The following is a 54,163-nucleotide window of genomic DNA, read 5'->3' on the forward strand; positions in this document are numbered from 1 at the left end:
GACCCTAAGACTCCCTTGTAAATATTGTTTGGTGTCACGTGGCATTTCTTTTCTCACAGGAAAACTGGCTTCAGTGAGTCATGAAAAGAAGCATTTCTGTTAAATGACAATAAAAACAATCACATACTGTGTATTCATCATGAAGCACAACTTCTACAGATTTAAATAAACTGCAGTGATTCCAGCTGCACCAGCTTCCACCATAACATATCAGTTATGCATAGTGGTGAAATAATTTCAATCCTGAATTCAAATGAATTAGTAATAATCTATTAATTATTTATTAAATCATATAAAAAAACAAAACTAGAAACTAGACTGAACGCAGAGAACAGTTTAGACCTTTAGATTCCACACTGTTCACAGAGAGCTGCTCTGTGTTTTAAGACATAAGATTTAATCATGTTCTGGTTTCACTCTTGAAAGTTTTCTCACATTCTTTGTAACCTGAGGAATGTTTTACAAACCATGAAAAATCATCACTTCAAACAACAAACACAATATTAAGATGGAATTAAATACTGTGTGTAAAATGTCTTTTTACCTGATTATTCCGCAGTACCAGGAGAGTTACTAATAAGCCTAAAACTACAATGACTGCAATGACCACTCCTACGATTGCTCCAACATTAGATGAATTCCCTGAAATGAAAAAGAGGTCAGATAACTGATTTTTTTCCTTGGAAGAATTTAAAAATGCATTTTGAGTTTATTAGCTGTGAGATGAACAACTCTGAGTCTGGCAGCAAAACATCATCAATGGAGCTTTATTAGCACAGTTCACCATGGCAACAGGTAAATAAATTGTAAATAAATGTGGACCAGGGAATATAAAAATGTCTGTGATATTAATCTTTAAAAAGGAGGGAAGAAAAGAGTCAGTTTGATCAGCTCAGTCCACTCCACCATCATCATCACACGCGGGGAAAAACTTTTTTATTAAAAAAACAAAACAAAATATTGACAGTGTTCCTGACAGATTACTCAGTTATATCAGTAACGGTATCGAGCAAAACATTTTCCCCACTGATATCTGATATTCAAAAATTGCAGTGTGTTTTTTTTGCTATGCTTACACCCATAAAAAGGAAAATAATGATGTTAATTTACCTTCATTGATCTTCACAAGGATATTAGTTATTTTAGCCTCCACAGCATCAGCGAGTTCACACGTGTATGTTCCCTCCTGATCTGAGGATAAGTCCTGCAGTGTGAGGCTGCCTGACTCTGACACGTCCTTTACATGCTGCTTCCACTCCTCTGAGACTGTGTACTGACTGTTAGTCTTTGTCAGGATGATCTGACTGTGGTCGAATCTCCAGATGAGGTTTGTTACAGGGGTGTGTGAGGGGGAACAGTGGATTATTGTTTCAGACTGGCTCTCAGTCACTAATCCTGAAAAAACAGATGCAAACACAAAAAAACCCATTTTTTATTTGATTCTGATTTAAAATGTTTGGTTTCACCTTTCTAGTGTGTATAAGCTGATGACTCATTACAACGTGACTTAATTTCTTTAATATCTGTAGAGACTTATCCTCAGACACCAAACTCTGAAGGATAGACTAATATTTCCTTTGATTACATGAAATACAAAAAAGTAAGGTCTAACGTTTAAGAAAAGAACAAAATGACTTCAACAACTTTTCAAACCTAAATGAAGATTTTAAAAGGTGGAACTCTTATTTTCCAAATGAGATGTTAAACTCACCTTGTTGCCTGAAGGTTGCGCTCTTCCTGTTTCTGCCAGTGCTGACTGCACAGATGTAATATAGATCCATGTCACTGTTTGGAAGTATCGGAGAACTGGTGATGTTGTAAAGCTGCTGCTCAGTCTGATGGACTGTTGTTTTGTTGTTGGTGATGCTGGATGAAGGGCTGGTGGACCAGGTGATCTCAGGTTTAGGGTAGATCCCCTCTGAGCTGCAGGTGATCCTTTGTCCTACTTGTTGGAGATCGACTTTACGGACTGGAGCTGAAAAAAAGAAGAAAAAAAAAAAACAAAAGAAAAATAATTACTAAAAAAGTCAGAAAGAGATTTTTTTGTCTTTTCTGTTTATTTCATGTTAACATGATTTAATTTAACAAAAATCATGTAATTCTTGAATCTCATACCACAGTAAAATATAGCATTTGTCTTAGGGTTTGACACAGCATTTCAAAATACAGATAATGATTAATGATGTAGCATGTGTCATATATTTTTTATGTATTTGAAGTGGACTGGAGCTGAAAAAGAAAAAACTTTACTAAAAAGGTCAGAAAGAGAGTTTGTTGTCTCAACTAGTCTTTTCTGTTTATTTCAAGTTAACATGATTTAATTCAACAAAAAATGTGTAATTTGTGAATCTCAGACCACAATAAAATATAGAATTTGTCATAGTTTTTTGACGCAGCATTTCAAAATATAGTTATTAATTAATGACATAGCATGTATCGTATTCTTTTCATAATTTGAAGTGTGATATTAAAATACTACGTCTCAGCCCTGGTGTTACACACAGGCTCTGGGGCTTCTAACCCCAAAATGGTCCCTTTGCCTCTCAGCTGAATTGTGCTGACACACTTTTACAACTATAAGTCAAGATGAAGTCAAATGATTTGGTGATGACAATGTAAAAAACCCACATTATTATGGTAACAACCAAGTCCATTATAATTATTTAGTTAATAGTAAATTAGAGCATGTACACCAAATGTAGCAGCATGACTGAGGAGGACACTTATTTTGGAGAACATACGAGTCGGTTTTTGAAAGCTGGCAACCCCTTGTATAAGTAAAAAATATCATCAGTTCATGAGATGGTCTTTAAGACATGAACTACTTGATATGAGTCTACTGTACGTTTATGGTTATTGTGCAAACGGGTTTGTGATGTGGTTTTAGGTTGTTTATGCTTGAATTTGTTGTGTAGGGGTGTAAATGTGGCAGCATTAGTCTTTTCCCTTAAAAAAATGAAATAACAAAGTGAGTCTAACCTAACTCCATCAGAGCTGGTCATTCTGCTCTGGTGCTGATAGAACCAGGGGTAATAACTGGATATATATTTTAAGTATTTTAAAATACAGTATTCTCAATCAACAGAGGATTTAGACCAACACATAAGGTTGGAACCCTGACCTCATCTTCCAGGCTCCACCAGTACTGTATTTATTGGAGAAGATGTGTGACCATCTTTTCACAACCATGTAGTATCCCGATTAGCTGCCATTATTGTAACCCCCCCCCCCCCTAAAACAAACAAACAAAAACAAAACAAAAACAAAAAACAAAACAAAACAGGTCCGTGCCACCTGCCCGCACACCCAAATTTGCATCCGTTAGCTTGTGAGTGTTGTGTTGTTGGTATTTACTTGTTATTTACTTCATATGTGCAAATAATCTTGACCAAGATGGCGCCGCGTATGGATGCCCTGGTGCTTCAGTGCGTTACTTTTGTCTTGTTTTTGTGCATTTCTTCTGGGCACTCCTCTGGATATTCTTACACCAGAGAAGAGCTCCTTAACTGCAGGACTACAACGCCTGTGGATTTATTTCCAATATTTGTCGCATCTGCGGCAGATTTACTGCTGACTCTGATCAGGAAAGTGAGACGTCGAAAGAGAGGTAAGCGAGCCGGCGTACTCGTGCGTTTGAGGAAACGCGGACTGAGAACGGCCCTTCCTGGGATCTTCCTTTCTAATGTACGATCACTCTGGAATAAGATAGACGAACTGGCCCTGATGAGAAGCATGAACAAAGACTTTGCCTCCTCCTGTGTCTTATGTTTTACGGAGTCGTGGCTCAGTGAGGACATCCCGGACTGCGCGCTCAAGCTGGAGGGCTTTCATCTGCTGCGCGCGGACCGGCAGGCCGCTCTCTCCGGTAAAACCAAAGGTGGAGGTGTCTGCTTCTACATCAATAGTGGCTGGTGCACAGATGTAACAGTGATTGCTCAGCACTGCTCTCCCTCTCTGGAATATCTTTTTATTGACTGCAAACCGTTCTATTCTCCGCGGGAGTTTGCTTCATTCATCCTGGCCGCTGTTTACATCCCGCCAGACGCAGATGCGCAGGCAGCTCAGTGCGCACTCGCGGAGCAGATTCTCCACACGGAGCGGACATTCCCGGACTCTCTCATCATTGCTCTTGGGGACTTTAACAAAGCCAATCTGAGCCATGAGCTTCCAAAATATAAGCAGCATATTAAATGCCCGACCAGAGAGGAGAGAACATTAGACCACTGTTACAGTACGATCAGCGGGGCCTATCGCGCGGTGCCCCGCGCTTCACTCGGACTTTCTGACCACGTCATGATCCACCTAATCCCCGCGTACAGACAGAGGCTGAAGCTCTCCAAACCTGTCGTGAGGACTAAAAAACTGTGGAGCAACGAGGCTGTGGAGGAGCTTCGCACGTGTTTGGAGTCTACAGACTGGGACACAATGAAGGCTGCTTCTAACAGCTTGGACGAGTTTACGGACACTGTCACCTCCTATATCCACTTCTGTGAGGACAGCATTGTGCCATCACGCACCAGGGTGAGTTATAACAATGACAAACCCTGGTTTACTCCTAAACTCAAAAAGCTGTGGCTGGAAAAGAGTAAGGCGTTCAGAAGCGGAGACAGGGACTGCTACAGAGAGGCCAAGTACAGGTTCACTAAAGAAGTGGACATTGCCAAACATCAGCACTCTGAGAAGATGCAGCAGCAGATCTCAGAGAATGACTCGGCCTCTGTGTGGAAAGGTTTTAGGAATATTACAAACTACAAGCCTAAAACCCCCCACTCCACTGATGACTTGCTCTTAGCCAACACCCTTAACAACTTCTACTGTCGTTTTGACGAGCCATCAGGCAGCCTTCACACCTCCAACGACCCCAACAATAGAGGCACTTTGGACACTCATTCCCCCACCTCTCCCCCCTCCATAGAGCCATCACCACCTTCAAACTGTTCACCTGCAACACCCGCCCCCTCACCCCACACAAAAGAGGATTTCACACCACCTCCTCCCACCACAACTCTTCATATTCATGAAGCAGATGTGAGGAAGCAGTTTAAGAGTCTGAATGCTCGGAAAGCTCCCGGCCCAGACGGTGTGTCTCCTGCCACCCTCAGACACTGTGCAAACGAGCTGGCCCCAGTGTTTTCTGGCATCTTCAACTCCTCACTGCAGGCATGTCATGTGCCTGCCTGCTTCAAGTCCTCTACCATAATCCCTGTCCCCAAGAAACCTAGGATCACTGGACTAAATGACTACAGACCCGTGGCTCTGACATCTGTGGTCATGAAGTCATTTGAGCGCCTAGTTCTCTCCCATCTCAAGACCCTCACGGCCCCCCTCCTGGACCCCCTGCAGTTTGCATATAGAGCCAACAGGTCTGTAGACGACGCCATCAACATGGCCCTACACTTCATCCTGCAGCATCTGGACTCCCCAGGAACCTACGCCAGGATCCTGTTTGTGGACTTCAGCTCTGCCTTCAACACCATCCTTCCAGACCATCTCCGAGGCAAGCTTTCCCAGATGAATGTGCCTGATCCCATCTGCCGGTGGATCACTGACTTCCTGACGGACAGGAAGCAGCACGTGAGGCTGGGAAAGAATGTCTCGGACTCCCGGACCATCAGCACCGGCTCCCCTCAGGGCTGTGTTCTTTCTCCTCTGCTCTTCTCCCTGTACACCAACTGCTGCACCTCCACCCACCAGTCTGTCAAGCTAATCAAGTTCGCAGATGACACCACCGTCATTGGGCTCATCTCGGACGGGGACGAGTCTGCCTACAGGAGGGAGGTTGAACGTCTGGTGTCCTGGTGCAGCCACAACAACCTGGTGCTGAATGCCCAGAAGACAGTGGAGATTATTGTGGACTTCAGGAAGCACACAGCCCCACTCCCCCCCATCATCCTGACTGACACCCCCATCACCTCTGTGGACTCATTCCGCTTCCTGGGTACCACCATCACCCAGGACCTGAAGTGGGAGCCCACCATCACCTCCGTCATCAAGAAAGCCCAGCAGAGGATGTACTTCCTGAGGCAGCTGAAGAAATTCAACCTGCCAACACGGACGATGATGCAATTCTACACTGCAATCATCGAGTCCATCCTCACCTCCTCCATCACCGTGTGGTACGCTGGAGCCACTATCAGGGACAAACAGAGACTGCAGCGTGTTGTGCGCTCTGCTGAGAAGGTGATTGGCTGCAGACTCCCATCTCTGCAGGACCTGTACACCTCCAGGACACTGCGGCGTGCAGCCCGGATCTCAGCTGACCCTTCTCACCCTGGACACAGTCTGTTTGACCTGCTCCCCTCAGGCAGGAGGCTCCGGTCCATTCGCACCAGAACCTCTCGCCACAAGAACAGTTTCTTCCCCTCTGCTGTTGGACACATGAACAATAACCACATGATTGTCCCCGCCACTAACACATGACCCTACGCTGTGTCACTGCATCATTTCATGTTTGACACTGATCACCACCTGCACTCATGTATATATCTTTCTACGTAGCACTCATAATTCTTATTCTCATGTATATATCTCATGTATATCTCATGCACATATCTTTCTTTCTTTCTACATAGCACTTTAATTCTTATTGTCTGCACTGAAGCACCGCAGCAATTTCCTAATGTTGTAAACCTCAACATCTGGCAATAAACCCATTCTGATTCTGATTCTGATTCTGATTCTGATAAGTGTTAAAACTTGTGCTGTCAGCGTTAATCTCATTAAAATGACATTTACACCATAACCGCATCAACGGGGCAAATCTCTGTTTGCGTGCAGTCCCATGCACAGGGCGATCCGCGCTTACTCACTAACGGAGATTTGCCCCGTTAATGCGGTTATGGTGTAAATGTTATTTTAACAACATTAACGCTGACAGCGCTAGTTAAAATAAATGTATATTCATGATGCTTTGACTCCATAGAAGGTGCCACTTGATTTTCATTTTATATATTTATTTCTTTACCGTCCACATTCAGGATGATGAACATTTCTGTGTTTCCACTGATGGTGCTGGTGTAGCACTGGTATCTCCCCTCATCCTGAACGTTCACCTCTGTCAGCTGGAGTGAGGCATTTCCTCTGTAGACCTGATCCTTGAAAAGTGAAGTCCTACTTCTGAAGCGCTGGTGTTGTATTACAAGCTGGTCTTGGTCACCGTAGTATGAATGGACACGAAGGTTTCCTTCTGTCTTAAACCAGTGGACAACAGGTTCAGAACTGCCATGGAAGCTGCACGGCAAGATGCATCTCTCCATAAAAATACAGGAGACCTGAGAGTCTGAGAATCAGTTAAAGACTGTGTTAGTGGGAGATGACATTTAATTTACAGCAGATATTTACTTTTAATTATTGTCCTGTTAGTGTCATTTGTGTCTCGGCAGGAGAAGCAGAGACTAACATTGGGCGACTGTTTTCAACATACAGATAACAGTGTGAATATCAAACCTCTCATACAGGCTAATGTGATCAACTAAACAACTTCAGTCTCATTATGTGTCCCTGTGGACCCGTAACTGGAAAACAGTGGCTTGTGGTTACAACTGGTCCATTAAAAATTACAAATTGTTGTTTTACAGATCTGCTTGTATAAAGTTTTATTATTTCCATTCAGCCTTTTGCTTGAGATAAGCAAAATATTTTGACATTACCTTTGCTCCATGGAAACTAAAATGTAAGAATTGTCTTATATAATCTGCTGAATTACAAGGGAATTACAGATTTATATAAATATAGTGATGTAAGAAGTAAGAAAGCTGTATATTTGTTATGATAATGCTGCTTTTATGTCATGTGCATTAATATGTGCATACGCTTGTACATACTTGGTAGTGATTTAATAAACTCAGTCAAATAGCAAAGTTTCACTTCATTAACACTTAAGAGTTGAATATATTGTGATATCAAGGGCAAGTTAAAGCAAAGTAAATATTTTGGCATCATGCTGCTCTGGTATTTGCTTCACTTACCTGCTCGGGAAACTCTCAGTATCCACAGAAACTCCACGACCACCAAAAACATAGTGCAGGAGACCCTGATCATATTTCTCTAAGATTTCATGTGACGGTGCAGCAGTGAACAGAAAAAATGACCATACGGGGTGGCAGTTACATCCAGATAGGCAGGTTTTTCATTCCTTTAAGTCAAGTTTGAACATGCCTGAAATACAAGGAAGAAAAAACAAATGCTGAAAAAAGAAATGCTGTTAACAGTCATTGCCCTTTTCAGTTCTTTTAACTGCAACAGTTCAGTTCACACACAGAACAACAGAAAAATCTGCAAAACAAATCCAACTATGCAACACAGAGGACAAATCTCTTTCTACAGTTGAAAAAAACTGAATGATTATTATAAGTTCTTCAAAAAGAAAGTCCAATACAGACTGTAGCAACGTTATGTACATTTTCCCAGTTAGTGGTATGTAAGACATCAAGCAAGCATAACCTAAATAGGAAGATTACAGATAGATATGAGTAGATGGAAGTCAGAAAAATCTCAGGAATATGTCCTGAAAATAGAAAATGCCCCAAAGCAGCTGAAGGAATGAAATGGAATTTACATCGAGAAAAGCCAAAACAGTGTTAGCAGTGTAATGCATTTGTTAATGATTCCAACGTTTTTCTACTTGGTCTGCAAAAGAAACATCCAACAAATAAGTTATTCATTTTAAATTTTATGTCTCACAAAGACAGAAATGCGAGCCATTAAACAAAAATGTTTACTACCACAGTGTGATGCTGTCATCGCCACATTACGGATGATTTTAGTTCTTAGTTAAAGGGTAAATGAGCTCTCCACTGCTCGAAGTAAAGAAAAAACAGATCCAATTTACTTTCTCAGAGAATATTGAGCGGTTCGCAGCCGAGTGTGAAGCAGCGGGAATGAGGATCAGCACCTCCAAATCTGAGGCCATGGTTCTCAGCCGGAAAAGGGTGGAGTGCCCACTCCGGGTCGGGGATGAGTTCCTGCCCCAAGTGGAGGAGTTCAAGTATCTCGGGGTCTTGTTCGCGAGTGATGGGAGAAGGGAGCCGGAGATCGACAGACGGATTGGGGCTGCAGCTGCAGTAATGCGGACGCTGCACCGGTCCGTCGTGGTGAAGAGGGAGCTGAGTGTAAAAGCGAAGCTCTCAATTTACCGGTCGGTCTACGTCCCTACCCTCACCTATGGCCACGAGCTGTGGGTAGTGACCGAAAGAACGAGATCGCGGATACAAGCGGCAGAAATGAGCTTCCTCCGAAGGGTGGCTGGCCTCTCCCTTAGAGATAGGGTGAGAAGTTCGGCCATCCGGGAGGGGCTCAGAGTAGAGCAGCTGCTGCTCCACATCGAAAGGAGCCAGCTGAGGTGGTTCGGGCATCTGACAAGGATGCCCCATGGGCGCCTCCTGGGTGAGGTGTTCCAGGCATGTCCCACCGGGAGGAGGCCCCGGGGCAGACCCAGGACACGCTGGAGAGATTATATCTCTCGGCTGGCCTGGGAACGCCTTGGTATTCCCCCGGATAAGCTGGAGGAGGTGGCTGGGGAGAGGGAGGTCTGGGCCTCTTTGCTTAGGCTGCTGCCCCCGCGACCCGGCCTCGGATAAAGCGGATGAAGATGGATGGATGGATGGAATATTGAGCCACTGGTACAAAGTTTGTTTTGCATTTGTTGTTTTTAACCATGATCGTCTACAGATATTGAAGTAACACGCTTTCATTTCTGTGCTAGTGATTGTTGTTGTGTCTTGTATGGAGGACCAGAAATTCTTAATTTTGATGCTTGTGACTTTTTGTGACTCGTCCGATATGCTGCAATAACACAGCAGAATTTTGAACTCAGTCCTTTCCCCACAGTGGTGACAGCAAATTGTGCTAGTCGATGCTTTTCTCGCCTCCTCTTGAAATAGTCAGCATCCAAGTGACTTGAGGCAACTGTTGTTGTGATCTGTTGGTATATAAATAACACTGAATTGAACTGAACTGAATTGGATGAACCACAACAATCGACAAAAAAATAAGGCACTGAGGTTTTGGCACAGTGCTTTCACCAAGGAGAATAGGATTTAATGATTCGTGCATTCTTTTAAAGGCATTTCATACTTGCCTGAGGCCATGTTGGAACTTCCCAACATACCTGATACATTACCTGTATTAGCTACATTTACATTGTTTTTATCTTTTTGTGCTGTTAAAATTATTTTCTATTTTTATTTAAAGCAGTTAGGAAGATTTTCTATCGTAAAGAAAAAGTAGCTAAAATGTACTTTAATTAAAAAACTGTGTCTGTATAAGCTGCTATTCAGTTAAACCTTGATAATAATTCAGTATATGTTTTAACAATTAAAGAAATAAAAAAATATATACTTCTGCATAACAAAAGTATCCACCAGAGACACCAGAGCATTTTAACACACATGGTTGTGTTTGACGTTCTTCTAAATTGCAGTCCAGAGTTTGTCAGGTGGGTTTATTTTTCTTAGTTTTTGTTTTGTTTGTTTTTTTGGATAATCTGTTCTCAGAGTTTACCTGAAAGATATTCTCCATTAAAATGTTTCCTCTAGAGTCACTGCTCGGTTTCACACAAGCAGGGATGTTTATCTTTGAGAGAACTGGCTAAGACTTCGTCACTGTGATGGTCTGAAACTGTCAGGCATAATCAGGCATACACAGATTCATTATTGTTTTCCACAGCAGTCCTCTTTTCAGTACAGTAATGTTACGATTCCCTCCATGCAACGTGTTTATGGGTAATCTGTGAATTGTTACAAAAATTGGACAAAACACAAATATAAGATTTTTTTTCAGAGCTTTGTCTTCTTTTAACTTTTTCTTATAACATACTAGACTCATGTGTTTTTGCTCTTAGCTTATCCAGTGATGTGACAAGTCAGTTTTGTAGCTTGATTTTCCCACAAGTACTTGATCGTCTTTTTCTCCACCTCATGTCTCCCTCTGTGTTCTTATTGGAAGAGCCTGTCGGAGCAAATCCCTAGAGATTGTTCAAAAAACAACTCACACTCTGAAGGAATGCTTCACCCCACTCCTACTCACTGGTGCAGCCCAGCACTGAGGTGCTGACCTCTGTCCCACATCTCAGCAGTTTTGCGATGAACACTGGAAGTTCCTCACTATTCTTTTCATCTGCTTTTGAGTTCACTAGCCCTCCAGCGAAAATGACACTTTCATTACTGTATGATCTGAAAAATGTTTTATATTCATGAGACATTATGAGCACATGTCTAAAATGAATACAGAGCTCAGCAGTGTAGGCAGATTTTCTATAGTACAGTATTACTGTTGGATTTGTATTGTTGATTATCATTTATGCTTAGAAATATCTAGTTATCTATGCTTAGAGTTTTATAATTAGTTGTAGATTGATAGAGGTTTGATCCTTAGTAGTCTGCAGAGACGTTGTATGCATTCCAGAGTGTTCTGGCATTCACACCCACATTCTGGGAGCATGGGAGAGGGCATACCTTCTCTTATTGTTTTATGGTAGGATAAACGTGTCTATGTCTGTTTTAGGCTAAGTGCCTTTTGTTTAGATGAACTGTCTAAAATGAATACAGAACTCAGCAGTGTAGGCAGATTGTCTATAGTACAGTATTACTACTGCTGCTAAATCACATTTAAATCACAAACACACAAATTTAGGAATTCAAACTATTCAGAATCGTGAACATGTGAAAATCCGCCTCTTTTTCTTGTTTGAAACATTTAAAATTTTGGAATTGGTGGAATTTGGTAACTTGTTTTTAAATCAATAACAATGACAAAAGAAAACAGAAGAGATAACAGAAAAATAAAAGTTAAAGTTTGGAGTAAAATAGTAAATTATTTCATTTCTCAATATCCCAGTTGAATGTTTTAGGTCAGTTTGCTGTCTTTGCGAAAATAATGATACAAAAGTTTTGAAAAAACTTAAGGTTGCAATGCCTCACTATGAACATTTCGGACAATGAAAAACCCATAATAATTATATCTTTCATTTTGTCTTTATGCCTTAAAGACACAATGCTTTGATCAAAGCTGCTTAATTTTCCAAATTAATAATGCTTTTGCTACGTATACTTTGTGTTGGTTTTATTGACTGTGCCTTCAAATCTAAAGAGAAAGAGGCTTTCTGTTTTTTCATGTCATGGATGTTGTTGAACGCTGCTTCAGTCTGACACACTATTAAATCATTGTGACTAGACAGCCGTTTAATTAGAGTCATTATAGACATCTGATTGTATCTTCATGACCATAACACTGTTTTCAAACAACTGATTTTTTACAGAGTAGTTCAAACAGATTTTCTCATGTAAGATAAGATAAAAGATGAGATAAAACTTTATTAATCCCTCGGGTGGGTTCCTCTGGGAAATTCGGTATGCGTTTCGCTGTCTTTACGTTGTTGCTCTGAGGAATTGAATCCAGAAGATATGATCATCAGTAGAGATAACATAAACAAAATGAACTGCAAAGTGAAGGGAGAACGTCATTTACCTCTTCTGCTTTTATACAGGATGAAGCCTACTGCTTCTTCTGTAACCACAATAGGTCTAATCACCCCTCCTAAAATAGCTCCGGAATATCCTGAAACACAAAGAAACAGAGTCAGTTTTAATGTCTTTTGGCTCAAACCTCATCACAACTCTGAACTGGATCTTTTTTTTTTTGTCAAAATGATTATATAATTTCTTGATTTATAAAGCTTTTATATAATTTGCTTTATGGCTTTATTGGAAGAGGTTTGACGTCAAACACATAAACAAACTTAAAATGGAGATGGAAGACCAAGTAAAATGAATTTTGAAAGATGTCAATGGTTACTTGCTGAACTATGAAATCAAGCAGGTTTTCTGTTGCATACTGTGGAGTAAACGTCATATAATATTGGCTTCTGCCTACATAATTAAACAGGTACGGAGGTTCAGACTCAAGCTGCCTCTCCTTTACTTGTCTTTAAGATGGCACACAGACCAAATCCAGCACTTTTCAGTCTTTTATTCTTTCCTGTTTGTCACTTTTGCTTCTTAATAACCTGGCATTAAACAGCTGCACTTAACCTGAAAGCTAACATGTTAGCTAACATTAAATGGCACCACATTGATGCTGAAATCAGACAATTAAGAAAGTATGTGATTGAGTGTAACAAGAGGTGCTTATATTTTAGAAATGTTTACTAGATAATATGTACTAGGAAAAAATGGGAAAAATATGTATTCTTTTGGTTTAATTCAATGTTTAGCATTACAGCAGCTTTCATATTAAGATAGTAATCAGTTCCATTGTCTTTTTTGACTCAATGACAGTAGTTAAAACAACCTTAAACAAAATAAACTAATTAATTTGATTTATTAAATGGGTAGTTACTTTTTCTAAAAGTTTTTGTCGTCTCTTCAGCATCACTAACTTCACATGTGTAAATTCCCTCCTGAAAACTTCTGCTTCCATTTCTCTGAGATTGTGTAGTTGGTCAGAGTCCTATTCAGGATGACCTGATTATGGTTGAATCTCTACATGAGTTGAATGTTTGAGGGACTGCATGAGATTGTGTTGTCATACTCATGCACATTTTCAGAAGCTGAAATATTACTCCAAAAACACAAAATTTCCAGCAGGTGATCTAGCAGATTTTTAGTGTCTTTTCTGTCTCTCTCTCTTCCCCTCTGTTTTTCTTTCCCTCTCCTTTTGTTGAGCCTCTTCCTGGCTTCTCTTTTCTTTGTCTTTCTCTGTCCTCTCCCGCAGTCCTGTCTGTTTCGACTGTAATAACTTATTACAAGTAAAATAAATAAATAATAAAGATTGAAAAAACTATGACAATCAAGTTGCCCAGTATGACAAAAGCCATAATGATCCATTTGGGAAGATAAATCTGTTGGGCAGTTTTCTTGGCCTTCAGACAATAATTCTTGTTGGAGCTATTTGTTCTTATTTTTTTTATTATTTTGAAATTAGTTAAAGTTTGTTGTTAGTTTACTTATATTTGGGGTTTATTTACAAGTTTATTTGTAGGTTAATATTTGTTTCAATGTTTTGTTTGTTTGATGTTACCTTGTTAAATTAGTCAGTAAGAGCTGTAGGGCCATTTTGTTTCTATAAATAAAGAGACTGGTATAGGACCAGCATGCACTGCGGTGGGCCTATGGTTTTTTACCAGAGCAGGAGAAGTAGCAGGAAGTAAGAAAAATGGATCTTGTTATTGCCAAACTGGATAAAATAAACCATAAAAACGCAACTTTCAAGTCTGGACAGTGGACTTCTTTTGCCTGCGTACGAAATATTATCTCAGTGCAGCAGGGGCTTGTGGACTTTTAATTGTGGGATGTTCGGTTTGTCAAACAAAAGGAATTGCCACTAGAAAAAGTAAAAAACCTGCCCGTGGACAAAGGAATAATCCTTCATTAATGGATATGTTGGATATATGGCTTTCAAGGATCACCGTCGAACTCGAATAAAAGTTACTGGATCGTCTCTGAGTAATCCAGACGGATTTGATGTTGAGGCCTGGATCAACATGTCACTCGTTCATCAAAGCTGGTGAGTGATGATATTGTTTAAGCCTTAAAGGAAAACGGTGAAGCTATTGGAGTTTAAAGACATTATTTCACTACAAAGACTGATGAACTGAGTTTTGATGTACTAAATTGGTGCATAATTGGATCGCTAATTGAAACATGCCAACGCCCTCTGTGGAAATTGTTGTTCACTGCAATCAGCAGGTAAATGGATGTCGTGTTTGCGCTTTATGCTATGGATTCTCAGTGTGCTGTGCATCTTTATAATGTTTGAAATAATCCAAGAGGACAATAAAAATGTCGGATATTAAGAGTAAACAAGAGGATGACACTGAGATGCAAGCAGAGAAAAGAAGCATCAAATTTACGCCAAAAGGTTTGGATTTGTATATAAAGACATGCCAAGAAAAGTGGAGTTCAATGTGTAAGCAAGCATCTAAGTACATGGGGAAAATTTCCGCTTTAATGACCTCACATGAGAACGTTAAGGAAGTGTCTTCTGAATTTGGGAAGTTTATTAAATGCTATCAAGATGCAAACGCTTTGCAAGAATCCTTTTTAAGTTCGCCACTGCCAGAAGATGAAGTGACAAGGCAAAGCACACATTTTCAGTCGAAGGTGACAGCATTCTCTGTTTTTATGGACAAAGTAAAGGTTTGGTTGCAGGAAGCAGGCGAGCCGTATACTGAACAAAGCAATACTGCTCTTAATGATCAAGCTGTTGAAAGTTTGGATGAAATAAATCCTGAAGACAGTGTCTCTAATATCTCAAGTGTAAAGCCACCTTCGAAAACATTGTCACAGCAAAGTCAAATTTCATCAACATCTTCCGCACGCATTAAAGCTGCGGCTGACAAGGCAGCGCTCATGGAGCGACTCGCTGCATTAAAGAAAAACATTCTATTGAAGCGCAAGAGGAAAAACTGAGAAAAGAAAAGGAGAAATTATCCTTGGAAACAGAGTTGTCAGCAACTAAGGCAAAGCTTCGTGTCTTAAAAATAAACTCAGTTTGTAGCTCTGAGCGTTCTGATGGAATGAACTCTTATTTTGAAAGAGGGCACGTACAAGAAGCGCCTTGTGCTGATACATTTGTTCCGGCAGAAAGAGATTACTCTGGTATAAATTCTGCATCTGAATCACCAGTAATCATACCTAGACAAAGTCGAAACCAACATCAGGTGGATGAGATGATGGTAAAAGTTGATGCTTCAGCTCAAGTGACGCAGCAAACACAGCCTCAGTCTCCTACTTTGACTGAGAATTGCATGAAGGAGATTGTCAATATTATGCAAAAACAAAATGACATCACTACTTTGCTTGTAAAACAAAACATATCTTCTGTCCTCCCAGCCAGAAACATCCCTGTTTGATGGAGACCCTTTACAGTATACAGATCATTTATGAATGCCTTTGAAAATGGAGTGGAAGCTAAAACTGATAACTGGAGCGACTGTTTGCATATTTTAGAGCAGTTCACTAGGGGGCAGCCTAAAGACTTGGTGCATAGTTGTCAGCATTTACCTCCTGAGCAGGGCTATTCCACAGCCAAATATCTTATGAAGAACATTTTGGGAACGAAAATAAAATTGCCTCTGCATATATGGAGAGGATTGTGAGTTGGGCACCTATTAAAAGTGAGGATGTGAAAGGTCTTCAGTCATTCTCTCTTTTTCTTAAAGGATGTTCGAATCTAACACAGCAAGTTGTTTATATGAAGGAGTTGGATTTGCCCTCAAATATGAGAATGGTTGTTATGAAGCTTCCATACAAATTGAGGGAAAAATGGAGAGTTGTTGCCTATGAACTGCAGGAACAAAATGGTCACAGAGCAGTGTTCACTGATCTGGTTGCCTTCATAATAAAACAGGTGAAAGTAGCATCAGATCCAGTGTTTGGCAACATCCAAGACTCACAATCTGGAAGCAGCTTTAAAGTTTCAAGTTCCACCAAGCAAAGAAAAAAGGGAAGTAGTTTTGCCACTAATGTCAGTACAGTGCCAGGAGTCAAAACTCAATCAACTGTTCACAAATTCCACTGTTCTGCATAGTTGTTTGTTTTGTTCACACAGCAATCATTTACTAGAGAATTGTAAGCAGTTTAAAGCTAAAATGCATTGGGATAGGTTGACTTTTATCAAGGAAAGGGGAATTTGTTTTGGTTGTTTAAAAGTTGGTCACACAAGCAAAGACTGTAGGAATCGTTCGGATTGCAAAGTGTGTCACCAAAAGCACCCAGGGGTTCTTCGAATAGAGCGAAAAGATCCAGGAGTACCCTCAGAACAAACTCAACATATGACAAGCTCTGATGTCCACTTTTCAACTGCAACCACTCAGACATGTGGGCATATTGGGGCTGGTCATGAAGTTAATGTAGTTTTTCCTATAGTTCCAGTTGAAGTTAAGAGCCAAAAGAGCAATAAAATTGTGCAAACCTATGCGTTTTTGGATCCTGGAAGTTCAGGTACATTCTGTACAGAAACCCTGGCAAAAAGACTGAATCTTAAAGGTAAAAAGACCAATATCCTTTTGAGAACAATGAGTCAAAATAGGATTGTTAGTGCACAAGTTCTGTCTGGTTTGGAAGCAAATGATTTCATGGCGTTGCCAGATGTTTTGACTCAAAAGACCATGTCAATTTCTACAGTCAATATTCCCCAGCAAGGCGACATCGATCAGTGGCCTCATCTTAAACCTGTTAAACTTCACAACATTGATGCAGAGGTGGAGCTACTGATAGGCACTGATGCTTCCAATGTTTTAGAGCCATGGAAGGTAAATGGTAAGTATTTATATAGCGCTTTACTAGTCCCTAAGGACCCCAAAGCGCTTTACATATCCAGTCATCCACCCATTCACACACACATTCACACACTGGTGATGGCAGCTACATTGTAGCCACAGCCACCCTGGGGCGCACTGACAGAGGCGAGGCTGCTGGACACTGGCGCCACCGGGCCCTCTGACCACCACCAGTAGGCAACGGGTGAAGTGTCTTGCCCAAGGACACAACGACCGAGACTGTCCAAGCCGAGGCTCGAACCGGCAACCTTCCGATTACAAGGCGAACTCCCAACTCTTGAGCCACGATCGCCCCAAGGTGATAAACAGTGTGGAGGGTGGACCTTATGCTGCAAAAACAAAAGTTGGCTGGGTCATAAATGGTCCCCTGCGCACTGGAAGTAACAGTGGAAATAAAAACAACTGCACTGCTGTAACAGCCAATAGGATTTCTTTTGAGCGTCTTGAAGAAATGTTGATTAAACAGTACAATCGTGATTTTAATGAAAGATCCTCAGAGGAGCAGACTGAAATGTCCAGAGAGGATATGTGTTTCATGGATATTGTTAGTAGTTCAATAAAACTTATTGGAAATCATTATCACATTGATTTGCCTTTCAGGAGAGAAGGTCCCAGCTTGCCAAATAACCTCTGTGTCGCGGAGCAGCGTCTCCAGAGTCTCAGACGGAGATTTGAAAAGGATGCTCATTATAAGGATGAATACACTGAATGTGTAAACAACATGCTTGAACAAGGATATGCCAAGCTTGTGTCTGCAGATGAGTTGCACAAAGATGATGGAAAGCAGATCAACTTCCAGTTGAGAGAGCACTGGGTTTACAGTGGTGCATAGAAACAGACAAGTTCCAGTTCAGAACCTCCCTGCAGGACCGTCCAACAACCAGAAGGGGCATTTTGTCTGTGGTCAGCTCACTGTATGATCCTTTGGGAATCTTGTCTCCCTTCAGTATGCCAGCTAAACTGTTGCTACAAGAGCTTTGCCAAGAAAATTTGAAGTGGGGTGAAGTTATTCCCCACTCTCTTTCCCAGCGGTGGCGTGATTGGCTGGAGGATCTCCAGCTGATTTCAAAGTTCAAAGTGGAATGTTGCATTAAACCAAGTTGCTTTGGAAGACCAAATAAGGCACAACTTCATAATTTTTCTGATGCAAGTCAAGATGGTTATGGAACAGTGTCATATTTAAAGTTGGAAAAGAATAACATCACGCATGTTGCTTTTATCCTGGGAAAGGCTAGAGTTGCTCCTCTCAAGCAAACTACAATTCCCAGGCTGGAATTGACGGCTGCAGTTCTTGCAGTTCGAGTGAATATGCTGAGTGAACGACTCAGAGGGATTGGTGTTTCCTCCAGATTAAACAAGAGATCTTGTGCTTTTTAGGCAGGAGTGTATAGCACTACACTATTTTTTTTGTTTTTTGTTTTCAAATTGATTACATTGTAATGTGAAAAAGTTACTTGTGACAATGTTCCTCCATGATGGAGTCCAAAGAAAGCAATCTGCAATTTATTTGTCTGTTAAGATTGTGTGTAATGTACAGTCACATTGCATCTATTACACATATGCTACAGGGTATTGGCAAACCGTGCCTTTTATGCACAGTAGTGCCTACTAGGTAGGAACTAACATCCAGGTGTATATAAATTCTCAATTCTAACCCTGCCTCGTTCTGGGCTGCATGATGAGGTTTGTATAGGCATCTGGACTTTTACAATATCTACAGCCTTCTTAGTCTCTTAAAGTAATCAAAATTAGGCTATTGTGTGTTACTTTGAATTACAATTGCCAGAAGATATACAGACTAAGGCATTGTGTTAAACATGGTGAAGTAAGAAAGAAAGATCCCATCCTCACTAAGGTGTTATTTCTTATAGTATCATTGCCACTTCAATGATTAAAAAAAAAAGGTACATAAACTCTCCCATGCTAGAAGTCAGGAAAAGAGATAAAGAGATCAAGCCAACTGACTATTATTATAACTGCGCAGGACTCTCAAGATGCCTCTGGTAGAGGACCCGAGCTTGAAGGATAAAGACCACCATATGACACAGTAACTTTAATAGATATTCAAGCAACAGGCTTTTATTTCTGGGGTAATAACTGCTTGAGTTACTGCTGCTGTGCCCGTGTATGGATGCAGCAGCTCCTTCCCTTTAGAGGCAACATATTGCTGCACAGATTTAGAAAACAAGAACACTGACCAAAACGTGTAACAGAGTCATTTTTCTCATCATGGTAACAGCAGAAAAATGTTTTACTCACCTCGTAGGTATTAAAAGAACTATAACAATCACCACATACAAGGCAGCAATGATGATATGCATCACTGGACTGCAAGGAAGGAAACACAATTCATTTTGAGCATTCTGGGTAAGTCTTCAGACATCAAAGTCCCATAGTTCCTGCAGTCAAAGGCATTTTGTTTTGTGCACAAAGTCATGTTGGAACACGAAGACTTGGAGATAAGATCATGAAGGATCTTCCCCGCCCATCTTGTAGTTTTATTAAATTTTCTTTTTAGCAGAAGAAAAGGTTGAATGGATACACATATCATAACATGTGCCATCTAAAGACACTTTAGACTCAAATCTTCCAGATTTTGCAACTTTACTCCACAGGCAATTAATGCCTTTAACATTTAACACATCACTTCAAAGACAGCATTTCAACAAAATCTGTATCCCATTACTGTAACTTATATATATTTCACTTTTCACCTTTCAAATTCTTTCAGATGTATAACAGTAAATAAGATAAGATAAGATAAGATAGAACTTTATTAATCCCTCGGGTGGGTTCCTCTGGGAAATTCGACTTCCAAAAAGCACAGCAACGACCGAAGTTACAGTTACAGAATTGTTATATATATATATATATATATATATATATATATATATATATATATATATATATATATATATACACACACACACATATATAAATACAGAGACAAATATAAATAAAATATACAAAGGGGATAAATAGAATAAATAGGAATAAAAAATAAAAATACAAGTGAATTGCACATTTCAAGTATTGAGTCTATTGCACTGTTGACTATTTACAAAAGTATTGCACAAAAGGTATTGTACAGTGAGGTGAAGAGGCACTACAGCTTAGTTGTTCCCCCCTCCTTTGTCCTCCTGTTTCCCCTCCCTCTCCCCTCCAGAGAGGAGTTAAACAGTCTGATGGCGTGTGGGACAAAGGAGTTTTTAAGTCTGTTAGTTCTTGTCTTGGGGAGAAGCAACCTGTCACTGAACAGACTCTTCTGATTGTTAATGGCCGTGTGCAGAGGATGCCCAGCATTGTTCATAATGTCCAGCAGTTTCTTTAATGTCCTTTTCTCTGCCACTGTCACCAGAGTGTCCAGCTTCATGCCGACCACAGAGCTAGCCTTCCTGATCAGTTTCTCCAGCCTGGATGAGTCCTTCTTTGCTGTGCTGCTCCCCCAGCACACCACAGCATAGAAAAGTACTCCAGCAACCACCGACTGGTAAAACATCCTCAGGAGCTTCCTGCAGATGTTAAAAGACCTCAGCCTCCTGAGGAAGTACAGTTGGCTTTGGGCTTTTTTATACAGGTACTCTGTGTTGCATGACCAGTCCAGTTTATTGTCCACCCACAGCCCGAGGTACTTGTACTTGTTGACCACCTCCACCTCCTCCCCCTCTATCTGAACCGGCAGTGGACCTGCTCTAGACCTCCCGAAGTCCACAACCAGTTCCTTAGTCTTTGAGGTGTTGAGTTGCAGGTGGTTTGTGTGACTCCATGCGACAAAGTTCCTCACCAGACTTCTGTACTCCTCTTCCTGATCATCCCAGATACACCCCATGATGGCCGTGTCATCTGCAAACTTCTGAATATGGCATAATTCAGAGTTGTAGCAGAAGTCAGAGGTGTACAGGGTGAAGAGAAGAGGGGACAGCACAGTTCCCTGTGGTGCTCCTGTGCTGCTGACCACAGTGTCAGACGTGATGTCCTTCAGCCTGACGTACTGTGGTCTGTCGGTGAGGTAGTCGGAGATCCAAGCCACCAGGCAGGGGTCCACCTCCATCCTGTTCAGTTTTTCCTGAAGCATACAGGGCCGGATGGTATTAAAGGCACTGGAAAAGTCAAGAAACAGTATCCTGACCGTGCCTTTTCCCTCATCCAGGTGTGAGTGGGCTCTGTGTAGGAGGTACAGGATGGCATCCTCCACTCCGACACCCGCCTTGTATGCAAACTGCAGTGGGTCCTGGGCATGTTGTACCTGTGGTCGGAGGAAGTTGAGGAAGAGCCGCTCTAGAGTCTTCATAAGATGTGACGTCAGTGCCACCGGTCGGAAGTCATTCAGCTCATTGGGCCGGTTCCTTTTAGGGACCGGGACGATGCAGGATGTCTTCCATAGGGCGGGCACTCTCCCCAGTCGCAGACTGAGGTTGAAGACTCGTTGTAGCGGCTCCCCAAGTTCAGCAGCACACGCCTTAAGCATCCTAGGACACAACATAAACTGACTGACTACACTGGTCAAGATTTACAGTGATACAGGAACATCTGAGGTTGTTAGCACTGTTGCTTCACAGCAAGAACGTCCTGGGTTCAACCCCACCATCAGTGAAGTTTGCATGGCCTACCCATGTTAAAATTTGCAATGATGGTGCAGTTATTAGCAATGTGATTGTCACAGTACGGCTGTGTGCAGGCAAAAGTAGGACCCAAACGCAAACTCACAGAGACAAAAGGTAAACTCAAAAAACACAGCTTTATTGCTGGCGTGGAGTGGGACACGAAAAACAATACAAAATAGACTAAACTGGGAAAACTAAAGCACAAGGAGCCACAGGGGAAAAATCACACAGCTATGGTGGAGACTACGACACTGACAAAGAGAAACACAGGGCTTAAATACACAGAGGGATAACGAGGGAATGAGACACAGAAGGAGGGCACAGCTGGGAGAAATCAGGACTGGACGAGACAGAGACGCAAAACTAGAAACACTCACATGAGGCATGGACCTTCAAAGTAAAACAGGAAGTATCACACAGAGACGCGAACTAGACACAGTGGAGACAGCAACTAAGAAACAGAGACAAACCATAAGGCAGAGGTCTAAGAACCAAAATACACAGAGGGAAATACTCAGCTTTGAACACAAGAGACTAGACTAGAGGGAGTAACAAAAGACCAACCATGAGAACATAATGCACAATGCAGGGTGACAGAAAACAAGAAACTCAAACATGCAAAGACACACCATAAACAGAACAGAGGGGGCACAGAGAGACATGAAGGGCAGGGGAGACTTAACATGGGTTGAAACACAAGGGGGAACTAATAAGCAAATCAACATAGGAGGCCTAATGAGCTAAACATACTATAAACATCAAAATGAACTAAAACTCAAAACACTGGGTCCTAAGACCCAGGATCGTGACAGTGATCTTGGGCCTTTCTGCATGATTCTACATGTTCTCTCTGTGCATGTGTGAGTTTGATCCTCATGTATCGATTCTTATGTAATATTTAATGTATAAACACACAGGAAGTGAAAAGAGACAAGTAAAAACTAAATATTCCCCACAGCATGCTAAGGCTGCAGCATAACTCCTCTCTGTCCATCTGTCAGTGTATGTGTTGTAGTGATGTTTATTTCCCTTTTTCTCCAAAGGTGACTCCTCCTGGTTCCTTGACTACTCTGCCAGGCACTCACCTGTCAGCAGAATACAAGCTTTAGTTCACATTGTAATACAGATATTCAGTAAATCAACATATAAACACCATCTGTGTAAAGATTTATGCTTCTAAAGTGAAACAGTGAAACATTAAAGCACTATTAATAAATAAATATTGTGCTTTTAGGTTCTTCTTTTGTGTCTGGTTCAGTGAATTTTGGTTGGAGCGTGGTGAAACTTGATGTTTGGAATAGGTGATAGCTCTGCCTGCTAACAAGCCATTATTTATAGTGTTACATGAAGTCTGGAGAGTTTGGGTGTTTTTAGCGGACTTTTGTGTATTTACATAACTGCTCTTTTAATCATTGCTTGTTTTCGCTGTGTTTGGTGGTTGTAGAAATGGGTTAAATGTGCATTTAGCTGAGATTCTAAGGTTTCTGTGGATGCTACATAGGCTGATATTTGCATAAAAGGCTTGAGGTCTTTCTCTCTGTATAATCATAGAGGGTCACATACCTCTTGAGCCCCAGTGCCCCTGTATGAGGCTCAATGGGGCTTAAGCTGTATGTTGAAAATTTAACAATAACCTGCAACACACCCAGTGAGCTTGATGTAATCTGACTCACTGGCTACATCATGTGGCAAAAAGTTGTTACTGCAGGTAAATGTTTTACAGTCACATGATGTAATCTCTATGAGTGCTGTCTGAGTTCAAAAGTAAGTAAGCTATTATAACTATTATACAACACTGGTTGGTCATTGTTACAGGGACCATGATGGGGACAACTGTTTTAAATATTATCTGGTCGTGGACTGAAGTGAAGGAGCAGTAGCTCAGAAACTGAAACAGGAGTTTTAGTGTTTAGTTAAGCCTCTAAACTCAATTACAAACATTTCAAAACTATGTTAGCTCCTATCATACCCTGTCCTCTCGAGCAGAGCACCTGTTTGCAATGCTTTTGGGAAACCAGTTCCCAAACCCCCTCTCTGTAAAATCAGTATTGCAGTTCAATAAAAAACGTTTTGTTCATTAGTACCAAGAAGAGAACCTCCTGCATGTTGCTTTAAACTCCAGACCAGCAGGTGGAGCCAAATCAGCTCTGAACTGGTGGAACAACCTCCAATAAATCCAAAGTTCACCTGGAGAATTCTTACCTGTAGAGCAATTGAGCTGTTAGTGTCTGTTTATCTGCAGAGGCGAGAAAAGCTGTTTGTGCTCTTTGCTCATAGAGTTTTTCTCAGTTTGTGCCCTGGCCTACTCTAAAGGTGACAATCAGCAATTAATTCTACACCCAGGTCAAAAATGTGTATAAGAAAATTGGCCTAATATAATATTATTTATAAACATACCTGTTCAGCTGTCCAGTGATTAATTACATAAGTACATGGAGGCAGGGACTCAGAACAGTCATATTCCTCAGGATGAGCTGTTCTAGTTGGGCCTCTTGTCAGCTTTCTCTCCGACACTATAAGCAATCTAGGGTTTTTTTCCTGGAAAGTTCATTTAATCTTGATGAACAAGTGTTTTTTGTAGTTAAATTTGGCTTCTATCACCTGCGCCAAATCTCTAAAACTAAGCATTATGTACCGCACAAGGATCTCGAAAAACGTATCCATGCTTTTGTGACTTCCAGATTATTATGTCCAATCTGTCCCTCTTCACAGATTACAGCTTGTTCAAAATGCTGCAGCTCGCCTCCCAACTGGAACTGGAAAGTTTGCTTCTATCACTCCAGTTCTAGCTGACTTATATTGGATACCCATCAAATATTGTATTGATTTTAAAATCTTGTTGCTTACTTTTAAAATCATAAATAACATTGCACTGAGCTATCTCACTGACCTTCTCAGCCTGTACACTCCAAGTCGAGCACTAAGATCATCTGGTTAGTTACTCTTGGCGCAACCTAGGTCTCAGCTGAGGACTCGAGGCGATTGTGCTTTTGTCTCAGCTGCACCTAACCTCACAAACAACCTTCCTGCGACTATTTGTGCCTTGAACTCAATTCAATCTTTCACATCATGGTTGAATACTTACCTATTTAATCTGGCATCCCTGACTAGCTAGTGCCGTCATCTCATCTATTTTAATCTTATTATTGTGTATTTTTTAGTTTCTTAGCTGATATCTTATATGTATTAATTGACTCTATCTCATAATTGAGGTCTGATACCTACTTTATTTAGCCCACACTTCTGGTGTGTTAAGGCCCTAACACTAACAGAGCCTTAACACTTTAACAGAGTGGGAGTGTCACCACAGGGCTTAAATCTGGGACTCTCCACCATTTGAACCTAGAACTGAAGAAACTTCATTTCGCCTCAGCTGTCTCAGATCAACTCCACATACAAAATATGAGAACAAGGGACAGTGTTTCTGTATATATTCATTAAAACATTTTGAATCTTTCAAGCAGGCTGAAACTCTATATCTGTATTTTCCTTTTTCTTTTATTTGCTTGTTTTTTGTAAGTACAAAACAATACTAGGTAGAGCAATACTGGTTCATGCGAATTTATTGAGCTATATTGTTTATTTCTTGTGCTTCTTGGGACCCTGTTTTGGTTACTGATCAAAGGGTGTGGTGAGCTTTGACTGTTTGTTGCTAGTAGGTTTTTCTCTGGTTCAATCTGGGACCCTGAGACGAAAATAAAACTGTTATATGAACACCGTCTGTTACAGATTGATAAATTAAAACTATAATTTTATTGTTAGCATAAGCTGTTAGTTGCTACTTTAATTAGGTCCATGCCCAAATTTATTGATGTGTTGCTTAATTGCCCTGTGGGGATAAATAACGTTTTCTGATTCTGCTTTCACAGAAGTGTCATCAATGACCATATAGTGTATATGCTGGGACTGGAGAGGACCAGCACACCGGTGTGAAAAGAGCTTTGTGTAAAGACAGCGAGTTAATAAAGTTTTAATCCAAATAGTGTCAGATTGAGAGCAAGAACCCTTTTTATTGTTTGAGTACAGACAGCAACACAGAACATCTGAATAGAACCTCTTCAAGATACCGATTTAAACTTAAAAAAACACTGAAATCCTATTCATGCAATGATCACTGGAGATGCTCCATCAGTCCTCCTGTCAGTCACCTGCTTCACTCTTCCCTCATTCATGTTGCTTTGAGTGAACATGAACCATCACATTTTTATTATCTCAATAAAAACCGCAGCTGGTAGTTAAAATCATGCAGTTTGTAGGTGAAAGTGTAAAATATCCCAGTCATATCGATAACTGGGACGAGGTCACCTTCAGTTCCATCAATCAAACATGAAGCCGATTAGCTTCCTTTCACATTATTGTAATGCATAAAACATTGACGTTGCCGGGCGACACTTGGGTTCCCACTGCAGAAGATCCTTTTTTCTTCAGCTCCCTTTGATTTACACTTACATATCAAACTTTTTTCTTTTTAGTTATAAAGGTTTGGAATCTTTAGTTGGATGAATCAGAGGAACGTTTGGTGTATTAACAGCTCACAGGAGACTTTGGTTCTTTAAATCCATGAAGTTCAACTTCTCTGTTAACTGAAATTGAGGGGAAAACGCATTACAACGATTAGAATTCATCTTTATTGTTTGAATTTCCAGATTGAAGAGGCTTTTGAACTCTGAGATTTACTGAGCTATTGGTTTCACCACTGTCATGCATCTTTTAGATCCATGAGATCAATACAAATATACAAATTATTCCAGTAGTTCAGACAGAACCTAGTTTTACCTCTTTTCCTTTTGCAGTACAGCAAACCCCTGCAGTAATTACTATAATAGGCATGGATGCATTTTCCAAATTAAAAAACAAGGTGTAGAAACAGTAACAAAGGGGGCCCAAGTTTGTCGTAGGCTCCAGTATTTGAGTAAATTACATTTCACCGTTTGTCAGCAGGACTAAGAAGAGAACCTTTTTCTTCCTGCTTGTTGCTTTAAACTCCAGACCAGTAGGTGGAGCCAAATCAGCTCTGAACTGGTGGAACAACCTCCAATCAAACCAAAATTGTTCACCTGGAGAATTCTTGGTGGAGAACCGAGTTGGTAATGTCTGTTTATCTGCAGAGGTGAGAAAAGCGGTTTGTGCTCTTTGATTAATGAGCCAAAAATTGTTAAAGCTTCTTCAGAGTTTTTCTCAGTTTGTGCCCTGGCCTCCTCTAAAGGTGAGGAGAGCCTTTGTAGTTTTGTCATAGATAGTTATTTTTATACATTTGAAAACTTGCTGTGATTGTTGATTGTGGTTGTTTTTTTTCCTGGAGTACTCTGGAAAAGCAGCAGAAACCATCAGAACTAGGTATTATTATTGTGTGAGGGTGTTTTCTATTATTTGTTTCAATTATTTGAATGTTTTAACCAAACTGTACATAAGTGGTGTTTCTGTGATTGTGAGAGTACTGTCTCAGAGCCTTTGTGACTTTTAGTTTGCTGAATGCTCTTGCAGCTTTCACTAAGACCTGATCTGTTGCTATTGTGATGAAAAATAAGTTGAACTTTGTACAGAAGTGATTCCTGCAGGGAGGGATCAGGATGACCTCCTTTAAAGCCACTCCCAGACCCAAAAGCTTGGCTCTTGGGTTCAGATGGATTTGGACCTGCTGGACTGAGGGGCATTAATTAGCATTCAGTTTAATTTTCAAATCATATTATCTGCCTCAACTGGCATTTGTGGATGCACAAAATGTATCTGCAGAGTTTTGTTGGATGTCCATCCCAACAGTCAAATTTGCATGAAGCTCAGGGGTTTCAAACATAAGTCATTACTCCAATCCGGCCCGCTGGTTGGTTAATCGGTGCTGGTAATTCCAATGTGTTTAATCTCACAGGTGATTGGTGATAGGAAGAGGAGACTTGAATGGATTCTTCACAAAAGGTAAAAAAAATCTGTCTTTTGTTAATGTTATTGTGTGTATCTGTTGAACATCTGTTGTTGTTAGACAGCTGTTCAAAACCTGTAACTTATTCAATAAAAGCAAAAGAATATTTGTAAATTAAAAAAGGTCAAGCACAATGCATATCTTATTCACATTCTTCATAAACTGCATTTAAATTACATTTAAAGGTGCAGCAAGTATTTCTTTTGTTGCAATTACATAACAGCAGAATGTTTTGCTCATAAATATGTGTATAATTTTCATCTTCCAACAAACTGATGCGTTCTCATAAACGTAGAATTGGGCACTGGTTTGTGGAAGCTACTATATTATCTTCCCTCTGTACTCTATATGTGACAATTAAATATTTTTTGATATTTTAAATTTTATTTTACTCAGTCACCCCAGAGTAACTTCAAATGTTCTGCCTGGCGTTTATTTAGTGGGCGCATGCTATCAGATCACCGTTTACTTGATAATGCCAGTGGAACATCCACTATTTACTGTGGATGAGGCAAAACTTTGAATGGATTTTATTTAGAGGGAGTCAGTGAGGCTCACTCCTGTGACCGCTATGCTGAGGTGAGGGTCAGATGCATAATCTGAGTTTGCAAAGAAACGGACAGAATATTCTCAACAACTCGACTCCCTATTGCTGTCACATGTCAGAGGTGAGCTTCACTGACTATCAGACTCCTTTTACAAAGATTTACATCCTCCTCCAGAGTAAATACAGACAGACACCAGGTGATGTAAACGTCAGACTGACATGACAGCCTACACTCGCTACAGATAGAGATGTTTGTCCTACAGCAGCCGTGATAGGTAGCACTATGAACTTAAAGTAGGAGGGATAAGAAGACAGAATTTAGTTGACTGCAGTCTGCTGCTGACATGTAGCAGTGAGATTTTAAACTCTGTACTTTAAGTGACATTTTCATCAAACTTAAGATTAAATTATGTTTTTTAAATGAACCTTTTGACACAGGTAACCCACAGTGACTATTCCAAAAGTAAAGTGGGAGAAATTGAAATCGATAAACCTAATAAATATTTATTATTTGTGTCTGAGGGTGGCCGGTGGTGGTTAGCACAATCGCCTAACATCAAAAAGATCCTTGGGTTCAAATCCACTGGAATGAAGTCTTCATGTTCTTCCCTTGTGTATATGGGTTCTCTCCGGGTACTCTGGCCTCCTTAAATGAAAATTGTAAACTGGCTGTAGGTGTGAATGGCTGTTTTTCTCTCTGTGTTCGCTCTGCAATTGATTGGTGTACTGGGCCCTATTTCAGGAAGCCGGTTTAGAAAACTCAGAGTGAAAAACGATACTCAGGGTTGAGTAACCCCGAACTGTCCAACTCGGAATATTCGGTTTCAGAAAGGCTGATAACAATTCGTTCAGTCAACGCGGAGTTGCTTTAACCCCAAGTGAAGCGCGCGGACGAGGATACATAAAGCCCTGATAAGCGGAGCACAGATTAAGCGAGTCACCATGGAGACGGAGGGAAAGAAGGCGCGGTCAGTGTATTTCACAGCGCTTGAGGCCGAAATTCTGATGGCAGCATATGCCGATAACATGCAAATTTTGCGGAAAAAAGTAACACAGCCACAGCTGCAAAAGAAAGGGAGCATGCATGGCAAAACATAGCCGACAGAGTCAATGCGTGAGTGTTAATTTAAACATTGATCTAGGGATTTCCACCCATTTAACACATTATTTTATCATATATTATTTTATTTGTTATTTTATACATTTTATTTTGTGATGTGATGTGAGCGCAGGTGCAACCCAACAGGCCCCAAACGTTCCTGGCAGCAAGTAAAAATGAAATATAAAAATATAGTCCAAACAGGTAAGGTGTAATTGTATTATGAGCCATAGTGCTTGGTCTGTTTGTCCCATGTAAATCAATTGCAGTTAGAGGCTACATTAATTTTCTGTCTGTAAGCACTTATTGAAATTATCTGAGCACATTACAAGTACATATTTGCTTACTCTGTATGCTCAAATGTGGCCCGTTATAGCCAACAGAAAAAAAGCGGAGGCCCGAAAAACAGGTGGGGGTCCTCCACCACCACCACTCACAGAGGCTGAGCAGTTGGCCCTCAGCCAAAACAGTGGGCGCCCTGTGGCTGAAGGCATCTCTGCGGGGACATCCTCTGAGGCAATAACCCCGCAAGACACAAGTGCCTACATAAGGGGTAAATCCAAAATAATACATGATGTGCATACATCCTTTCTTCACAGTCACCTTTGCAGTGCTACTCATTCATTTGATAAACTCTTTACCATAATGGATTATTTTGTAGTGAAGTTATTTTCCTACTGATTTTGCCTTCCCTCAGTCTTGGTTGTCTTTGAGAGCATAATGACAATGAAGTGTGAGGTGATTGGTATGTTTGTTAATTGCCATTTGGTCCCTTGTAAGTTATAAGTGACCTGTATGAACCTCATATTCTATCAGTTGATGGTGGTGGTGTACTGCATCTGGTGCAGCCTCCTGTTGAGCCAGACCAACATGCAGTTGTGAGTAATACTCCACAGATTATATGAGTTTACAGTAGAACAGCAATGTTGTTAATTTCTTTACTACAGGAAAATAATGAAGAAACATTGACAGCTGTTACAGAGGAGGAAGCAACAGAGACACTTTATGAGGTTTACATCTTTTAATACTTTGTGTACAGGAAACACAGGCGACCAATAAAGCCAGTTGAACAAAAAATCTGTTTATTCTGCTTTCAACATGTTGAGGTGATGGGTCAAAAGAAATGATTGTGACATATGGTGTCTCTGACTGCTCTTCCATCTTGTATGTCCGTGGGAGGGTCAGGATGTTCATGGTTTGGATCACTGCTGATGTTTGGTTCAGAAGGACAGTGTTCTCCTCTAATTGTGGCAATGTTGTGAAGAATCACACATGCCACAATAATGTCACATGCCCTTTCTGGGGTGACCCTGAGTCTTTGCAGGCACTGGAACCGGGCCTTAAGCATTCCGATAGTCATTTCAATTCTGGCTCTTGTCCTGCAATTAGCCAGATTATATCGCTGCTGTGGGCCCGGTTCAGGGTCAGGGTAAGGGGTAAGCAAATAGGGGGTATCCATGTTTACCCTATCACCAAGCAAGTAGCCAGTGAACTCTCCTAAGACAGAAGGATACACTTCAGTTCAAATGTCCCTGAAGCAATTGGTCTTTATATATTTTAAAGTATTCTTAACTCACCATGTCCAAATTTTGTGCTCAGTGTACATTCACGGAATATTTGTGAGTCATGGACAGAGCCTGGCCACTTGGCTTCCACATTTGTGATAATGTTGGCAGCATCACATATGATCTTCACAGTGCAGAGAACACAAATTAGCATCCATTACTATAATGAAATAATCTGTTAGTTTGAAATGCTACAGGGAACTATGTACCTGTACATTAATGCTGTGGAAAGACTTCCTGTTCACATAGTCTCCTTCATTTACTGAAGGAGCAATGATTGGAATGTGAGTGCCATCTATACAGCCAATCACGCCTGGGAACCGTGAAAATAAATGTAAAATTTAAGTAGTAGTCCAAGTATCACCACATCATAAATTAAGTTTTGGTCATCCTGCTACCTACAACTTTGTGGCATCCCTCTTTGATAAATCGTGTGGGTCTATGACCGGGGAACACCACAAACGAGTACAGGAGACGTTTCAGTGCAACTGTAACATTCCTGACTGCCCGACAGACGGTAGCCTTGGAAACGTGCTCAGCGTCACCAATATTATACAGAAAGCTCCCGTTTGCAAAAAACCGAAGTGCAATACAAATAATATGTACAGAACTGAGAGCATGTCCGCGATGTGTCACATGCGTAATATATGGCCTGAGGATGTTATCCAAATGACTTATAGATTGTGCTGAGAAACGGTAACGTTCGCACAGAAAATCATCAGGTAATGATAAAATGTCCAAACGCGCTCTAATCACTCTCTCCCGGCGGAGAGCTCTGCGGAGAATTTGGGCTTCACGATCTACTGGCTCTTCAAGGAAGGGACACGCCATGTCCGACACTTCCTACTGTCAGGTTTCCGACAAAGGGGCGGAGACAGTCAGGGTTAGTTGTAGTAAACCTGCTAGGGGGCAGGTTAGCTTCACGGCGTGTGTCGTCATAGTGACTCACTCAGGCTGCAGCTGAACTCGCTTTGTGAAACCGAAAACCCAGAGTTTTCGTTAACTCAGGGTATACTTACTCAGTTTTTCCACTAAACCGGCTTCCTGAAACAGGGCCCTGGACTGGTGTCCAGTGTGTACCTCCCATCTCAACCAGGGTCACCTGGGATAGGTTTCAACCTAACTGCTACCCTGAATTAGATAAACAAAAGAAAATATATGAATTGATGTACCTGAGCAGAGTCTTATATAGATGCTAGTAACTCTGCACAGTGTAGTTTGATAACTCTGGTATCAAACTGCATTAACTTCATCCACATCATAGGTTACCCTTTTTCCTTTACTGGTAAATAAATGGTAAATGGCCTGCATTTGTATAGCGCTTTTATAGTCCCTAAGGACCCCAAAGCACTTCACACTACATTCAGTCATTCACCCATTCACACACACATTCACACACTTTACTGCATCTCATTGGTTTGTTTCTCTGTCACTACAGGAACAAAGAAGCAACAACCGAAAGAGACCTCGGCACTCTTCCGATGATGACAATGCTAACCTCACACAAGCAAAGAGAGAGAAATCATTCACTTGTGGTCTTTGTGCAAAGAGCTTTATCACAAGGAGGCAGCTCGGGAGACACCAATGTTTCCACAATAAGAAAAGATGCTTCTCTTGTGTTGACTGTGGAAAATCTTTTACTACAAAGAGTAACTTGACGAGGCATAAGCTCATCCACACTGGGGTTAAACCATTCAGCTGTGACCAGTGTGGAAAGTCTTTTACTTCGCAAAGTGCCTTAAAATCACACCAACTCATCCATGCAGGAATTAAACCATTCATCTGTGATGAGTGTGGAAAGTGTTTTACTCACCAAAGGAACTTAAAATCACATCAACTTATCCATGCTGGAGTTAAACCATTCATCTGTGATGAGTGTGGAAAGTGTTTTACTCGGCAAAGTGCCTTAAAATCACACCAACTCATCCATGCAGGAATTAAACCATTCATCTGTGATGAGTGTGGAAAGTGTTTTACTCACCAAAGGAACTTAAAATCACACCAACTCATCCATGCTGGAGTTAAACCATTCATCTGTGATGAGTGTGGAAAGTGTTTTACTCACCAAAGGAACTTAAAATCACACCAACTCATCCATGCTGGAGTTAAACCATTCATCTGTGGTGAATGTGGAAAGTGTTTTACTCACCAAAGGAACTTAAAATCACACCAACTCATCCATGCTGGAATTAAACCATTCATGTGTGGTAACTGTGGGAAGTCTTTTACTGTGAAGGGTCACTTGAAACAACATCAGCTCATCCACAGTAAAGCAAAACCTTAAAGTTGTGACTAGAAATGCACCAGTTCTACGTTTGGCTGGTATATCAGTCTGATCCAAATGAGTCAACAAGTTGGATCAGATATTGGTGCAAATCTATTGCTGTTCACTGACTTCAGTTATGTTTTGTGTAACACTTGTTTAGAAGATTTTACTGCGGTCACAGCACCATGAAGTATTGCTACCAACTCAGTTACTATCGTTTCGCTTCAGGTGTTTCAGGTCAACTTGACGAACAAAATATGAGAACAAGGGACAGAGTTCCTGTATGCGTTCGTTAAAACATTTTTGAAGCTTTCAAGCAGATTGAAATGGTACCTCTGTATTTTTACTTTGTTTGTTATTTTGTAAGTAAAAAGCAATACTTGGTAGATTAATAGTGGTTCATGCAAATTTATTGAGCTATTGTTTATTTCTTGTGCTTCTTGGGACTCTGGTTTGGTTGCTGGTCACATAGGTGTGGTGAGCGTTGACTGTTTGTTGCTGGTAGATTTTTCTCTGGTGTTCATTTAACATAAAACTGTTGCATAAACACTGTCTGTTGATGCTACAAACTGCCAAATTAACACTATCATTTTATTGTAAGCATAAGCTGCTAGTTGCTACATTGAGGTCCATGCCCCAGTTTATTGGTGTGTTGTTGCCATAAAATTCAAAATGTTCTTTTTTCTTATAATTGTACATTTTTATCAGTTTTTGTTTTCAACATTTTATCACGTGTAAAACATGTCTTTATAAGCTTTTAAATCATTGCATCCTGTTTGTAACTATCTTCGTGTCCATTTTTGTTTTTACATATTTACTCTTTATTCGGGGCATTGGACAGTGAAAATGGGAGTCTGATTGCCCAAAACCCAAATAAAACATTTTTTGCAGTGTAAAGGTTGTGCAGTCCTGATCAAACTGAATTAATGTTTTAGTCAAATGGGTTTAAAACACAGAATTGAACTTCATCTTTAGCTCATTTTCCAAAGTTCCCTCACTGCTTAGAAAAACAATTTGAATTTTATCATGTACGCTGAAGTTGAACGATTCAGCTGGGACCAGTGTGGAAGGTCTTTTGCTCAACAGTTCACTCCATTCAAAATCATTTATGTACAGCATAATACTCAGATTTTAGTGCTCTAATGGGACCATGATAATCAGCTCCATTAACACTTGTACTTGACCTGAATTCTGTCAGGTCAAGTACACATGTAAGATGAAACACCATAAAACCAACTACACTGGGGTTAAATGGCACCTCTATGAGCCGCATGGTCAACGATGTCACAGAAGTGTCATCACTGACCATATAGTGTATATGCTGGGACTGGAGAGGACCAGCACACCGGTGTGAAAACAGCTGTGTGTAAAGACAGCGACTTAATAAAGTTTTAATCCAAATATTAGTGTCACATGGAGAGCAAAGACCCTTGTTATTGCTTGATTACAGAAGGAGAAACAGGACATCAACACAGAGCCCAGATCACTGGAGATGCTCCATCAGTCCTCCTGTCAGTCACCTGCTTCACTCTTCACTCATTCATGTTGCTTTGAGAGAAAAATTTGGTCCAGCCATTTAATCGTTGTGTATTGTAGGGTCTACCTTACAAAAAAAAAAAAAAAAGCACCTTGAGGCGACTATTGTTTCTTGGCACTGTAAAAATAAAATTGAATCTTGATCTTCAAGGCTTATCCGTATCAGTAGGCCTCAGCTGATGTGGTGTTTATAGAGCTTGTGTTTATGATCACTATGGACCAAATGTTGGACATAGCTGAAAAGTTAAGCACATATAGAATTTCCTTTGGTAATGACTGAGGTGATGTAGATGGTTACAAAATCTTTGGTACCCGTAGTAGTCTGTCATAATTTTGTAGTCCCATAGAAATCTTTCCAGCATGCAGATAGCAATGCTCTTATCTTAGAAACCCAAACACAGATGTAAATAGATAAATAAACTAAATACAAAAATATTTTAAAAAGTCAAAAACCTGATTGTCCATCACATTTTTATTATGACAAAACCTGCAGCTAGTAGTTAAAATCATGCAGTTTGTAGGTGAAAGTGTAAAATATCTCAGTCATAGTGGTAACTGGGATGAGGTCACTTCCAGTTCCATCAATCAAATGTGAAGCCAAATAGCTTCCTTTCACATTATTTTACTGCATAAAACATTCATGTGCCTGGCTGACAGTTGGCTTCCCACTGCAGAAGATCATTTTTTTCCTTCATCTTGCTGTGGTTTACTCTTACATATCAAACCTTTCTTAAAATTCAGTTATTAAGTTATGCAATCTTTAGTTGGATGAATCACAGGGAAGTTTAGTCTATTAACAGCTCACAGGAGACTTTGCTTCTTTAAATCCATGAAGTTCAACTTCTCTGTTAACTGAAATTGAGGTAAAAGCATTACAACAATTAGAATTCATCTTTATTGTTTGAATTTCCATTTGTCAGACTGAAGGAGTTTTTGAACTCTTATTCTGGAACTTTTTACTGAAATTATTTTTGGCTAAGCTGAATTCATCAAAGTAAGATCTCAAGTAGGGAATTCTTATTTGACTTATCTGGCTCTAGGGAATATTTAGATTCATGTGTGAGAAAACTGGTCCTAACTCCATGATAAAAATGTTCTCCAATATGATAACTAATAGCACGGTGTGCATTTTTATTCACAATATTTACTTACATGTTGGGTTCACCACTCTCTGACGCTGTCATGCTGTTTTCTTGCTGACCTGAGACATGTTTTGGATCCATAAGATTGATACAAATATACAAATTATTTCAGTAGTACAGGCAGAATGTACTTTTACCTCTTTTCCTTTTGCAGTACAGCACCAGGCAGACTGACGATAGGATGCATACGAGTACTACCACCCCTGCAGTAATTGCTATAATAGTCATGTGTGTATTTCCTGAAACAGTAAAAGAATCTGATTTTTAAATTTCTCCTGGATGCCTTAATATGTTTATTTTGTTTGTATGTCAAAGAGATTTTAAAAGTTTTGAATGATTCTTGCTTTTGTGGATTAGAAGGATGCAACATAAATCCCTTTACCTTGACTTATTCGAATAATGGTGTAATTAATCAGCATCTCCTCAACATTACTAATCTCACATGTGTATATTCCCTCCTTCTCTGAAGATAAGCCCAGTAATGTGAGGCTTCCCAACTCTGATACAGCCTTCACATGCTGCTTCCACTCCTTTGAGACTGTGTAGTTGGAACCAGACCCAGTCTTTTCCAAAATTGCACGATTAAGGAATCTCCAAATGAGGCTTGTTGGAGAAGTGTTAAAGCTGGGGCAGGGGATTGTGGTTTCAGTGAAGCTGCCAGTAACTGAAGCTGAAACAAGAAGGTTGAGCATATGCCAGGTATAGATGAACAGCCTACACATGAAGTGCTTCTGTGTAAATCTAATGCATGTGTTTCAGTATTCAACAATAAGCAGCTTTCAACCTCATTTCCTAGCTCATATGTGAGGTCATACTCACGTAGCTGCCTCAGACTGGCTCTCCTCCTGTTCCTCTGAGTGCTCACAGTGCAGCTGTAGACTCGATCACTTTCATTGAATGAAGCTATCAAAGAACCGTTGATGTTGTAGAGCTGCTGCTTGGTCTGCTCGACTGTTGTTGTATTCTTGAAGGTCACCTTGGATGGAGGTCTGGTTGACCAGGTGAGCTCAGGTTTAGGGTAGATGCCCTCTGAGCTGCAGGTGATCCTGTTTCCTGCATGCTGAATGCTGACTTTGACTGGGGCTGAAAAATATAGAGTAAACCTGTGGCTTTTCAACGTAACACTACAACTGCTACATATATTAGAGGTTGGTATAAATCTTTTGAAATATCGAGCACTTAAAAGAAAAGGAAAATCCCCCAAAACCTCAGATTTTTCATACTGTGCACTTTAAGGTTGATAAATGAATCCTTTTCTGTATTAATGGTGCTGATGTAGCAGCTGTATCTGCCCTCGTCCTGAACCTGCACCCCTGTCAGTTGGAGTGAGGCGTTTCCTTTGGAGAGCTGGTCCTGGAACAGCGATGTCCTGCTTCTGAATTGTTGGTCCTGGGTTCTGAGCTGGTCTTTGTTGCCATAGTACAAGTATACAAGAGGATGTCCCTCTGACAAGTGCATCCAGTGGATGTATACTCCTCTAGTGTTTCCCTGGAAAGTGCACGGTAAGATGCACGTTGTCATGAAAACACAGGAAACTTCAGTATCTGAAACATCAGATAAAGACTGTTAATGACTGATGAAGTTTTGCACATAAAATATTTTGCAGTAACATGAAGGGAAATATTAAAGTGAGCCATTTCTCAGTCTGACTCAGCTGGTGCTAGTGAATGCTTCACTCACCTCCTCTGGAAATGGTCAGAATCCACAGAAACATGACAATCACCAGACACATGGTACTGCCAATCATGGTAATCCTGATCCTGTAACATGTCATTTCACATGGAGCACTGGACTGCAGAGAGATTTGTTTGTATTTTAGAAATGTAGCTTTCCCTAAGGGGAACAGGCTTTTATGATTAATGTTACCAAAAGTATCCAATTTACCTGCACAACTTCATGATGGAACCTGCTGAAACAGACATGAGACAAAAGGAAGTCCAAAGGCAGGTAACAGCCCTGTGAACACCTGCACCTGGTATCAATTCAGCCATGTGGGCTTAATTAGAGAGAAGATGGAAACAGGGCAACATGAGGGAGAGAGAGAGAGAGAGAGGTAGAGGTAGAACTTGGAGCATGAGAATAAATTCTAACCAGTGCACACAGTTAATCCACATAATCCACACACATAATCCAAATGTAATATTCACTGTGTTGTGGTGATTACAGCTGGTTAGAGTTACTTTTTAAGTACCTTCATGGCTAGTATCAGTTTAGCTGTACAAATGTACAGCTGTACAAATGTACAGCTAAACTGATACTAAAATGAAGGACAGTAGGTAAACTCAGATTTTAAAAACAAATAAACTGCAAATCCAGTGTTGACTGTTTTTGTCACAATCAATCTAACAAAGAAAAACTCACAACTCTAGGTCCAAGGGACCATGCCAACTCAGTTCTGACCTCCTGATTAGATCTCTCACTCTTTAAGGACAACGTGGTACATTTCAACAAACCCCAGTGGAGCTGGCCTGTGGTCCACACTCTTGACAAACAAGAAAGTCTGAGAAAAATGTTCTCAGTTTTCTCAGTTTCTGATATTTAATTAAAATTGACCAATTATTGAAACCTCCATAAAAACTGGCTAACCAGTTCATATATGGTACTGGCTTTATACTTTGCTAGCTTCAAAATGTTACAACAACAAAGGTTATTTTAAATACACTCTTAACACTGTTTAAGGGGCGATCGTGGCTCAAGAGTTGGGAGTTCGCCTTGTAATCGGAAGGTTGCCGGTTCGAGCCCCAGCTTGGACAGTCTCGGTCGTTGTGTCCTTGGGCAAGACACTTCACCCGTTGCCTACTGGTGGTGGTCAGAGGGCCCGGTGGCGCCAGTGTCCGGCAGCCTTGCCTCTGTCAGTGCGCCCCAGGGTGGCTGTGGCTACAATGTAGCTTGCCATCACCAGTGTGTGAATGGGTGGATGACTGGATATGTAAAGCGCTTTGGGGTCCTTAGGGACTAGTAAAGTGCTATATAAATACAGGCCATTTAAGATGAATTAATTTTCTGCAACCCGCAACTGCAACCCCCCCTGGCTGCTGAGTGAGCCCTCATCTTGGACTCTCCTCAGCTCTTTCTGGGACAGTGGTGCGGCTGCCCCTCTGTGGGTCTTCCTTGGTCTCTTGTGTTCTGGGGGCCTCTGGATGTCTGGAGTCTTGATCTCCTTCATACCTGCTTCATGCCCTGGAGGACGGGGCTGTGGCCCCCCCACACCCTCTAGCAGATCATTACATGAAGGAACCTTGCATCCATGCTCACAGGTGTACACACGGGTGCTCACACACACAAACTACACCCTTTTTGGCTCCTACCTCAAAGCACACTGTGTTCTGTTGATCTTATGTGCTGCACAATAATGTTTAAAATTTAGTATTTACTGTTATATTCCCATAGATCAGGGGTGCTCAATCCCGGTCCTCGAGAGCTACCGTCCTGCAGCTTTTAGATGCATCCCTACTCCAACACAGCTGAATCAAATGAATGGCTTGTTTTCAGGCCTTTGCCAAACACGATGGCATGCTGAAGAGGTAATCAAACCATTTGATTCAGCTGTGTTGGAGTAGGGATGCATCTAAAAGCTGCAGGACGGTAGCTCTCGAGGACCGGGATTGGGCACCCCTGCCATAGATCATCGTGATGTTGTTTATTATGGTCCTCTTTTTTTCTTCTTCTGGTTGTTTTCTCTTTTTTCTTTCTCAACAGGTGATCCAGGTGATTAAAAGATGTATTTTTGTCTTCTTATTTAGTTGGTTTTTGTTTTTTTGCCCTTTATCCCCGTCCCTCTTTCCCACTGTTTTTCTTTCCCTCTTTCTTTCTCCCCTTTCTTTTCCCCAGTCAAGTCTGTCCCGTATTTAGCAAGTGAAAATAAAAAAAAAAAAACAATAAAAGGTGAATCAAATGGACCATTACGGCAAGGCTGGGATGGTCCATTTGATAAAGTAAATCCGTTGGGCATCTTTCTTCGCCTTTAGACAATAATTCTGATGGCAAAAGAACCAAACGGGCAGGCAAAAAAAAAAAAAAAAAGCTGAATTCATTTTTTAAATAAATTAATGAAGGATATGATAGAAAAATAGTGACTGTAAAATGCATTTTATATATTATTAAGTAGATTCTGAAAAAAGTATAAGTCTCTTGCTAAAGGGAGTGCCTGAGGAAATATTTGTTTTTGTGTTGTTGGACGTCAGAAGAGGATACAGGCGTAGTTTAATGTTCACTCACAGCAAACACACCCCCACAGAGAGAGAAAGAGAAAGGATAAACTGACGCAGGTAAGCAACCACAGTAGGATCCTGACTATTGTTACTATTATTAATAGTAGTATAGGAGTACTGCTACTACTACTAGTAATTAGTGGTACTAGTATTGATTTTTCTCCCAAATGTGTTTTTAATTTTGCTTGTTGGACTATCTACCCACTCAGTAAAGGTGCACTTTCACTTTATGTTGTCAGCACATCTCATCAGCCTTCATTTGGGTCCACAGCCAGTAATTCATGACAACTCTACTAAAATACAGTAAGTATTTGTACTTCTTTACTTCCCATTATTATGACAACATTTGCTAACATCCCGTCTCTAAATAAGACCTAAATTACAATAATTAAAAAACATAAAAAGTGAACTGCACTAATGTTCAGACTATGTTTAAATGCTTTGCAGTCAGTTTAGCTCTTTGTGGACTCTTAAAAATAAGATTCAATAAAAGTGCGTACAGAGACAGAGAGACAGAGAGACAGAGAGAGAGAGACAGAGAGAGAGAGAGAGAGACAGAGAGAGAGAGAGAGGCCGTCTGATCTGTTGTAAATGGGAAGGGAAAACTGGCAGATATGGGCCCCTATGGCCCATATCTGCATGGCTGAGCTCTGCTAAATAATGCTCACTGTATGGACTAATAACATCCAAAGCGGGTGCACAAACTGAGCGAGTGTGTGTTATCTGCTTTATGCTCTGTGCTGTGTGGAACTGGTTCAACAGGTATAAACTATATACACAGTGTGCTGACTGTAAGACAAATTGTTGATTCTTTTCCACACATAGGAAGAACATTTAGGATTGTGGTCGAACTGGTTTTCTCCACTAGATCATTAAAACAATAATCATGCTTGACAAGTGACACAGACCATGCAAATGTTCTTTAACAGTAAGATTTTAATTTCAGGCCTGTTGATATGTTTGGACCTACAAACAAAAGACTGTTAAACAAACAGCTCCTTAGAACTACTGTCACGGCCACTTTTATCCTTCAACATACTGTGAACTCGCACGAGCTTTCTAGTAATTTCTTTAAATTATTGCCTGGAATAGTTTTCAACTTCCAAGCTCTTCTTTTCAGTTTGTCTTCCCTTTTCTCCCTTGTCCATCAAAGTGATCTCACTCTGCTTCAGTAATGTTGAGGTCTGGGCTCTGGAAAGGTCAGTCCATGGCATCATGAAGCCTGCAGTGGCTGGTCCGTGACCCTAGATCAGACTCAATTTGAAAAAAGAGTGAAAACAAAAGATCTGATCCTGTCTGACTGTTTGTGTTGGGACCTTGTGGTGACAGGGATTTGCTACAGCATCACTTTCAGATACTCTTCATCTTCTGTAGTTTCCTTTTTTTGTCCTCCATTTGTGCAGTTTCCACGTTTCTTTTCAAGGGTACACTGGACACTATGTTAAGATATGCAAAATTCAGGTTTAAGATTTAGGTTCAGTTAATAAAATTGGAATAATTTAAGTTTTTGTGATAGTGTGGCAGGCTGCCAGTAACAAAGTCCCCCAGATACACTTTAAAAAAGTGGTTCTTTGCTAAGTCTGGTTTATCCTTCTGCTTTTTAACCAATTCAAATTAAATGTCTTAACCTTGTTTTTCAATTAGCAAAAAACTGTCATGCGATGTGAAATTGGACAAAGAAGTTGATGAGAGTGAAAAAATGATTTTTAGGACACTCAGACTAAACATTGCTGGCATAATGTTCGCTTAACCAGCTGTTATTTTTCAGCTGGGTTGTTGTCCGGGTTGTAGTATTTGCAACACCATAAACATAACATGTGTATGTTTATGCACATTTTTGTGTATTAGAGCCCCGACTTCACTTCAGAAGATAAAGATTGAGGTGAGGAGGAAGAGGATGACAATTTGTTGGTCAGTATATCAGTATACTGTCAGTCGTCTCTTTTTTGTCCCATGTTTTCTTGTCTTTGGTAAAGGGAGCCCGTTCTCAGATGATACAACATCGGTATGATTCATATCTTGAGTCTGAAGGTTTTCCTCTATGGTCTGAACACCTACAGGTTTCTTCTTCTCTGACTTTGGCATAGTACCTGCATGGCCGGTCTCTAGGTACATTCATAAAATGTGATTGAAGTAATGATACTGCCCATCTCAGCCAATGTATTCAACACGGCAGGTTAACATAGCAGCATCCACAAACTAGTGCCTGCTCCTGAAAACTGTCTTCAGATTTACCAGATGAATTAAGTTTCTCTCTATTCCCTGTGTATCATGACGATCTGGTTTTAGTTTACATGACAATTCTGAAATTGGCTCAGTGGAGAAATCTGACCGTAACTTAATAACCTCTGCTAATGTGAACTCACTGTTTCTGGTTTACCTCTCAGACTCACTTTCAGAAGTTCACAAGATGAACATTTGTGTTGAGGAAGAAAAGAGTGGAGCAGAGTCTGCAGGATCCAGCTGTCCTTCTATGAGAAGTGACAGCTCCAAAGTTGAACCTTTAAACTTCAGGGATGAACCTGGACCCTCAGACACAACGTAAGACTCAGTTTCTACTAAGATTTTCTCATCCTCCCTCAGTGTGTAACCACGAGTCCATTTAAATTTGACCTTTATGTGAACAGTACACCCTATTAGTCCAGTTCTTACTGAGGTCATTTTTATTTTCAAATTAAAACGGTTTTAGCACAAGATTATAATATATTTTATGTTAAATGTAAATGTTTATGTCAGCAACATCACTACATAAACAAGTGTGAGTAAAATAAATGATCCTCACATACAAAATACTGAGTGAAAGACAAAGGAAGCATTAAGAGGACTAATGCTGCTAGTATACAACGAAGCAACTCCCCACAACTTTGTTTCCAAACATATAAAATATTCACAGTCAGCTCAATCAAATGAAATTCAGCTGTTAGCTGAAGTATATCGTCTTCCCTACTGCTCTTTACGCTAGTGAAAGACGATGCAAACTCTGTGTTTGTGTGTGTACGTGCGAGCACGTGATTACCTGTGTATTTATGTGAGTGCACGTGAGTGAGTGTGCGTGTGGGTATGTGAGTGTAACAGTTAAAACACTGTGTGTGTGTGTGTGTGTGTGTGTGTGTGTGTGTGTGTGTGTGTGTGTGTGTGTGTGTGTCTGTGTATGTGACTTCCTGCCGGTCATAAAAGTAATCTCCCCTCATGGAAGCTAAACCAAATTCCTCTACAAAAAAAGTTAACAGATTACAAGCACTGAGATCCCCACTCTGCATCCACTGGGCCATTGGCCTCTTGTTGTCTTACTTTTACAGATAAGCATGTGGAGAGTCTCCTGCAAACCTACTTCTAAGTTATAACAATTATGAGCTTTTATTAAAGGCACAAGCATCAGCAATCCCCAACTGTAGCTTCCTGTCTCCTTTTATGACAGCAGACCCCCAGTGTCCATAAATTCCTTTCCCTCTACACAATCACACACTCTCAGGTCTACAACTAAGCCAAACTAAAACACACAGACAAATCCTTCCCTATTCCTCTGATCTGCTGGACCCTCTCATCTAAGAAAATTTAACACATTGTATTATAATAATTATTTTCTTGCACTCACAATCACTACACCTGGCTGAGGTTGTAGTTGTTGAAAACTGGACACAGATCAGTGTTAAGTAAGACAGGCTGACAGGGAAAGCACTTTATTACTGTTGATGAAATCAAAAGCAAACATCACATTGATGATTCAAGCTCTAGTTTTCTTCATCTTAAAAAGTATTTCCCTTTTCTCGTTCCTCTTTTGGCCATCACACCGTCTGCACAGTGTTGTCAAATTTTGATCCATTTTTTAAACTGATAAACAACAATTGACTTTAACAATTAAAAAATGTGTTCACAGAGAGAGGAAGGCGATCTCAGAGGATCCAGTGTCTACCAGCCATGGACCAGAAAAATCCAGGACTGAAGCACAACTGCAGATATCCAGTAAGAGCAGCTGTCTATAAAGTAGGATTAAGCATCCGCTTATTCATGGACTCATTTCTGAGAAAAACTGTTACAGTCAGAGTTATGTAATACATCCTCGGTACTTAATATGGCATAGGGGAGGGGCCGAGGGAAGTGAACTGAGTTTTCCAGGTGGAACTGTCGATCTTTAATAAGTGTTATTGTGTAATAAAGACACACAGGCTTTTATTGGCAAGTTGATTGAAAATAATTAAAAACAAACTGGAGCTGCAGAAAAAGAGTTAAACCAGTATTCTACTACCAAATATTATAATAATATATCATAATAAAAAGGTAATATTGGCTGATTTTTTAACATGTTTAGATAGTATTACTATATTATAAGGCGTGAATTAATCCTACATTGCTCAGGGATTAGATATTTAAAATAAACAGGACACCAGAATAAAATGTCATCCAACTCCCACTTTCCCAGTTTGTGGTTTGCACAACACCAGGATCCTGCCCCACCCCCGTCACTGACTGACTTCTAACAATCCAAGGAGTGAAAGCACGTGCAGTGAATAGCACCAAGCTGCCCACTTACATACTGAAAAATTAAAAGTTTTGACAGAGTGTGATGTTCTTTGACCATCAGTTTTACAGATACAGACTGCCCTAATAAAAAAAAATGCAGGATTACAATTTGTGTAACAGTTTGGCACACACTGGAATACTTGTGTCTATCTTTAGAAAGAAAGCACTACAAAATTCATTGATGGTGGATAGCTGTATTCTGAGTACGGCACATCTCTAATCCCCTCTCCTAAACTGAAGTGCTTAATTTTTGGATGAATTAGCCACATTATATAAGGATTATCTGAAAGTATAACTAACCATAACCACCAGTTCTCTCTTCATATGTACAATAATAAATCTGAGTTTTACTGAGTTTTTCTCAACAGAGAGGTTCTATTCTGCTTTCTCTGTCAGCTGTCATATGACTTGATGAAAGTGCTTAGATAAGGACTTCATTTCCCATAAACATTTGCAATATTTTTTATCAGCGACATTTCAGTCCACATTGCATAACAGTTGTTGGTGGTAATGCACAATTTCATTGTTTGGCAACTGCCAACAAAGTAACAAGAATAAGACACTTTGCAGGCCAAACATTACAGTTAATAGAAAAGATGATCTGATAAAGGTTCACAGTGAGCTCAGACATGTGAAATAATAAAATGGAGACAAAAGAACATTGTGTATCAGAGACAAACATCATAAATCATCCTAAACAAGAGCCACAGACTTTGACCAACAGCCCACAGTAGGTTTTTCTGTAATTACGCTTCCCTAATTTTCACACGAATTGCTCAGCAGATTCACTTGCTGAACAAAAACAGAAAAAACAAACAAAACAAAAACAAAACAAAAATAAAGACAAAACACACTTCTGCCAAGAAAAGCTGAGCATGTTCTAGAAAGCAGGTTTAGTAAAACTTTAAGTTTGTTCCTGCTTGAAGAAGGAAGCTCTGGTTTTCTGTTCCACATTTCCTCATTCAGACAGTCAATATTAAAGCTTACATCAAAACACAAATTTGAACGAGTTTATGTCTTTACAAACACATACGAACAGTAGAATCCCAGTTAGATTTTAAATATGTTTTATATTTAACAAAACCACTTTTTATATCAACCTGCCATCAATGTAAAGGCAGAGACAAGATCTATAGACTGCATCTCTGTAATTTTGTGACCAACAAGGCAAAAGTTAGATTTATAATTGCTGCATTCAATCATTTACTATACATTACAATTGTGATCCCAGTTTGAATACAACTATGGCATCAGAGCTCCGGTGACGATAGCTTTTTTCATTATCCATGAAATTCATAGTGAGCATGCTCTGAACATTTTGTTGTCATTTAACATGTTAAAACATGAAACATATACATTACTGGGATTAATTTAGCAGGCCAACATTAGAATAATAACAAATAGAATAACTTAATAATTTCTCTGACAAAACAGCTGATCAGAGTTGGTTCATTGACCTCAGAGTTTATTGTTGGACTCGTTTAGTTAAACATGCTTTTGGGAACAGGTCACTGCACAGCTGACATCAAGCTGCAGCCAGAGTAGTAATCATAATAATCAGCAGTAATTATCATCATTAGCTATAACACACAGACTATTTCAAAATTTGTCATATGGTGTAAAAACTTTGCTAATTACTACTGATGAAAATCAGACTGTTTCTGCTCCTTCACAATAAAGGTTTTCACACATGGAAGCTTTTACTGTCAAATGGAAATGCTGTGTTGTTGTAAGCTGACTAGCAGACGTTGTTATTTCTTATTAAATTGTTCTCCACATAAACACAGGAACACATCTCGAGGGTCTGAGAGAAAAAAAAACTTATCTAATGTGTTCTTAAAAATGTCTAAAAAAAATCAAAAAATCTCAAAAAATCTTATTGCAAACCATTTAAATAATGTTATGGTTAGATGTAACAAAAGTACAACTGTTTTCTTATTGTGTTATATTTGCTCTTTTTTAACAGCAGATGTTGGTCTGCAGGAGATTTTAAATGAACATAAAATACATCTAAAGAGACAATATGAACGTGTGACTGAAGGATTTGGTGAATCAACAAGTGGAACCCTCCTCAACAGGATCTACACTGAGCTTTACATCACAGACAAACAGAGTGAAGAGGTTCATACTCAACATGAAGTGAGGCAGCTGGAGACAACTTCACAAACAGATACCGTCCATGCCCCAACAATCAAGTGTCACAAACTCTTTGAAGTTTTACCTCACCTGAAGAGACCCATCAGAGTGGTTCTGATGAACGGAATTGCTGGCATTGGAAAAACCTTCTCAGTGCAGAAATTTATTGTAGACTGGTCAGAGGGCTTGGAAAACCAAGACATCAACATAGTGATTCTGCTTTCATTCAGGGAGTTGAATCTCGTTAAAGATGAGCGGTACAGTCTTCTGGAGCTGCTCCATGTTTTCTATCCAACATTACAGAAAGTCACCACAGAGAAACTGACTCTTTGTAAACTTTTGTTCATCTTTGATGGCCTGGATGAAAGTCGACTTTCACTGGAGTTCACTAACCAGAAGATTGTTTCTGACATTACTCAGACATCATCAGTCAATGAGTTAGTAACAAACCTCATAGAAGGGAATCTGCTTCCCTCGGCTCTCATCTGGATAACTACCCGACCTGCAGCAGCCAATCAGATACCTCCTAAATGTGTTGACAGGGTAACAGAAGTGCAAGGCTACACTGATGCTCAGAAGGAGGAGTACTTCAGGATGAGGTTTAGTGAGAAAGAGCTGTCCAGAGTTATCTCCCAAATTAAGAAATCCAAAAACCTCAATGTCATGTGTAAAATCCCAGTCTTCTGCTGGATCACTGCCACAATCCTTGAGTACATATTGAATACAGACCAAAGAAGAGAGCTACCAAAGACCCTGACTGACATGTACTCGTACTTCCTACTGGTTCAGACAAAAAGAAATAAACACAAGTGCCAAAAAGAACATGAAACGAGTCCACAGGAGCTGACGGATGCTGACAGGGAAGTTCTTCTGAAGCTGGGGAAGCTGGCGTTTGAAAATCTGAAAAAAAGAAACATCATATTCTACCAAGAAGACCTGGAAAAGTGTGGTCTGGATGTCACAGAGGCCTCAGTTAATTCAGGGGTTTTTACTGAAATCTTTAAAAGACAGTGTGGGATTTTCCAAAAACCAGTCTACTCCTTTGTTCATCTGAGCATTCAGGAGTTTCTGGCTGCTGTTTACACGTTTCACTGTTACACCAACAGGAAAACAGAGGTACTAAAAGAAGTCCTGGGGGAAGAATATAACGAGACATCTCTGGACATTTTTCTGAGCAAAGTCATGGAAAAGTCCCTCCAATGTAAAAATGGCACTCTGAACTTGTTTGTTCGCTTCCTGCATGGCCTCACACTAGAGTCCAACCAAAGACTCTTAGTAGGTCTACTGAGTCAGACAGAGAACAACCCAGAAGTTATCCAGAAAATCATCAACAACCTAAAAGAGATGAGACGTTCTCAAATTTCTCCTGACAGAAGCATCAATATCTTTCATTGTCTGATTGAGATGAATGACAGCTCAGTGTTTCAGGAGATCCAAGAATTCGTGAAATCAGAGACAAAACTCTGTGAGATCCACTGCTCAGCTCTGGCCTACATGCTGCAGATGTCGGAGGAGGTTCTGGATGAGTTGGACACATCAGATGAAGGACGACACAGACTGATCCCAGCTGTGAGCAACTGCAGAAAGGCTCTGTGAGTCCTGTTGTGATCATTAACACAATTAATCAGATTAGATCAGTAGTTCCCAGGGTGGCTGTGGCTACAATGTAGCTTGCCATCACCAGTGTGTGAATGTGTGTGTGTGAATGGGTGGATGACTGGATGTGTAAAGCGCTATACAAATACAGGCCATTTACCATTTACAGGTGAATCTTTCCATTAAACTGACTTTATTCAAAATCTTCTGGAGCCAAATTAAAAACAGGAAACAGTCCAAATGTTTCTCTTCTTTAGTTTATAATCTAAAACATTGTTATAGAAAAGGTGAATGAGGCAGGTTCTATAAAACACTTTGAGTAGAAAAACTTTTACTCAAGTAGATTAGCAAGGTCCTATATAAGAATGAATCCATTTACCATTGACGAGGATCAGATTTCACTGACAAAATGTGGACATGATCATGGTTTAAATGTAACACAATTTTGTTTTCATCTGTATATTACATATGAAATCCCTTTGTTTTGTCTTCCTATTCACTAAGTCTGTGTTTACAATGCAAAATTCCTGCTTTTATAATAACATATTTGATGTTTTCTCTTGTCACAGACTAAAAGCTTGTCATCTCTCAGAGACTCACTGTGAAGTTGTGGCCTCAGCTCTCAAATCCGACAACTCCAATCTGGTGGAGTTGGACATGACTGGAAACAAGTTGCAGGATTCAGGACTAAATATTTTGTCTGCTGGACTGTCTAGTCCAGACTGTCGACTAGAGACTCTGAGGTGAGTTTGCTGACTGGAGCTGTTGTTGTTTAATCAAAGATTTAAGTTTTACACTCTTGGTTAATAAAGGTTCACAATTTGTATGAACAAAAATATATAGAAGTGTTATTGATTTCAGAAATGTTTGCTTTTCCAAATGGCTGAACGATAATTTTTACTTTTGGCTCCAAACAGACGTGACAGACTTGAGCAAAGTTAAGTTAAAAGCTGACAGAAGTCAGGTTATGGTAGAGAGATATTTTTACAGTTGTTCAGCCTCCACAGGTCAAACTCAGTCAGTCAGAGAAGATGAGGTGATTGGTGATGAGGCGTTAGGGTCTGTGTGGGGTGTCAGTCACTCTGATAAATAGCAGATAAAAACAGGCTACAGAGATTTTGACAACCCACACAGCTGCTTTGGTGATGTATGTGTTAAAGAAAACAGCAGCCTGACACAGTCCGGAACATAACAGCAAAGCAGGATTCTGAATGTATGTGAGGATTTTTTAAAAACAGCTGGAGAAGAGAGAGGCTTCTTAAAAAGACTATAACAAGAGGGAAGCTGAGAGTTTTTTTTTAAAGTTTCTGTTCCTCTAAAAATGATTCTGTTTTAACTCATTTTGAGTATTACAGCACCAAATATCGCTTATGTTGTTGTAAAGCAACATAACAACACAAGAAGTCATAAAAAAACAGAATATCTGCATTGACAGCAGACTGAAAGCTGCCTTTACCAGCCCAATATAACCTCACTAACCAGGCAGACAGACTACCATGGTTTGTGAAGTAGTGCCTGCCTAGAGTCTAAGAGTATAGTTCTAAATCATCTGTTCTGTAGATAGAGAATATTTTCAGCACTAAATCTTTAAAGAAAAACTACTGACCAGTTTGAGTGTAAAGAACATTTTATAAAGAGTTGTCAGTCACATTCTTCAGCAGACCATTTCAGGCTCTCATGAACTCAGACGTTGAGCTCAGGTAATGTCACTTCAGTTCACTTCAGGTTTAGAGCTTCAGTCTAGTGTAGAGATTAGGACTGAAACCGTAATAGTGTTCATGTAAAAAATACTAATGAAAAAAGATCAACTGACCACTGTTTCTATTTTAAGAATAAAGGAAACACATTCAGATAACTCTGTCATGTTGGTACTTTGACTTCTGCTCAGCAGACAGATAAAGTCACGTGGTCAGATCCAGCTGTTTCAATATTTATTTAGTGTCCACCATTCTTTAACAGTTTTGTACTTTGAAGACTGATATAATAATGCTTTTAGAATGATGTAATAATGATTTTAGAATCCATGATAAAACTTCTGGGCGTTAATCTTGAAGAGAACCTCACTGATGACTGATATCTGCATTTTTCATTCTTTATTCAGGTTGGAGAGCTGTTGGTTGTCAGATATCAGCTCTCTGGCTTCAGCTCTGAATTCCAACCCCTCTCATCTGAAATATCTAAACCTGAGCTACAACAACTTGGAGAATTCAGGAGTGAGGCATCTTTGTGGTTTTCTGAAGAATCCCCACTGTCTATTGGAGACTCTGAGGTTAGACACCAAATTTTAACTGTGCTTAGATCCTAATCCCGGATAGTATAGTATTTATAGTCTAAGTATAGTATAGTGTCGATTAACAAACATCTTGGGAACATAGTTTGTACCAGGAATTTTGGCACATTTACAAACTGACACTGCTGAACAGTGACAGTAAACTAGATGAAGCAAAGATGACGAGTTATTTGTGTCAGAAAGCACAAAGAGCCACTGCAGAGCTAAAATTGTACTTTACACCTTCACTGGGGTTTGTAGTGCTTTCATTTCAGTGTTGGAGTTTGTGATCAGTGCCTAATTTAATACATTGCTACATATTTAGTTATTTTAATGAAGGTATTTGCCACACACAGTTACAGTGATCTAAGAATGTTTTCACCAGTGAGGAATGACTGACCAGCAGTTTCAGAGGTAGACCTGCATGACATCTAGAAAAAGCAAAGCAAAAAACCCCCAGGAGAGCTAGTGCCAACTGCTCACCAGGACTATCCTAGCTCAGTGCTGACCTTCTTCAGCTCCTGACATATTATGACACTGGATGCTTTCAAGCACAGACTCTTAGTAATAAACACTTTTTAAAAATTCCTTATGCAGATTGCAGCGCTGCAGTTTGTCAGAGATCAGCTGTGATCATCTGCTTCCAGCCCTTCAGTGCAACCCCTCCCATTTGAAACATCTGGACCTGAGCACGAACAACCTTCAGGATTCAGGAGTGGAGCAGCTGTGTGTTTATCTGAAGACTTCAGATTGCAGACTGGAGACTCTCAGGTCAGACACCATGTTTTAGTTGTACTTACATATATATGATGTGAAAGCTGGCATTAACCTACACATACATACTGACATTAACCTAATTAACACTTTAACTGTGGCAGAACAATGGTTCACATTTCAAACATTAAAACTGTGTTACTCATCTTAAGACAAACAGCCCTCATCTGGGCTCCACCCTGATTAATGAAAGAAATCTCCGTCCGTGGATCGGGTTTCCTTCGAGACATGGGCAGCGATAAGCAGAGTTCATCCTTTAACATAAACAAAATTAAAATATTCTCATGCATGATCAATGGTTAATCACGGTACCAGCTGGAGTACCGGGAGCAGTTTGGAAAAACAAGAAGACGCGGAGACTGTTCTAGGTGTCATTCCAAACTGACTCAAAGGTTTATTCTCTGTGCAACAGTTTTATAGGCAGACAAGTTTCAGTTCAGACCCTGCCCACTGGGTGGGGTGGCGTCCTGACAGTTAAATTCCTTTGTTCAGCAAGGGCAATAAAAAAAACACTCACAAAAACAATAAATCTTTACCGAGATCTCCTACATCCTGAGTTCTGACACAAAAACCAGATGGTCTTCACATAAACATTTTCTGCAAGGTAAAGAGTGATTTGTTGGTGTTTTTCCTCCAACCTTAGTATACACCATAAATCTTGAGTTAACAAGGCAAGAGAAAATAACAGTTAGCATAAAGAGCTTTGTTAAGTTACAGAATCTTCAGTCTAATATTATCATACAGGTCCATTAAACACTAGACATTTAGAATCCTTTAGTGATATAAGTTTGCACATGGTAGAATACTGCATGTAGTTATTTGCATCTAGGAAATGTTTAACCATATATACCCAGAGGCACATAATCAATTGTGTGTGTTCTTTAGCAGGCTGCAAGCTTGAGGTACACTGAGGAATGCACTATCCCAGTTTAAGTGCCTTGTTTACATATAGATGAACTGTTGGATTTTCCAGGCCAGCAGGCCAAAGGAAATGCCCGTGGGGTTACAAGAAGAGGAGATGAAGTTTTAAAACAAAGGACATTGCAGAAACAGGGTCCTTTGTATAATATCACTATAAAACAATATCCTGTAAATGCTAACCGTAGTGCTAAAATTCACAACAATTAACATTATTGCTATCAACTCTTGGTATACAACACATTGATTAATCATTTACAGTTAACTCGTTTTCATGGTACAAAGGTCATGACACACAGGAATCTGTGGAACAGAAACAGTTTGTGGCAGGAATCATTGCACAATTACAAATTGTACTGCTGAATGGCATGCTGGGTAATGCTAGCTATACAGGTCTGTCAATAGTGGCCAAAGAGTCCGTTGCTACAAAAGGTTTTTCAATCAGACTTGTTTTTCTCTCATTTCTGGTCATGCTGCTGCTTGTGTGTTTTTGAAAGACAAAGACAAAGTTTAGGTGGGGTTCAGGGAGATTTGAGTTTAAAAAAAGTATTATTAATTGATTTAAATAACAAGGGATAATATACAATATTACTATAAATGTTGCCATTTGATGCATTATATCAGAGTTTATTGGCAGGTTACATCAAAAAAATAACACATAAAAAAATTGCCAGCTTTTAAAATGTGTCTGGTATAAAAGTGTCCTCAAATATATACATTTCTTTCAAACTAAATCTTTAAAACTGAAGCAATGTAAATACTTTTTTCACAATTTTGATCTAAAAATTAGGATTTTTGTCAGAATTTCATACCCCCACTCTCCAAGACCCTATTTTTTTTCTTTTTTCTTCAGTGAACAAACAGCATGTCATCAGTCAGATTATTGAGAGCTCTTTTTTTCACTTGTACCTTTTGTCTGAACCTCCATCCTGTTGGCTGAAACTGTTTGGATTTTACATTTTTTAAACTTGAACATTTCAAATCTTCTGAACAAATTATCAAACCTTAAATGATTTTACCACAGATTTTGCCTCATAAACTTACATCTTCTATCTTCATTCAGGTTATGGGGCTGCAAGTTGTCAGAGACCAGCTGTGATTATCTGTTCAAAGGTCTTCAGTCCAACACCCATCTGAGAGAGCTGGACCTGACCTTGAACAACCTGCAGGAATCACATGTGAAACAGCTGTCTGAGCTTGTGGACAGCCCACATCACACACTGGAGGTTCTCAAGTGAGTAGAGGCTTGGACTCAGTCCAGGCTGCTTTCCCAGTATAACACAGTGTGAAATCAGTGATCCAGTGTTTCTTGTACATCTGCAGTCTTCTTAACTCAGTGAGGCTGTAAGAAGAGAACAGTGGCAGGCTTCAATATTCGACAGAAAGACAACAGACATCCAATCAAATGACACAGAAGTTTGTGATCATGTGTTTGAGTTGATGTGACGATAACTAATGTTCACATCTACAGAGAATAAATGGATTTGTAAGGGTGTCAGCTGGAAACAAGCTTTATTTCCTGTAGACATGAACACAGAAACATCAAATCACACAGGTGTATTAAATATTTTACAGAATATTTTATTTATTTTTAGAGGAAGAAATTGTCAAGAAACAAAACATTCTACAAAGAAAACAACCAACTCGCCTATCATGGAAATCCAAAATGATGCAGGAAAATTAGTCAAGAACACACGCACAGAGATATGTTGGAAGCAGGAAGCAGGCAGGATTTGTCAGTCTTGACAGGTCCCAGTTTATAGCCAGACCCATTTAATCTCGAA

General features: G+C 40.0%; 4 protein-coding genes and 1 pseudogene across 4 annotated transcripts in view; 3 read left to right on the forward strand and 2 right to left on the reverse strand.

The window, feature by feature from the left end:
* Positions 1-360: 360 nt before the first annotated feature.
* LOC146625293 (V-set domain-containing T-cell activation inhibitor 1-like) lies at positions 361-8,040 on the reverse strand. Its single transcript, XM_085362151.1, has 6 exons — positions 7,968-8,040; positions 6,965-7,279; positions 1,712-1,975; positions 1,111-1,395; positions 545-642; positions 361-375 (listed from the first exon to the last, which is right to left on the reverse strand). Exons 1-6 carry the CDS (start codon positions 8,038-8,040, stop codon positions 361-363), a joined length of 1,050 nt encoding a protein of 349 aa, XP_085218277.1.
* Positions 8,041-14,777: 6,737 nt separating this feature from the next.
* Positions 14,778-15,884, forward strand: LOC146625294 (uncharacterized; annotated as a pseudogene).
* A 1,223-nt stretch (positions 15,885-17,107) lies between these two features.
* On the forward strand, positions 17,108-33,294 carry LOC146625295 (uncharacterized). The gene is made up of 2 exons (XM_085362152.1): positions 17,108-17,251; positions 32,449-33,294. Exons 1-2 carry the CDS (start codon positions 17,108-17,110, stop codon positions 33,292-33,294), a joined length of 990 nt encoding a protein of 329 aa, XP_085218278.1.
* A 2,666-nt stretch (positions 33,295-35,960) lies between these two features.
* On the reverse strand, positions 35,961-37,876 carry LOC146625296 (CD276 antigen-like). Its single transcript, XM_085362753.1, has 7 exons — positions 37,839-37,876; positions 37,635-37,714; positions 37,178-37,498; positions 36,774-37,037; positions 36,337-36,624; positions 36,092-36,193; positions 35,961-36,013 (listed from the first exon to the last, which is right to left on the reverse strand). The coding sequence occupies exons 1-7, from the start codon at positions 37,874-37,876 to the stop codon at positions 35,961-35,963; spliced, it is 1,146 nt and encodes a 381-aa protein (XP_085218879.1).
* Positions 37,877-40,446: 2,570 nt separating this feature from the next.
* Positions 40,447-54,163, forward strand: part of LOC146625297 (NACHT, LRR and PYD domains-containing protein 12-like) — a 17,383-nt gene continuing 3,666 nt past the window's right edge. The window contains exons 1-8 of the mRNA XM_085362741.1: positions 40,447-40,468; positions 42,553-42,706; positions 44,043-44,128; positions 46,653-48,414; positions 48,988-49,161; positions 50,520-50,687; positions 51,285-51,458; positions 53,443-53,613. Coding sequence (XP_085218867.1) covers positions 40,447-40,468; positions 42,553-42,706; positions 44,043-44,128; positions 46,653-48,414; positions 48,988-49,161; positions 50,520-50,687; positions 51,285-51,458; positions 53,443-53,613 — 2,711 coding nt within the window. The remainder of the gene's footprint in view (positions 40,469-42,552; positions 42,707-44,042; positions 44,129-46,652; positions 48,415-48,987; positions 49,162-50,519; positions 50,688-51,284; positions 51,459-53,442; positions 53,614-54,163) is intronic.

This window comes from Diplotaxodon limnothrissa, linkage group LG9, assembly GCF_057381915.1.
Source record: "Diplotaxodon limnothrissa isolate DT_005_m linkage group LG9, D_limnothrissa_male_GT1.1, whole genome shotgun sequence".
Lineage (NCBI taxonomy): Eukaryota > Metazoa > Chordata > Actinopteri > Cichliformes > Cichlidae > Diplotaxodon > Diplotaxodon limnothrissa.

Excerpts from the sequence above, each read along its gene's own strand:
- LOC146625295 (XM_085362152.1), top strand. The coding sequence starts at position 17,108 with ATGTCAATTTCTACAGTCAATATTCCCCAGCAAGGCGACATCGATCAG. Across the intron at positions 17,252-32,448 it reads ATGTTTTAGAGCCATGGAAG|GAACAAAGAAGCAACAACCG; the intron begins GTAAATGGTAAG and ends CTGTCACTACAG.
- LOC146625293 (XM_085362151.1), bottom strand. The coding sequence starts at position 8,040 with ATGATCAGGGTCTCCTGCACTATGTTTTTGGTGGTCGTGGAGTTTCTG. Across the intron at positions 1,976-6,964 it reads CATCATCCTGAATGTGGACG|CTCCAGTCCGTAAAGTCGAT; the intron begins GTAAAGAAATAA and ends TCTTTTTTTCAG. Across the intron at positions 1,396-1,711 it reads CGCAACCTTCAGGCAACAAG|GATTAGTGACTGAGAGCCAG; the intron begins GTGAGTTTAACA and ends CTGTTTTTTCAG.
- LOC146625296 (XM_085362753.1), bottom strand. The coding sequence starts at position 37,876 with ATGTCTGTTTCAGCAGGTTCCATCATGAAGTTGTGCAG. Across the intron at positions 37,715-37,838 it reads TCCATCATGAAGTTGTGCAG|GATCAGGATTACCATGATTG; the intron begins GTAAATTGGATA and ends GACATGTTACAG. Across the intron at positions 37,499-37,634 it reads TCTGACCATTTCCAGAGGAG|ATACTGAAGTTTCCTGTGTT; the intron begins GTGAGTGAAGCA and ends CTGATGTTTCAG.